The 72089-nt window shown below is 43.5% G+C and overlaps 2 protein-coding genes across 2 annotated transcripts; both read left to right on the plus strand.

The window, feature by feature from the left end:
* The first annotated feature begins 1572 nt into the window (after positions 1-1572).
* Positions 1573-14137, plus strand: mocs2 (molybdenum cofactor synthesis 2). The gene is made up of 3 exons (XM_085972529.1): positions 1573-1963; positions 3787-3908; positions 14011-14137. Exons 1-3 carry the CDS (start codon positions 1877-1879, stop codon positions 14135-14137), a joined length of 336 nt encoding a protein of 111 aa, XP_085828655.1. The 5' UTR covers positions 1573-1876.
* Positions 14138-16692: 2555 nt separating this feature from the next.
* Positions 16693-53301, plus strand: LOC147123412 (molybdopterin synthase catalytic subunit). The gene is made up of 4 exons (XM_085972523.1): positions 16693-16813; positions 45361-45514; positions 48916-49039; positions 51688-53301. Exons 1-4 carry the CDS (start codon positions 16693-16695, stop codon positions 51760-51762), a joined length of 474 nt encoding a protein of 157 aa, XP_085828649.1. The 3' UTR covers positions 51763-53301.
* Positions 53302-72089: the final 18788 nt, after the last annotated feature.

Here is a 72089-nt window from a genome sequence, read left to right on the forward strand (position 1 = left end):
CTTTAACACTTAAATTTATTTTTCAAAAAAATAAATTTTTGTTTTAAATATTTAAATGGCATTTTAATTAATTTTAAATATGTAATGGTTTTTCAAAATGTATTTGATGTGTAGATGTATTTTTTGGGGTATTTCCATTCAAGCTTATGGGGTTTCCATACTTACGGAATCCCCGTAAGCATGAATGGGGATTCCCTTCTTTTATTGGTTAGGCTGGTCCACATGATCCCAGGGGCGCTGGCAAACCGCCTGCCCCCGTGAGATACGTGGGCCTCTTCCCATGGGTACCCGGAGAGGCCCAGGACCGCGAATTTCCATACCTCCCAGATCATCAGGTACACGGGCATTTTATTTGCAGATTTGGCAGATGAAATACAATACTGGAAAATGTGAGGTTATGCACTTTGGCAGGAAAAATCGTAGAGCAAGTTATTATCTTAATGGCAAGAAACTGGAAAGTACTGAAGTACAAAGGGATCTGGGGGTCCTGGTGCACGAAACTCAAAAGGTTAGTATGCAGGTGCAGCAAGTGATTAAGAAGGCCAATGGAATGTTGGCTTTCATTGCTAGGGGGATAGAATATAAAAATAGGGAGGTATTGCTTCAGTTGTACAAGGTATTGGTGAGACCGCACCTGGAATACTGCATACAGTTTTGGTGTCCATACTTAAGAAAAGACATACTTGCTCTCGAGTCAGTACAAAGAAGTTTCACTCGGTTAATCCCGGGGATGAGGGGATGAGCATATGAGGAGAGGTTGAGTAGATTGGGACTCTACTCATTGGAGTTCAGAAGAATGAGAGGCGATCTTATTGAAACATATAAGATTGTGATTGTGAAGGAGTTGGATCGGGTGGATGCGGGGAGGATGTTCCCGATGATGGATGAAACTAGAACTAGGGGGCATAGTCTTAGAATAAGGGGCTGCTCTTTCAAAACTGAGATGAGGAGGAACTACTTCACTCAGAGGGTGGTAGGTCCATGGAATATGCTGCCCCAAAAAGCTGTAGAAGCTACATCATTACATAAATTTAAAACAGAAATAGACAGTTTCCTAGAAGTAAAGGGAATTAAGGGTTACGGGGAGCGGGCAGGAATTTGGACATGAGTCTAGGTTCGGATCGGACATGGCCCTGTGGCTAGTGGAGCGGGCCCAGGGGCCGTGTAGCCTAATCCTGCTCCTATTTCGTGTCTAATTCTGTTAGATTCAGGAGATGGTTCTGTGATAGTAGATTGGCGGTTAGGATCAGATCAGCCATGATCTTACTGAATGGCGGAGCAGGCTCGAGGGGCCGATTGGCCTACTCCTGCTCCTATTTCTTATGTTATCAGATGCATTTTCCTGCGGGAAGCCTCTGACCGCAAACTCAGGGCCATTGTGTGGCGTGGTCAGGTGTGACCTCAGTCCTCAGTCACTGGGGGGGGGGGGGGGGGAGGGGGCAGGTGTGACCTCAGTCTCGGGGGGGGGGTGTCAGGTGTCTGAAAGCGTTTTAATAGTGTGACGTCACATCTGTGGAAATTATACGCACTTTTGTTTTGTATCTGTAGTGTATCTGTGCAAATGTCAAACTAGAGCTGTTAAAAAAATTTTTACCTCGCTACAACAACAACTTGTATGTTTGCTGCCAACCTGCATCTTCTGTTGGGGCTAATTTGTTGTGCTCCCTCCCTGAGAGTCCCCGGATTCAGTTTAGAAAACATGGTCACCCGACTTTATGTTTCAATTTTTTTTAAAGTTGTGCCTTCTTAAAACAATCGGGGCAACGTGTAAATGTGTTGATGATCTTTATGGATCGATTAATAAATTCAACAGGATTGGACCCGCATTTTTGAATCAAACGCCAGTGATTATTTTTTTTGTTGCGGACTTGCTGCAATGACAATCCCAACAGACACGGACACAAGCCACCCGGACTCCAGTCTCTGCTGCACCACCCGACACGGTCTTCAGATGATCACCCAGGTACAGCCCACCGGCCCAGACCCGACCCCTCCTCAGACCCGGAGCAACGACCTTGCGAGTGTCCCCAGGCCGGGCCCGGGCACCTGCCGCGCTTCCCATGAGCCGCTCCCGTTTGGGCGACAGGCTCGCTGGGCTGCAAAGCCTGGCGGTGGATGCGTGAGTCCTGCGGCCCCACTCGCCGGCTGAATCCACCATCCAGTGTCTGTGTGACACGGTCTCCATTGTTCGTATTTTATGACCTCACAGATTCTCTGTGAACTCTTCTGAACTTGATGGATTTGTGGGGGAAAAAAAATGTCAAGAATGAGCTGCCCAGGGTGGGTGATGGGTGTAGGTGGCATTTGGGGAGTGACTGAAAGAAGCAAGAGGGTGCTTTTACATGGCCGCTTTAGTGTCGCCAATACTAACGTTATGGTGTAGATTTGGTGTCGGGCTGAGCTGGTGTGTTCAAACATTGCCACATCAGGTGTAAGGAAATTGCTCAGGGTGCTTCAACTTTTTAATCCTAGCCGCAATCAATTTGAATGTTTAGACAACCCTCTCGGCAACAGCATTGAAGATTCCACGTTGTTGAGATATAGGCACAAAGTTGGGGAGGGAGCCGTTATTCCTCCAACACTTTAAGAGTGCAATGCATTCCCAATTGATGATGTCGTCGTCTCCCAAAGAGAATGTTATAGTGCTGGTAGTTTATAAAGAGCCTGCCAGCCATGGATTTTCAATTGCCTTTGTTTTGCTGGGGGTGGTTTGGTTTAGTTTTGTAATTTCCACTGACTGGTGGGTAGAACTTGGAGGATGAAACCCTTTTTCTAAATGAAGGAGCAAATAAAACTCTTGTTTTCAGTGTAATAAATAGAAGAAACCATCTACGAGACTTTGTTCATGCCATTGTGTTGGAGAAATCACACTTCCTTACTATTAGGGATCTGGCCCATCAGTAATTGTTGGAGAGAGAGGTTTAGGGAGGGAATTCCAGGGCTTGGGGCCGAGGCAGCTGAAGGCACGCCCACCAATGGTGCAGCAATGAAAGGGAATGTGCAAGAGGCCAGAATTGGAGTGCAGTGATCTTGGAGGGTTGTAGGGCTGGAGGAGGTTAGAGATAGAGAGGGGTGTTTAACCATTTAAAAACCACTTGAGCTTTCCGGTTGAGAGGTTATCACAACTGTTAGATGAGATTACTCCTGAGTATATATTCTTTATATAATACAAGCTAAAATTTTGGTTATGAACTAATTTTCATTCAATAAATTGAATTATTATATAACTTAATGTTTCAAAGTTAATGTCAACACTTATGAACTGTTACAAAATAAAACAACTTGCTGATTCCACAATATGACTTAAGCAGAGACTTCTTAATTTTATGAAAATATGGACCCTCCCACCTGTGCTCCCAATGCTTGAGCCCTTTGCTGGTTGTGACCGTAGCACCCTGCATATGTGGTTAAGCATACATGTTATGAGTTCTCCTGGCTCAGTGGGAGACATCGTGATGGGTAGCCCCTGTTTAACTTAGTCTGTGGGGTGTGCGTTACAGTCTACACATACCAGTATAGTATAATGGAACCAGTAGCCCTGTAGGTATACTATAATGGAAGCCTCATGTTAAATGTTGAAAAGATGTTTCTACCAAAAAAATCTTTAAACTGATATATTTACAGTATGAAATATGGCTTGAAGAGGCCACTGTTGATTTGGTAAATCTGAGTCTGCTCTTCACAGAATTCTTTTTGCTAGGAAATAGGTAAATCAGTGTGCCAGCATTCTTTGCTGAGCTATTCATGATTTTTGCAGCAATAAATATTTCTCTCTTTTTAAAATAGGTTTCAGTGCTATATTTTGCCAGGAGTGCTGAACTAGCAGGGGTTCGTTCTGAGACACTTTCTGTACCACAGCAACTAACTTCTTTGCAACTGTGGCAGGAAATTGTCAAGAGACATCCAAGGTACAGCATATTAGAAAACTTCACCAGAATGATTCTTGCTCTTTTTCAGCAATGCTACACCTTGATCTGGATTTCTTGTCTTTCAACTTACAGTGCATGTACTCTGATTACTCGATGAAGATATGAGTAGTAATTAAGATGAATATTTATTGTACAGAGATGTCCTGCCACTTAAAATAAAGATCTTAGCAGTTATTAGGTCTCTGATCTCCTTAAAACTTACCTATTTGACCAAGCTTTCCACTCTTCTAATACCTCCTGTCACTTTTTATCAGATTATGCTCCTGTGAAACACCTTGGGATGTTTTCCTATGCTAAAGGCACTATATAAATGCAAGTTCATAGGATCATACAGAACAGAAGGAGGACATTCGGCCCATTGAGTCTGCGCCGGCTCTTTCAAAGAGCAATCCAGTTAGTCCCACTCCCCTGCTCTTTCCCCATATCCCTGCAATTTTTTCCCCTTCAAGTATTCATCCAATTCTTTTTTGAAGGCTATTATTGAATCTGTATCCACCACCCTACCAGATTGCGTAAAAAAGTTTTTCCTCATGTTGCCTCTGGTTCTTTTGCCAATTATCTTAAATCTGTGCCCTCTGGTTATCGACCCTTCAGCCATTGTAAACAGTGTCTCTTTATTTACTTGATCTAAACCCTTCATGATTTTAAACACCTCTATCGCCTTCTCTGCTCTAAGGAGCACAACCCCAGCTTCTCCAGTCTATCCACGTAACTGTAATCCCTCAGTTCTGGAACCATTCTAGTAAATCTCTTCTGTACCCTCTCCAAAGTCATCTTATCCTTCCTAAAGTTTGGTGCCCAGAATGGGACACAATACTCCAGTTGGGACCAAGCTACTGTTTTATATAGATTTAGCATAACTTCCTGGCTTTTGTACTCAAATGAGCTGGATTTTGATACTGGAGGCGTGTAGGAGGCGGGACTACAACTTTTGGGGTTGTAGTCCCGCCTCCATCGAATTGTGGCCAACCCACGCGATTTTCACTTGATTGACCTTGTTGAGCCCGCCCAGGTGACGTCACAAATTGACATTTCATCTGTCAAGAGCTTTTGACCGATGAAATATCAGCGTTTGAAACACTGACAATCTGTACTCCTAAGTTAATTCCTTCCTCTTAGGATGATTTAGAGATCTCTCCAGAACAGAAAGCAGAATGCTGCAGATTTTGACAGCTCATGCCCATTCTGCTTTCTGTGCCGGTGAGATGAGGGAATCCCAAGTCCTGAAGGAAGGAAGGCTGTAAAGGTAAGTAAAACTTCTTTAAACACTTTACACACACCAAACACACTTACCTCTGCACTCATGCACCCATTACTCACCTGAACATCGGACATTTCGTACCCTCCAAGCCCTTCAGCCCGACAGTCCGCCTCGCTAACTTGGCGTGGTTTGGAGCCGTCGGGAATCCCACATTTCAGGGATAAAAATAGGGATTAGGCTAAAAACTGCCTGTTAACTACCTGTTAACAGGCAGTTAATTGGCACTAATCTCCTTCCCGCCTCGGGGAGGCGGCTCCCAGCACAGGTCGGATATCTGCCTCCTTTGAAACTGGCTTGGGGGCGGGATGTGTTCGTGCCCCCCCCGATTTCGCGATTTTAAACCCCCACACACCTCCAATCCTGCCTCCACGGCCCAATGAAAATCCTGCCCTATGACTCTATTCATAAAGCCCAGGATCACATATGCTTTATTAACAGCTTTGTTAACCTGTCCTGCCACCTTCAAAGATTTGTGCACAAACACCCACAGGTCTCTCTCTCTTCTTGCATCCCCTTTAAAATTGTACCATTTAGAATGTATTGGCCCAGAAATTTGGGTCCCAACGCGTGATTAAATGTTTTTATTCATTGATGGGATGTGGGCGTCGCTGGCTAGGCCTGCATTTTTAGTGCCCATCCCTAATTGCCCTTGAGAAGATGGTGGTGAGCCGCCTTCTTGAACCGCTGCAGTCCATATGGTGTGGGTACACCCACAATGCTGTTAGGAAGGGAGTTCCAGGATTTTGGCCCAGCGACAGTGAAAGAACGGCGATACAGGTCCAAGTCAGGATGGTGTGTGGCTTGGAGGGGAACTTGTAGGGGGTGATGTTCCCATGCGTCTGCTGCCCTTGTCCTTCTAAGTGGTAGAGGTCGCGGGTTTGGAAGGTGCTGTTGAAGGAGCTTTGGCGAGTTGCTGCAGTGCATCTTGTAGATGGTACACACTGCAGCCACAGTGCGCTGGTGGTGGAGGGAGTGAATGTTGAAGGTGGTGGATGGAGTGCCAATCAAGCGGGATGCTTTATCCTGAATGGTGTCGAGCTTCTTGAGTGTTGTTGGAGCTGCACTCATCCAGGCAAGTGGAGAGTATTCCATCACACTCCTGACTTGTGCCTTGTAGATGGTGGAAAGGCTCTGGGGAGTCAGGAGGTGAGACACTTGCCGCAGAATTCCCAGCCGCTGGCCTGCTCTTGTAGCCACAGTATTTATATGGCTGGTCCAGTTCAGTTTCTGATCAATGGTAACCCCCAGGATGTTGATAGTGGGGGATTCAGCGATGGTAATGCCATTGAATGTCAAGGGGAGATGGTTAGAGTCTCGCTTGTTGGAGATGGTCATTGCCTGGCACTTGTGTGGTGCGAATGTTACTTGCCACTTGTCAGCCCAAGTCTGAATGTTGTCCAGGTCTTGCTGCATATGGACACGGACTGCGTCAGTATCTGACGAGTCTCGAATGGTGCTGAACAGTGTGCAATCATCAGCGAACATCCCCACTTCTGACCTTATGATGGAGGGAAGGTCATTGATGAAACAGCTGAAGATGGTTGGGCCTAGGACACTGCCCTGAGGAACTCCTGCAGTGATGTCATGTGATTGAGATGAATGACCTCCAACAACCACAGCCAACTTCCTTTGTGCTAGGTATGATTCCAACCAATGAAGAGTTTTCCCCTTGATTCCCATTGACTTCAGTTTTGCTAGGGCTCCTTGATGCCACACTCGATCAAATGCTGCCTTGATGTCAAGGGCAGTCACTCTCACCTCACCTCTTGTGTTCAGCTCTTTTGTCCATGTTTGGACCAAGGCTGTAATGAGGTCAGGAGCTGAGTGGCCCTGGCGGAACCCAAACTGGGCGTCAGTTAGCAGGTTATTGCTGAGTAAGTGCCGCTTGATAGCACTGTCGACGACACCTTCCATCACTTTGCTGATGATTGAGGGTAGACTGATGGGACGGTAATTGGCCGGGTCGGATTTGTCCTGCTTTTTGTAGACAGGACATACTTGGGCAATTTTCCACATTGCCGGGTAGATGCCAGTGTTGTAGCTGTACTGGAACAGCTTGGCTAGGGGCGCAGCTAGTTCTGGAGCACAAGTCTTCAGTACTATTGCCGGAATGTTGTCAGGGCCCATAGCCTTTGCAGTATCCCGTGTCTTCAACCGTTTCTTGACTTCAAGTGGAGTGAATTGAATGGGCTGAAGACTGGCATCTGTGATGCTGGGGACCTCGGGAGGAGGCCGAGATGGATCATCCACTCGGCACTTCTGGTTGAAGATAGTTGCAAATGCTTCAGCCTTGTCTTTTGCACTCACGTGCTGGGCTCCACCATCATTGAGGATGGGGATATTTTTGGAGCCTCCTCCTCCTGTTAACTGTTTAATTGTCCACCACCACTCACGACTGGATGTGGCAGGACTGCAGAGCTTTGATTTGATCCGATGGTTGTGAGATCGCTTAGCTCTGTTTATCGCATGTTGCTTCCGTTGTTTGGCATGCAAGTAGTCCTGTGTTGTAGCCTCACCAGGTTGACACCTCATTTTTCGGTATGCCTGGTGCTGTTCCCGGCATGCTCTCCTGCACTCTTCGTTAAACCAGGGTTGATCTCCCGGCTTGATGGTAATGGTAGAGTGAGGGATATGCTGGGCCATGAGGTTACAGATTGTGGTTGAATACAATTCTGCTGCTGCTGATGGCCCACAGCGCCTCATGGATGCCCAGTTTTGAGTTGCCAGATCTGTTCGAAATCTGTCCCATTTAGCACGGTGGTAGTGCCACACAACACGGTGGAGGGTATCCTCAACATGAAGACGGGTCTTCGTCTCCACAAGGACTGTGCGGTGGTCACTTCCACCAATGCTGTCATGGACAGATGCATCTGCAACAGGTAGATTGGTGAGGACGAGATCAAGTAGGTTTTTCCCTCTTGCTGGTTCCCTCACCACCTGTCGCAGACCCAGTCTGGCAACTATGTCCTTTAGGACTCAGCCAGCTCGGTCAGTTGTGGTACTACCGAGCCACTCTTGGTGATGGACATTGAAGTCCCCCACCCAGAGGACATTTTGTGCCCTTGCTACTCTCAATGCTTCTTCCAATTGGTGTTCAACATGAAGGAGTACTGATTCATCAGCTGAGGGAGGGTGGTAGGTGGTAATTAGCAGGAGGTTTCCTTGCCCATGTTTGACTTGATGCCATGAGACCTCATGGGGTCCTGAGTCAATGTTGAGGACTCCCAGGGCTACTCCCTCCCGACTGTATACCACGGTGCCACCACCTCTGGTGGGTCTGTCCTGCCGGTGGGACAGGACATACCCAGTGATGGTGGTGTCTGGGACATTGGTTGTAAGGTATGATTCGGTAATTATGACTATGTCAGGCTGTTGCTTGACTAGCCTGTGGGACAGCTCTCCCAATTTTGGCACAAGCCCCCAGATGTTGGTAAGGAGGACTTTGCAGGGTCGACAGGGCTGGGTTTGCCGTTGTCGTTTCCGGTGCCGAGGTTTTATTCTTATTGTTTTTCGTAGCGGTTGTTTACAACTGAGTGGCTTGCTAGGCCATTTCAGAGGGCATTAAGAGTCAACCACATTGCTGTGGGTCTGGAGTTACATGTAGGCCAGACCAGGTAAGGACGGCAGATTTCCTTCCCTAAAGGACATTAGTGAACCAGATGGGTTTTTGCAACAATCGACAATGGTCGCCATTACTAAGACTAACATTTAATTCCAGAATTAAATTGAATTGAATTTAAATTCCACCAGCTGCCGTGGTGGGATTTGAACCCATATCCTCAGAGCATTTGACTGAGCCCCTGGCTTACTAGTCTAGTGACATAACCACTATGCCACCGCCCTTTTTCTGCTTCACCCTATCCTGTAAGTCCTTTGTTATCCAGGGAGCTCTGGTTTTGGTTACCCTTCCTTTCCCCCTTGTGGGAATGTACTTCGACTGTACCCGAACCATCTCCTCTTTAAAGGCCGCCCATTGCTCCATTACATTTCTGCTTGCCAGTTTTTGACTCCAGTTTACCCAGGCCAGATTCCTCCTCAATTCGCTGAAATTAGCTGCCCTCCAGTTAAGTATTTTTATTCTAGATTGCTTCTTGTCCTTCTCCATAACTAATCTATACCATACGATATTATGATCACTATTCTCGAGATCTTCCCCGACTCTGACATTCTCCACTTGACCCACTTCATTCCCCAGGACTAGATCCAGCAATGCCTCCTCCCTCGTTGGGCAGGAAACATATTGATCAAGAAAATTCTCCTGAACACACTTAAGAAATTCCTCCCCTTCTCTGCCCTTAACACAATCACTGTCCCATTCAGTATTGGAGTAGTTAAAGTCTCCCATGATCACTACTCTATTGTTCTTGCACTTCTCAATAATTTCTTTGCAAATTTGCTCCTCTATCTCCTTCCACTATTTGGTGGCCTATAAAATACACCAAGTAGCTTCATTGCTCCTTTTATTGTTTCTTAACTCCAACCAAATATATTCTGCCTTTGACCCCTCAAGGACATTTTCTCTTTATAGCACAGTAATATTTTCCTTAATCGAAACTGCTACCCCTCCTTTTTTTCCTTCCCTATCTTTCCTGAATACCATGTACTTAGGGATATTGAGCATCCAGTCCTTCCCTTTTTTTGAGTCACTACATCATATTCCCACATGGCTATTTGCGCCTGTAGATCCAGGAAACATTCAGCCACCCGTATACCCTGCAGTGAATCCAGCTGCCCTTCAAGCTCAGAAACCCTCAGCGTGAGTTTGAGCAGCTGGACGCACTCCCTGCAAACATGGACCTCTGAGATACATAAAGCATCCTGAAGTCCCCACATGGTGCAGGAACTGCAGGCTGTGGGTCACAGCTGTCCCTCCATTCTAATTAGAAACTTAAAATAAACTCCTTAGATATAAGGTGATTATTTATATAATTTCTGTTAGCTAGGTTGAAACTATTTTTCTATTCGCTCCTCAAAGCGAACTAAGTTATTTAAAGACTAAATTATTTACTCAAGCTTAACAAGAACCACTACGATACTAAACACATAGAATTTAAATATTAGATAACTAAATACAGTACTAGGGGCTAGAAATTGGGGGCTAGAAATTGGGCACATTAGCGCCTCCCTCCCATCAGCGCCTCCGAGGGGCGCTAAGCAGTTACCGGGCGCGACGAGAAGATCGACTCCCGCTATATTCGGCGGGAAGTTTGCGGCGGCGGTATGGCATTGTGCCCCGATTGCCTTCGCCCGGAGATCGTGATGTCATCACTGTGCGTAGCGCCCCGGACCCGAACTTTGGTTCCGCCCCCTGCAGTATTGCCGGGCGAAAACACCGGCAGCTGCAGGAGGCATTCATCGGGAGGCGGGGCGATACAGGCAAGGTGGCTGAGGTAAGTGAAAAGAATTCTGAAATGCTGTTTCTCTTTTTTTCTTGTTTTCGTCAGCGATCGATCAGCTTGGCATTCTGCTGCAGTGCATCGGGCTGATCAGGCCAGACCGTGGCTGCCGTCGGAGATCAGGTAAGTTTTGCCCTTGCAAAGCCTGCAGCAAGGCCTTTCCCTTTAAGGGAGGGAAGGAGCCTTCCAACACAGCAGCGCTGCAGGGCCCATTGTGCAGCGTTGCACACCTACCGCCCCGCCTGTTGCGCTCCCAGAAGGAAGTGGAGTGCTTGATCTAGCGCTCCACTTCCTTCCTGGAGCGCAAAACCGAATTTTTTAAAAGTTGAAAAACATTAACGATACCGAATTTCTCCCCCTTGGTACTTATCTTAGAATTCTCAGGTTCTGCGGCGCCACTCCTTCTTTTGAGTCGGGCGTGAAACCGCTTTCCTCCTCTCCACCGAATTCCTACTATCATCAAATTCTCAACTTCCACTTTGTTTGTGATCTACTCTGATTGCGATTCACCCAGCTCTGTGCCCAAGCTCTCTGCTTTCGTAAACAAGTTCCTAATATATACCTATTACCTACCAGTGAATTCCTCCTTTCACCAAATTCGTACATGAGGAAGAAAGGAATTGATAGGGTGAGATGAGTTAAGGTGGGAGGAAGCTTGTGTGGAGCATAAATATCTGCGTAGACCAGTTGGGCTGTATGGCCTGTTTCAGTGCTGCAAATTGTGTGTAATTCTATCTAATTCTCAAATTGCCATGGTAGGATTTGAGCTCGCGTTCTCTGGATTATTAGTTAAGGTCTCTGGATTACTGGTCCAGTAACACAACCACAAACTACATGATCACGTTTGTTGTATGTATATGCTGTTTAGAAACTCCTTAAATGCAGGGAATTCATACTTACTGTACACTTCAATAATCTATTCCAGAGGGTGATGTTTCTCTGTGAAAATAAATGCTTCCTAACATCTAACCTAACTCTTTACCACATGCTGACATAGCAAGTTGGCCTATTAGCACTCTGTACTGCAGTATGATCAGACGGTGATGAATTGTGTTTGGGAGGTTTTTACTTTAGATTCTATTTTTGGTACAGTGTCATTAACCACTCCCATAGGTGAACCTTTGTTCGCACATATCTAGGTAAATTTATAGCATGCTTAGGAATTGAACAGAGAACCCTATTCACGTTCTTTTGGTTTACTAGTTTTATCATATGCCCTCACGTGATCTTTCTTAACTTTGGAAGGCAACAGAATAACACTACATTTCTTAGGCTTTAACAAATGTATTAAACAGCAAAAGGATAAGTGAACAATAGCAATGACATAATGTAGATTTTACAGTAGTTATTAAAGTTACTTATCTCCATGTAAGAAGAAAATACCCATTAGTGTGTCTACTGTGCTAAACTCTACATTCTTGCATGACAGTTCTTTGCTTTTTCTCATCAGAAGCTATCTGGCTTGACTATCATTCTGCAAAGGCTTCAGACAGACTAAAAAATACTTTCCACAAAACAACCAGGACCTAATATACTTAAATAAATACCTGTTAAATTCACAAAAGCTGCCAGTCAAATACACATATAGAACAAACCCCACAAAATGTTTGTATTTGAACTGAATGAACTGTATGTGTGTTTGTATTTGGACACCTGGCTGAGGCAAAATTATTACAATTTGTACCACCATAAACTGTAACATGTTTTTCCTGCGGGTGAAGATGATTTTTGAACCTTTATGTATCATGGCAGAATTGAAGAAACCAATACTACGATAAAAAAATTCTTCATTTTTGTGTCCCACATTATCTCATACTTGCTTTTGTACACTTCACAGTGACTTGTTTAAGTGTGTCATTAGAAGAGTTCTAGGACAGATTGGCTTGGACAGAATAATACATGAGGGGAATAAAGATAAGTAAGAACTGGGATGAGAAAGGGCAATTTGGCTCACTGATCTCACTCCATACAGAGTCCACGTATGTTTATTCTATCATGAAATTCCCTCCTGCCACTACTTGTTGATCCTTAAGTTAAAGAGCACAATGTTACTTCCACTATCTCCCCTGGAAAAAATTGAACAGTGATATTACTATAACCTTCAATTCCCCACCTCAATACATATTGATCCAACTCCTTTTTAAAGATGCCACTTGACTCTAAATCAACTATCTTCATTGGGACTATGTTCCACATGTCCATTATCCTAGTTTGGGGGGGGGGGGGGAGTATTTTTGTCATCTCTAACCTTGCTTGCAGATTATGAATTTTGTACTTTTGTCCTCTTGCCTTAAAAATGCAACGGGATCTTGCTGATGCTGCAACAGAGTAGCAGAATAGGGTTTACACCTACAATCTTCATGCAGAATTATTGATCTCAGCCATGTGGCCATGAGAAAGAGACTTATCTCTACTCTGTGCTTTCCTACAGGAAACAGAGGGAAAATCTGAGGGAAATTCAGCCCAGATCAGTTTTGGATATATTCAAAATAGTAGTGGCATTCCAGGAGGCTTGGAAGCAGACAGATCACCTCCTTTTTCAGCTGGATGGGACATGATTCAGGAAGGGCCGAGGAAAGAAAAAGATTGAAGTACCTTGAAAAGAATGTGTTGTTTTCAAATATGAGTGAAGGTGCAACTTCAGATTTGCTAGTGAAGGTTGGAGGAGGTATGTTGATATGAAAGCTATGGTGTTGTAAACTGTGGTAACTGAAAGGTCAACAGAATAGATTAGAAAGACCATGTTCAATCTGTTTAGAGAGACAAGAAAATACCACATTGATAGGAGAAACAGTATTCTTAGTATTATAATTCACGCTATGATGAGTGTTACTTTTTTGGTTCAAAAAAATCATTGTTGAAAATTCAAAGTGTATCAATGTGATCATGTTGCATTGTTAGGACAGGTAAACACTGGAAGTTAACAGCATGGCCTACAGCATGACTGGTGTAGAAGAGCTGTAGAGCCACTTTGTGAAATGTTGAAACAGTGCATATTTTTTCTTAAAAATGGTCCTTTTTACAGGATGCTCAGCACACATTTTCACATGAGAAAGTAATTTTGTTCTTGGCAGTGGGCTTCTTTATGGAAGTCATCAATGCTACTGAGCTCTGAGTGCAGTGCAAATCTGCTGAGTACCTTACCTGTTGTTACCCCAATTGATGGAATACCTTGGCTACATACAGTATTTCATTTAGCATCCCAGTCAAGAATTGACTAAATTTGCCCAAGTGAAGAGGACAGATTGTAGTGGCTCAAAACCATGATGTTTTGGTTGGGAGGCCTGGAACCATATTTGGAGAGCATTGTTGACCATTAATGGGGGGAGGAGGGAAGATCAGTTAAATGCAATGAAAATTTTAATGCTATATGTTAAACAACACAGATATTTAGTACATTTTTTCTTTCTTACCTGGTCCACAGGCTTGGTGCCATAAGAGATCATATCATTCTTGCTGTTCGTCAGGAATACATCATCCTGGGAGATTATCTTTTGTTCCTCCAGCCAGGCGACGAGATCGCAGTCATCCCCCCTATCAGCGGGGGCTAACTCCTGGCATACATATGCAGGTATTTCCAACTTCTCCTCAAGTATTATTTCAGGTGCAGGAGGGCGTACGTTAAAATTCCTGATGGACTCTTTAATTTTAGCCAGGTCCATTGATTCATTTGAATGCTGCCTTTTGATCTTCCCTTTGCGTTTGTTCCCACTTGGCTTTGTGTCTTTATTGTATGGAGCCATGCTATTTTTATGTAGTTTCACTGTAATCATAAAACATGACTAAAATGAGTGTGAACGTGTAAGACAATGAAAGCTAATAACTACCGTAGAGATTAGTTATTTTATTGGGGATGGGGAATCAATGTGGCAGATGTCAGTTCTAGGAAATGGGGCATTTAGACTGTTTCCACTAAGTGTCAGAGTTGAGTACTGCAGTGTTAGACATGGGCTCAAGCTGTATATTCCAATAATGACCGTAACGATACATTTGTAAAAGTTTTGTTGATGGGGTAAGTGTGCTTCTCCAGTCATAATTAGGCTCTGCTTTAGCACTCTTGTCAGAGGCCGCTCGCTGATATGACAAACAGAAACATCATTGATGTGGTAGGGCATGCTCACATTTCCCACACTGACCTTAGTCTCACTCAGAGGTTACAATGATCAAATGTAGTTCTTAATTATGATCAGTTTAGTGGTGTGGTGTCATCAGAATAGACTAGCTCAATCTGCCTTGGCCTTAGAAGTGAAAGTAGAGTACCAATTCAGTGTGCTCCCCAGTCCTTCACTGGAATGATTCCAATGAATCGTGACTTTTCCCCCATGTTAATGCTGTATTGGTAATAAACGTGATTTTTTTTCTTTATGCTGCAAACTTTAAAGTTATCATCACAGAGTGGCTTGTTAAAATAAACCCCGAAATAATAACTAGACAAGCCTTAGAAGTTTATAGCATAAAAAAAGACTGCTTGACCCATCATGTCTGTGTTGGCTATTTGCTGGAGCAATTCAAAACTATTCCTATGCTTTCCCCATAAACCATGTCCTCCCCAAATATTTATCCATTTTTTCTTTACATAATGCAATGATCTCTGCTTCAACACGAGCCTCCATGTATCTTCTTTATTTAGTGAGCATGTATGATTTTACTCTTAAGTAGGTCTTAAATAAGTAGAGTAGATCTTGGCCCCCATATCGTATTTCACATCTCTTCACTACCGTTACTGCGTACCTTCTCCTATCTACAAGTGGTTCTTTGCTCCCTCAGTCCTTCGTTCCACTAACAAATCTGTCTTGAAAGATCTTGTGTCAAATTTTAGATTGGTTTAGCAGTTCACTTTGGGGCAAAAAAAAGAGTTGTACAATGGAACACTTTCTCATGTTTTTCACTAGTCTTAGTATCAAATACTTCAAGATCAAAGATATCATGCTAGAATAAAAAGCAAAGCTCCCTCTGCATTTTTCCATTCTCAAAACCACCATCCCACTTCCCTAGATTAGCATGATGCTTCTGTTTCGCATTCAGGCATCCTTATCATGTGAGTGAGAGTCATAAGTCATGTTAAATTATAAGTGTAATTTCTACACATTTATACATAAGATTGTGTTGGCTTTTGATCCGCTAGGAACTGGATTCAAACTGTTAATATTGATTTTGCTTGGGACTCTCAGTTTTCAGGTCTATACTGGATTACATCCAAGTCCGAAAAGTAAAAAGACAGTTTTCTCACTTCTACCTAATTGTAGCATGCAGCTTCCTCCCTGCCCTCAAGAGTAGTCAGAGAAGGTGAAGATCTAACTTCTGTCTCATTGCACTAAGCATTTCCTATTCATGCAATTAGAGAAGGTAAGACTATCACTACTATATGCTTGGCCACTACTGAATTTTCAAGTCTCTGCCACCTTCTAATCAGGACCCGGGACGGAAAAGAGTGCCGATTCCAATGCTCTCTTGACCGGTCTCCCACCTTGCACCCTCTAAACTTGAGCTCATCCAAAACTCTGTTGCCTGTATCCCAACTTGCAGCAAGCCTCATTGACCCATCACCCCGTGCTCACTGACCTATATTGGCTTGTGGTCCGGCAATGCCTTGATTTGAAAATTCTCATTTTTTGGGGGGAATTCCTCTATGGCTTTGCCCCTCCCCAGCTCTGTGTAACCTCCTCCAGCCCTACAACCCTCCAAAATGCACTCCTCCAATTCTGGCCTCTTGCACATCCCCAATTTTCATCGCTCCACCATTGTTGGCTGTACCTTCAGCTGCCTAGGCCCTAAGCTCTGGAATTCTCTTCCTTTGGAACTAGATGTAGGATGTAATTTACATTGGGAAGTATTTCCCATTATATTTAATATCTCCTTTAGTTATTTCTTTACGTGTGTGTTCTTTTTTTCTTGCTCTCCCTCAACATGTTAAATGCCAAAACAATATATTAAACCATAAAAAGGGAACCTTTGGATTATTTTGAATTGACAAAGTACAGTAGCCTGATGCAGAAGTGTAATGACAACTATTGATCTACAGAGGCCACCTGGTCAGTGTGATAGGAAGTTATTACCAGCAGATAGATTTACTTGTTGCATTATGCCTCTCCTTTCTCTAGTTGCCATGTATGAATTGGAAGACGAACCCAAGGATTTGATAAAAGTGACTTATGAGAAGCTTTCCACAGACGAAGTTGCAGAATCAGTAAAATCTCCGTCTTGTGGAGCAGTGTCTTTGTTTATTGGTAAGCTGTTAAATTGCCTAACTGGAATTCAAACACAACATGATCAATGGCACACTTTTTTTCTAGGCACCAGTTGAAATCCATAGTCTTCCTCACTTTATCTAGGAATTCGTTCCAAATTGGGAAAACTTTCTCACAAACAAGTCAAGTAGCAGCCTGACTTGGTTGTACTCATATCAGCCAGCATCCTGGTCTACTTGATCATCATCTACCTGGGTATGTCGCACTAGCAGGATAGACCCACCAGAGGTGGGGGCACAGTGGTATACAGTCAGATGGGAGTAGCCCCAGCCCCTAAGACTCTTCAGCATTGACTCTGGACCTTATGAAGTCTCATGGCTTCAGGTCAAGAAAACCTCCTGCTGATCACTACCTACCGTCCACCCTTCTATAACTGATGAATCAGTACTACACCTCGATCTTAAACATCACTTGGAGGAAGCTCTAAGGGTATAGAATATACAGGTAGACTATCCTTTATCCGCACTTCTGAAAACCTCTGAAAACCGAAAGTTTTTTCGTGGAGCGTAAGTCGTGCGCACGACATGACCCGAGTGGCGCAAAACATGACCCGATGCTTGACCCACGCAGGTGTGAGGCGTCAGTTGTGTCTCAGCGCTGTCACACGTGCGCCTGCTGCTCTCTTTGATATTTGTTGGTTTTTTACGATTTGTGAAAATGCTAAAAAGAGCTGCAGATACCCCTATGGGTAACAGTGAGAAGCAGAGAAGGAAGCATCTCTCATTATCGATATCGCAGAAAGTGGAGTTATTGCAGAAGCTTGATCGTGGTGTGTCTGTGCGACGTCTTACTGACGAATATGGTGTGGGAACTACCACCATATATGACTTAAAGAAACAGAAAGACAAGTTGTTGAAGTTTTACACTGACAGTGATGACCATAAACTAATGAAAAGTAGGAAAACATTGCATAGGGCAAAAAATGAAGATCTTGACCGTGTGCTGATTGAGTGGATTCGACAACGCAGAGGTGAACATGTGCCACTGACTGGTTTGATGGCCATGAAACAAGCTAGAATATACCATGAAGAACTGAACATTGAAGTTGAGTGTGAATATTCAGAAGGTTGGCTGCATAAATTTAAGAAGCGTCATGGTATAAAATATCTGAATATCTGTGGTGAAAAAGCTTCTGCTGATCATGAAGCAGCTGAAAATTACATAGACGAATTTGCCAAAATAATATCTGATGAAAACCTCGGTCCTGAACAAATTTACAATGCTGATGAAACAGCTCTGTTCTGGCGCTACGTTCCTAGAAAAACATTAGCAACGGCTGATGAGAGTGCACCAGCAGGTTTTAAGGACAGGTTGACTGTTCTTGGGTGTGCCAATGCTGCAGGCACACACAAGTTAAAGTTGGTAGTGATTGGAAAAAGCCAACATCCGAGATGTTTGAAAGGTGTGTGCAGTTTACCTGTGCATTATTATGCAAGCAAGAAAGCATGGGTAACCAGAGGAATATTTTCTCACTGGTTCAATAACCACTCCGTACCAGCGACACGAGCTCATTGCAGGCAAGTTGGACTGGAAGAAAACTGCAAAATTTTATTGTTCCTGGACAACTGCTCCGCACATCCCCCTCCTGAACTTCTTGTGAAAAGTTATGTTTTCGGCATTAACTTTCCCCCTAATGTGACATCTTTAATACAGCCTTGTGACCAAGGAATTTTACGCTCCATGAAGAGCAAGTATAAAGACGTTTTTTTTAACTCTATGCTTGATGCAATCAACAGAGGCATAGGAATCCAAAGCTTCCTGAAAGAGTTCAATGTTAAGAATGCCATTTACGCAGTTGCTAATGCTTGGAACGATGTTGACAAACTAACATTAATAAATGCTTGGCACAGACTTTGGCCTTCAATGATGTTTCATGAAGATGGACCTGCAGATGAAGATTTTGAAGGATTTCCTGTCAGTCAGGAGAAGATGATATCAAACCTCCTTACTTACGCCAAAGGTTTATCATCCGAAAGTGTAAATAAGTTAGAGGAAGCTGACATCGAAGAAGTGCTGAACATTGACAATGATGCACCTGTTGTGCATTCGTTGAGTGATGGGGAAATTGCTGAAATGGTGTTAAATAAAGACAAGCATGAGGATAGTAGTGATGATGATGATGATGACATTGTGAACACAGGTGAAAAAATCCCCATAGACGATATGGTGACAATGTGTGATCGGTTAATTGCTGGGCTTGAACAACGTGCATTTATCAGTGAGCAAGAGATTATGCAAGTTTACTCAATTAAAGAGAGACTGCTTAGACAGAAACCAATGTTAATGAGACAGATGACACTGGAAGAAATCTTTAAAAAGGCTGTCTGTCGTAGTGCTGCTTCATCACTTGCGAATCCTGTTCCTGGCCCATCTTCAGATGTCCGACTCCAACCTGATGATGATGATGATGACAACACTGATGTACCCTCTTCTCCAAGATCCTCAAGCCAGATGTAATGTACCTTTACTGCATGTATATGTACAGGTATTTAGCTTAGTTTGTACCTGTATATGTTTGAAGTTTTACTGAATGTTTTCCTTACAAATAAACTGTACTAGAGTATCCCTGTAATACTACAGTATTTATAGTCTTTATTTATCCCACTCAGTGTGAATACAGGTATTCATAAGGTTCGCTGCAGAAATATTAATGTGGTGGCTTATGGGGTGCTGCCCCGTAATACCTTCTGAAATCCGAAATCCGAAACACGGCTGGTCCCAAGGTTTTCGGATAAAGGATAGTCTACCTGTACTCTGCGTGGGGGACTTCAGTGTCCACCACCGAGTAGCTCGGTAGTACCACCATTAGTCGAGCTGGCCGAATCCTGAAGAATGTAGCTGCTAGACCCGGCCTGCATCAGGTGGTGGGGGAACCAATATGAGGAAGTAACCTACTTGATCTTATATTTAATGGCCTACCTATCACCGACACGTCTGTCATGATATCAGTGGTAGGAGTTACTGTACAGTCCATGTGAAGACAACGTCACCACAATGAGGACATCCGCCATCATGTAGTGTGGCACTACTGCTATGCTAAGTGGGACAGACTAATGACATATTCAGTAGCCCAAAATTGGGCATCTGTGAGGTACTGTGGGCCATCAGCAGCAGCATCAAAATTATATGTCACCACAATCTGTAGTCTCACGGCCAGGCACATCCCCCACTCCTTGATTATCATTAAACTGGAGGACCAACCTTGTTTCATAAAATCATAGAATGATAATTGCACAGGAGGCCATTCGGCCCATTGTGCCTGTGCTGGCTCTTTGAAAGAGATATCCAATTAGTTCTACTTCCCTTATCCTTCCCTCTAGCCCTGCAAATTTGCCTGTGCAAATTTTCCCCATTCAAGTATTTATCCAATTGCCTTTTGAAAGTTATTATTGAATCTGCTTCCACCACCAGAAGTTTCAATGGGACTGTAGAAGGAGCAGCACCAGGCATACCTCAGAATGAGGCACTAACCTAGTGAAGCTATCTGCATTTTAAAGCCTGATTTCAAAGTCTCATCTTTGTGTTTAAAACCCTCCACAGCCTCACTGCTTCCTAGCTCTGTAACCTCCTCCAGCCCTACAACCCTCCGAGATCTCTGCTGCTCCAATTCTGGCCTCTTGCGCATCCACAATTTTCCACTCCACCATTGGTGATCATGCCTTCAGCTGCCTTGGTCCTAAACTCTGGAATTCCCTCCCTAAACTGCTCCGCCTCTCTACTCTTTAAGTCGCTCCTTAAAACCTACCAATTTGACTAAGCTTTTGATCACCTGTCTTAATATCTCCTTGTGTGGTTCAGTGTCAGATTTTGTATGATAACGCTCCTGTGAAGCGCCTTGGGATGTTTTTACTATGTTAAAGTTGTTGCATGCTAAACGCGAAAAGCAGCAGGCTATAGACAGAGCGATGCAGTTCCACAACCAACGAATCAGACCAAAGTACTCTAACCCTACCATATTCAGTCAAGAATGGTGGTGGACAGCCAGTCAACTCTCAGGAGGAAGCAGCTTCATGAACATGCCCATCAACCATGGTTATGCCCAGCGTGTGATTACAAGAAACAAGGCTGAGGGTATGGCAGCATAGTGGTTATATTACTGGACTAGTAATCCAGAGGCAAAACACTGCGGATGTTGGAAATCTGAAATAAAAACAGAAAGTGCTGGAAATACTCAGTAGGTCAGACAGCATCTGTAGAGCGAGAGAGAGAGAAACAGAGTTGACGTTTCAGGTCGATGACCCTTCGTCCGAACTGGAAAAGTTGGAGCTGGAACAGGTTTTTAAGCAATGGTAGGGGCACTTTCCTCCCCTCCCCCCTCTCCCTGCCCATACACTTGCTTAAAAACCTGTTACATGTAGTTTTCATTTAATCAAACTCTGTTCCCCTGACTTTGGCCTCTTTTCCACCCCCCCCTTTTCCACCCCCCCACCCTGGCCTTCTCCCTTAGCACTACTATTTTACTTATAAGATTTTGTAAGGGTAAAACCATGAGTCAGATTGCAAACAAATTAAATAAATAGAGCACATTTTTAAATGGTGAAATACTAGAACTAGGTCACTTTGTGATTTGTCTCAAACTTGGTGAATCCTATTAAATATAAATGAGGCTGGAAAGGCATGCTGTAGAAATGTTCATCATGGTTTTTCTGTAAGGCTGGCTGACATCCTAGATTGTGGTGATGTCATTATCCCACTCATATATTTTCAGAGATGGAACAAACAGTCTTCCTGAGACATTCTCTGTGATTAACAGTCAGCTTCACATACTCACTAGGTTTGTGAGCATCTTTCTTTGAGAAAATTGTGTATTCCCAAGTGTACACATGATATTCATGACTTCAAAACAGATCAAATTTAATGTATAGATCTTACGATTTGTCTGTTTGTATTAAATGGGATCTATAGTGAAACACTGAGAAAAGGTGACCGCCCACGTTCCCTCTAAACTTCGCAGGCTGCTCCGCCTAAGATACCGCGCGTACAAGGGGGCCACGCAGAAAATTTATAGGTACTGCACACAAAAAAAAGTTAGAGGGAACATTGGTGACCACCACTTAATAGCTAGGAAGTTGTTTTTGTTTTCCAGTCTGTCTAAGCCGGAAAGTAACTCCGTTCAGCTAGTTAGTGTAATTTCTGAGCACTGTATTGTGATGAATGCATTATTTTCCTAATAGTAACAATGTAGTAGTAATTGAAACCTTGGGCTAAAAATTGAGTAGCGCCCCAATTGAGGCGCTAACTTCGCCGGGGCACTAAAAGTAGCGCCCCGGAAAAATTAGCGCCCCCGCGCCGGAAATTGCGCGGTTGCACCCCAAAAGGGAAGCGGGGCGCTACTGGAAGCGCCCTGCATCCCTCTTGGGGCGCTGTGAGTCAATATTGCGGCGTTATGCGCTGCGGCACGTCACGCCGCGGTATTGCAGGCCTCCCTCCTCTTCTTAAAGGGGAGGGGCCTTGTGCAGTGCGACCTGGGGCCCAGCTGGGCCCCCGGGGATCGGGAGTGCAGGCAAAAGAGCCCGGCATCCAAGAGAAGTGCCGGGCTCTTGGAGCGAAGCCGGCACTCTGCGGGGGTGGGGGGGGGGGGTTCAGGAGGCCAGGGACGGGAGCGCAGGCAGGTGCTGGCAGGCGGCCAGCAACAAAAATGACCGCAACGCACCTCGCCTTTAAATTGCGCCTCCCCGGCCGCAGGTACGCCCCCCTGACCCCGTCGGACATAGCATCTGGCGGTAAATCAGGGGGCGCTCCCGAAGATCGTGAGCGGGGCGCTGCGCACACCAGTGACAACCGGTTAGCGCCACCACTAACCTCCCGCTGAATTTTGCGGGAGGCGTGGGCAGTGCCGCGCCCGGGTGCTAGTTGGTTTGCGCCCTCTTAAGGCGCTAACGGGAGGCGCTGCCAACTGAATTTTTCCCCCCTTGTGTTTTGAACATTGTTGTTTAATCACAGTTGTTTAAATCTGGTGTTATAACAATTGCCTTTGTTTTCAGTATGTGGCAATGCAGCATTCATTAATAATTTACATATTTCCATTGTATGCTTTCTCAGATCATGTTTCTGCTCTAAAATATTAAATTTCATTCACAGTTTGTATTTGTTTGGACTGGGTTTGAATTATTCACAAGATGACATGTGTGATTAACCTTTGTTTATGATAACAGTATACTAGCGGCATGTTCACACATATCAAGAAAAGCCTTTAAGTCACAGAATTTATTTTTTTAGTTGAAGTGCAATGCAAAATTAATTCTGTAATTTTCAATGTAGATTTATATACAGTATAATTGCTCTAGGAGATTCCCAAATTATCACAGTTGCATATTTAAAAAAAAGTAGGACGTCTCTCCTGGCATGTGATGGGTGCTGCAAAAGAATGACCTCATCTTCTCTTCATGCCATGTTATGCTGCCCATCACTGCTTGTCAGACCCAAACCTAAATGGTCAAACATGGCAGCCATAGCAACAACATTTAAGTGACAGCAGTAAAAGAAACTGATGAAATTAGGCAAAAGAAAATTCATTGGAAAAAAAACCACAGTTGGCTTGGATACAACAACTTGCATTTATCTAGCGCCTTTAATGTAGTAAAACGTCGCAAGGCAATTCACAGGGGCGTTATCAAACAAAATTTGATATATTAGGACAGATAACCAAAAACTTAGTCAAAGAGAGAGGTTTTCAGGAGTGTCTTAAAGGAGGAGAGCGAGGTAAACATAGAAACATAGAAGATAGGGGCAGGAGTAGGCCATTTGGCCCCTCGAGCCTGCTCTGCCATTTAATGAGATCATGGCTGATCATCCAAATTCAGTACCCTGTCCCTGCTTTCTCCCCATATCCCTTGATACCTTTAGCCTTAAGAAATATATCTTAACTCGTTCTTGAATATATTTAATGAACTGGCCTCAACTGCCTTCTGTGGTAGAGAATTCCACAGGTTCACCACTCTCTGGGTGAAGAAATTCCTCCTCATCTCTGTCCTAAATGGCTTACCCCTTATCTTTAGACTGTGACTCCTGGTTCTGGACTCCCCCGCCATCGGGAACATCCTTCCTGCATCTAGTCTGTCTAGTCCTGTTAGAATTTTATAAGTTTCAATGAGATCCCCCCTCATTCTTCTAAACTCCAGCGAATATAAGCCCAATTGACCCAATCTCTCCTCATACGTCATTCCTGCCATCCCAGGTATCAGTCTGGTGAATCTTCGCTGCACTCCCTCCATGGCAACAACATCCTTCCTCAGATAAGGTGACCAAAACTGCACACAATACTCAAGGTGTGGTTTCACCAAGGCCCTATACAACTACAGCAAGACATCCTTGCTCCTGTACTCCAATCCTCTCGCTACGAAGGCCAACATACCATTTGCCTTCTTAACCGCCTGCTGCACCTGCATGCTTACCTTCAGCGACTGGTGCACAAGGACACCCAGGTCTCGTTGCACTTCCCCTTTTCCCAATCTGTTGCCGTTCAGATAATAATCTGCCGCCTTGTTTTTGCCACCAAAGTGGATAACCTCGCATTTATCCACATTATACTGCATCTGCCATGCATCTGCCCAATCACCCAACCTGTCCAAATCATACTGGAGTTTCTCGGCATCCTCCTCACAGCACACACGCTCACCCAGCTTTGTGTCGTCTGCAAACTTGGAGATATTACATCTAGTTCCCTCATCTAGATCATTAATATATATTGTGAATAGCTGGGGTTCTAGCACCCCACTAGTCACTGCCTGCCACTCGGAAAAAGACCCGTTTATTCCAACTCTTTGCTTCCTGTCTGCCAACCAGTTCTCTATCCAAGTCAGTACCTTGCCCCCAATCCCATGTGCTTTAACTTTACACGCTAATCTCTTATGTGGGACCTTATCGAAAGAGGTAGAGAGGTGGAGAAGTTTAGGGAGGAAACTCCAGAGCTTGGGGCCTAGGCAGCTGAAGGCACAGCCGCAAATGGTGGAGTGATGAAAATCGGGGATGCGGAAGAGGATAGTGTATTTCAATGCTGAAAGAGCCTCTGGTTCAGATGAATTTATAAACTAAATTTGCTCATTAGAATTTTTTTATTTGGCTGCAGCTTTGTAACATAGTCCAAAAGAGTTCTGTTTTTAGTGATGAATATTGTACAATAAAATGAGAAGAATTAGAACACATTCTAACTATTGTTTCTTAAACATAATCCTTTAATAAAATAGACCCCAGTAATACATTAGAACAAAAACAGAAAAAGCTGGATATACTCAGCACTTAAGACAGCATCTGTGGAGAAGCATAAAACAAGTTTTCAAGTCTCAGAGCCTTCTTAAGGACTGGAAGATGCTGCAGATGAACAGCATTTAAAATGGAACAAAACAAGGGAAAGTGGGGAAGAGGGGAACAAAACAGAGACATGAAAAGAAATAGATTGACCTGTGAAGTTTTCTGCTGCAAATAGCTCATGTCTGCACCACCTACAAGGCACAAGTCAGGAGTGTAATGGAATGCCCATCACAGTGGGGAACACCACTTGTTACATCCTGTCAATCAGATTAACCCTTTACCCTTGCTCTCGGTCTCCTACCTCCCAACCAATTATCAATCCATGTAACAAGATTACCTCCAATTCAGTGTGCTTTCATTTTTGCTAATCTCTTGTGCGGAACCTTATCAAATGCCTTCTGGAAGTCCATATCGACAACATCCATACACATTCTCCTGTCCACCCTGTTAGTGACCTCCTTAAAAAGTTCAACTAGATTATTTGGACCTGACCTATCCATCACAAATCCCTGCTGACTCTCTTTGATCAGCTCGTACTTGTTCAAGTGCCCTGTTACTCTGTCTCTGATGATAGATTTCAGTAACATTCCCTCAGCTGATAAGATTGGATAGATGGATAAAGAAAAAGGGGAGAAAGTGATATGGGAACAGGGTGGGCACATGTGTTTAGGACATTGTTGCTAGCATGGAGGGTAAATCTGATATTGACTGGTTGAGCTGAGTGGCCTTTTTCTGTGTTGTAACTTGCATGTATTTCCATGAGTGGCTCACCTCCTGACCCCTCAAAACTCTCCACAAGACGCAAGTCAGGACTGTGATGAAATAGTCACCACTCGCCTGGACGGGTGGAGCTGCAGCAACACTCGAGAAGCTTAACACTATCCTGGACAGAGTAATTCACTTGATCAGCACTTTATCCACTAGCCTTAAGGTTTCAGCCGTGGCTCAGAGTTAGAAGGTTGTGGTTTCAAGTCCCACTCCAGAGACTTGAGCACAAAAATCTAGGCTGACACTCCAGTGCAGTACTGAGGGAGTTCTGCACTCTTGGAGGTGCCGTCTTTTGGATGAGACATTAAATCGAGGCCCTGTCTGCTTTATCAGGTGGATGTAAAAGATCCCATGGCACTATTTCGAAGAAGAGCAGGGCCTCCTATGATGGATAGCATGCTATTAAAGTCTTCCTTTGTGAATACTTTATTCGTGTTGGTTAAAGGAAAATATTGGCTAATAAATAGGGCCATAGGATCACTTATGTTCACTTGACAGAGCAGACAGACCTCGGTGTAGCTCTCCTGTAAAAGACGGCACCTCCAACAGGGCATCACTCTCAATAGTCCACTGAAATGTTAGCCTTGATTATGTGCTCAAGTCTCTGGAGTGCGGAAGTAATCATTTAGTATTCTAACTATTTTATTTCATCTTGGGTTTGCTTCCTTAATGGTATAAAGCAAAATAATTCAAATTATGTAGAAAATATAATACGGTTTATTCTTGTGAAATTTTAAATGATTAATTCTGTGCTTGATGTGAAACCCTTTGAGATGCAGGATCACTCCAAATGGAGATGATCAAAACCCAGTTCTCACATTGAGGGTAGTGTACACAAAATAAGTGCTACATTGCATATAGGCCCATTATTATTCACATTATTTTCAGATATATGTGTAATTTTGGAGATAATGCTCTCGTTCAGAAGAATGAGAGGTGATCGCATTGAAAAATAGAAGATTCTGAGAGGCTGTTTTCCCTGGCTGCAGAGTATTTCTTATAAGAAGTTAAGAATTAGGAGCAGGAGTAGACCATACGGCCCTTCGAGCCTGCTCCGCCATTCAATAAGGTCATGGCTGTTCTTCAACCTCAACTCCGCTTTCCCGCCCGATTCCCCATGAGCCCAAAAATCTATTTCAGCCTTGAATATGCTCAACAACTCTGCATTCACAACCCTTTGCGGTAGAGAATTCCAAAGATTCACAACCCTCTGAGTGAAGAAATTCCTCCTCATCTCAGTCTTAAATGGCCGACCCCTTATCATGAGACAATGCCCCCCTAGTTCTAGACTCTAGCCAGGGGACACAATCTCTCAGCATCTACCCTGTCAATCCCCCTCAGAATCTTATGTTTCAATGAGATCACCTCTTATTCTTCTGAACTCCAGAAAGTATAGGCCCATTCTACACAATCTCTCCTCATAGGACAACCCTCTCATCCTAGGGATCAATCTAGTGAACCTTTGTTGCACCGCCTCTAAGGCAAGTATGTCCTTTATCAGATAAGGAGACCAAAACTGTGCACAGTACTCCAGGTGTAGTCTCACGAAAGCTCTGTACAATTGTAGCAAGACTTCCTTACTCTTGTACTCCAACCCCCTTTGCAATAAAGGCCAACATGCCATTTGCCTTCCTAATAGCTTGCTGTACCTGCATGCTAGCTTTCTGTGTTTCCTGTATGAGGACATCCAAATCTCTCTCAACACCAACATTTAATATAACAACAGAAAATGCTGGAAAAACTCAACAGGCCAGGCAGCATCCATGGAGAGAGAAACAGAGTTAACGTTTCAGGTCAGGTTGGGTCCCAGACCTGAAATGTTAACTCTGTTTCTCTCTCCACGGATGCTGCCTGGCCTGCTGAGTTTTTCCAGCGTTTTCTGTTGTTATTTCAGATTTCCAGCATCCGCAGTATTTTGCTATTGTACCAACATTTAATAGTTTCTCACCATTTAAAAAATATTCTGTTTTTCTATTCTTACCAAAGTGAATAACCTCACATTTCCTCACATTATACTCTATCTGCCAGCTTATTGCCCATTTACTTAACCTGTCTATATCCCTTTGCAGGCTCTTGTCCTCCTCACAGCTTACTTTCCCACCTAGTTTTGTATCATCAGCAAACTTGGATACATTGCACTCAGTCCCTTCATCCAAGTCATTAATCTAGATTGTAAATAGGTGAGTCCCAAACACTGATCGTTGCAGCAGCCGGAAAATGACCTGTTTATCCCTACTCTGTTTTCTATCCGTTAACCAATCCTCTCTCCATGCTAATATATTATCCCTAACCCCATGAGCCCTTATCTTGCATAGCAGCCTTTTATGTGACACCTTATCGAATGCCTTTTGGAAATCCAAATACACTACACTGATTCTCCTTTATCTACCCTACTAGTTACAACCTCAAAACTCATAAATTTGTTAAACATGATTTCCCTTTCATAAAACCATGTTGACTACCTAATTGTATTATGATTTTCTAAGTGCCCTGTTACCACTTCCTTAATAATGAATTCCAGCATCTTCCCAACAACTGATGTCAAGCTAACTGGCCTGTAGTTCCCTGTTTTCTCTCTCCCTCCTTTCTTGAACAGCAGGGTTACATTTGCTACCTTCCAATCTGCTGGGACCGTTCTAGAATCTAGGGAATTTTGGAAGATCACAACCAATGCATCCACTATCTCTGCAGCCACCTCTTTTAGAACCCTAGGATGGAGGCCATCGGGTCCAGAGGATTTGTCGGCTTTTAGTCCCATTAGTCTCTCAAGTATTTTTTTCAACTGATATCAGTTAGTTTAAGTTCCTCACTCTTATTAGCTCCTTGGTTCCCCAATATTTTTGTTATGCTATTTGTGTCTTCTACTGTGAAGACAGATACAAAATATTTGTTTAAAGTCCCTGCCATTTCCTTATTCTGCATTATAATTTCACCTGCCTCAGCCTCTAAGAGACCAACACTTACTTTTGCTATTCTCTTCCTTTTTACATACTTGTAGAAGCTCTTACAATCTGTTTTTATATTTCTTGCTAGTTTACGCTCATTCTATTTTCTCCCTTTTTATCAATTTTTTGATCATCCTTTGCTGGTTTCTAAAGCTCTCCCAATCCTCAGGCTTACTACTATTCTTCGCAACATTATAAGCCTGTTCTTTTAATTTAATACTGTCTTTAACTTCTTCAGTTAGCCACAATTGATCTCTTTTCCCGTGGTGTTTTTATTTCTCAATGGAATGTATATCCTTTGAGAATTTTTGAATATTTTTTTTAATGTTTGTCACTGCTTATCTACCGTCATATCTTTTAATCTAATTTCCCAATTACCTTATCCAACTCAACCCTCATACGTATGTAATTGACTTTATTTAAGTTTAAGACTTGTTTCTGACTGAAGTATTTCGCTGTCAAACTTAATGTGACATTTTATCATATTATGATCAATCTTCTCCAGAGGATCCTATGAGTTTCCTATTTAACCCTATCTCATTACACAATACAAGATCTAAAATAGCCTGTACCCTGGTTGGTTCCATGATATATTGTTCTAGGAAACTGTCTTGAATGCAGTCCAGGAACTCGTCCTCCAGACTACCTTTGTCAGTTTGATTTGTGCAGTCTATATGAAGATTAAAACCCCCCATGATTATTGTATGTCCTTTGTTACAAGCTCCTATTACTTGTTGAATACTCTGTCCAATGGTATAGTTACTGTTTGGGGGCCTATAAACTACAACCACCTGTGTTTTCTGCCTCTTGTTATCTCTTATCGCCACCCATACTGATCCTACTTTCTGATCATCTGAGCCAAGATCCTTTCTCATTAGTGTCCTAAGTCATCCTTTATTATCAGGGCAAACCCCCTCCTTTTCAATTCTGCCTGTCCTTTCAAAACGTCAACTACTCTGGAATATTGGGGGTAATATACTAGCACACTAGCATGGATTGAGGATTGGTTAATGGACAGAAAACAGAGAGTAGGAATAAACGGACCATTTTCGGGTTGGCAGGCTGTAACTAGTAGGGTACCGCAAGGATCAGTGCTTGAGCCTCAGCTATTCATAATCTACATCAATGATTTGGATGAGGGGACCAAATGTAATATATCCACGTTTGCTGATGATAAAAAGCTGGGTGGGAATGTAAGTTGTGAGGAGGGTGCAAGGAGGCTTCAAAGGCTAAGTGAGTGGGCAAGAAGATGGTAAATGGAATATAATGTGGAGAAATGTGAAGTTATCCACTTTGGTAGGAAAAATAGAAAGGCAGAGTATTTTTTAAATGGTGAGAGATTGGGAAATGTTGGTGTTCAGAGGGACCTGGGTGTCCTTGTACACAAATCACTGAAAGTTAACATGCAGGTACAGCAAGCAATTAGGAAAGCAAATGGTATGTTGGCCTTTATTACAAGAGGAATTGAGTATAAGAGTAAAGGGCCTAGAAATTCACTGGCGCCCCATTCAGTCTCGCCAGGGCGCCGGAAGTACCGCCTCGGAAGGAGTCGCGGCCGCCCGCCGCAAATTCACTTTCAGCGCCCCAGACGGAAGCGCGGCGCTACTCGAGGCGCCCCGCATCCCTCTTGGGGCGCTGCAACTGAAAATCGCAGCGCAACATGTCACAGTGCCACACGCTGCGGCACGGCGCGCTGCGGTACTGCAGGCCTTCCTCCCCTTCTTAAAGGGGAGGGGCCTGCTGCAGCGAGCGCGAGTGCCGGCAAAAGAACCCGGCATCGAGGAGAAGTGCCGGGCTCTTGGGACACAGCCGGCACTCCGCTGGGGGGGGGGGGGGGGGGGTGGCTCAGGAGGACGGTGGCGCGGGGAGGTGCTGGCAAATTGCGACCGGCGTTAAAGCAGGGGGTGCTACTAAATTTCGCGTTCGGGGCGGTAGCGGGGCGCTGCGCACACCGATGACGTCATCGGTAGCGGCGTAGCACTAACGGCTAGCGCCGCCTTTAGCGTCCCGCTGAACTTAGCGGGAGGCGTGGCCAGTGGCACAAAACCCACTAAGTGCCCTCTTCGGGGGCTAACGGGTGGCACCGCCCACTGAATTTCTAGGCCAAGATGTCTTACTGAAATTATATAGGGCCCTGGTGAGGCCACAACTGGAGTATTATGTACAGTTTTGGTGGTTTTACCTAAGGAAGAATATACTTGCCATAGCGGGAGTGCAACAAAAGTTCACCAGACTGGTTCCTGGGATGGGGGGATTGTCCTATGAGGAGAAACTGAGTAGACTAGGCCTATATTCTCTGGAGTTTAGAAGAATGAGAGGTGATCTCATTGAAACATACACAATTCTTACAGGGCTTGACAGAGTAGATGAAGGGAGGACGTTTCCCCTGGCTGGGGAGTCTAGAACCAGGGGTCTCAGAATAAGGGGTCGGCCATTTAGGACTGAGATGAGGAGAAATGTCTTCACTCAGAGTGTGGTGGATCTTTGGAATTCTCTACCCCCGAGGGCTGTGAAGGCTCAGTCATTGAGTATATTCAAGACAGAGATCGATAGATTTTTGAATATTATGGGAATCAAGGGATATGGGGATAGTGCAGGAAAATGGAGATGAGGAAGAAGATCAGCCACGATCTTATTGAATGGCGGAGCAGGCTCAAGAGGCCAAATGGCCTACTGCTGCTCCTATTTCTTATGTTCTTATTTAGTTCCCAACCTTGGTCACCTTGCAAGCACATCTCTGTAATGGCTATTAGATCAACGCCATTCATCTCTGTGTCACTAATTTGTCTGTCTTGTTGTGAATGCTTTGTGTATTCAGATAAAGAGCCTTTAATTTCATCTTTTTAACTATTATTCCCTGCTTTCACCTTATTCGCTGATGCACTTTTACTGTTAAACCCTCTGTCCCTTCCTGTATCCCTCTGCTTATCTTTACCCAAATCGCTGCACTGCTCCATTGCCTTGACTTTTATCTTTAGAGTTTTAACATTTTCCCTCACCTGGCCTCTCTTTCTCCCCCCCCACCCCCACTTTTTAGTTTAAAGCCCTAACTACAGCTCTAGTTATTCGATTCGCCAGGACACTGGTCCCAGCCCGGTTTAAGTGGCGACCGTTCCAACCGAACCGCTCCCTCTTTCCACAATACTGGTGCCAATGCTTCATGAATCGAAACCCCTTCCTCCCACACTACTCTGAGCCATGCATTTAACTCTCTGATCTGCTTGTCCCTCTGCCAATTTGTGCGTGGCTCAATTAACAATCCAGAGATTATTACCATTGAGGTTCTGCGCTTTAATCTAGACCCTAGCTCCTCAAACTCTCTCAACAGAACCTCATTCCTAGTTCTACCTATGTCGTTGGTTCCTACGTGGATCACGACCACTGGATCCTCTTCCTCCTCCCACTCCTAATTCTTCTCCAGCCACGAGGAGATACCTTTACCCCTGGCAGGCAACACAGCCTTTGGAAGTCCCGGTCGCGGTTGCAGAGAACAGTATCTATCCCCCTGACTACTGTCCCCTATGTTCTTAACTCAGACAGAATTGTTGTGTAGGAAGATACAATGGAGGTTGAATTACATCTTGATTTTCACAGACCTATGAATATGAATTATTGCAAAATTGGCACTATTTCTGTATTGACTTTTGCCCATGTATTTCATCTTAATACACAGGAAGGGCATTTTCACAGTGAATGAAAACCAGGGGCATTTTGCACAGTTCTACATCACAAACAACCTAGTAATACTAAGAAGACCTTCTGCATGCAAAGATATACATAAAATGATATGGCGATCTAAAATGGCAGCATCAATAATCAGATTGAACATGTTGGAGAACATGGAATGGGTGAGAACAGTCATCATACGGAGCTGCAGATATAGAAAGGGATTACTACCTAGTGATTTGCAAACTGAAAGTAAAGTTCAGTGCATGCAAACACAATTGACTAAACCAATGGCAATTTGCTAATTAGAGATTAAAAGTATTGAGCATTAGTTTTACAATGGAAATACATAACACTTTCAAGTAGAGGGTGAACATTGTAGTCCTATGTGCAAAGCTTGTCACGGTCAAGTAGCTGGTAGAGGAAAAGGAAAGACTAAGGAAGCTGAAGATGTCAAGTCTCAGAGAAAAAAGCAAAAAGTATTTTGAAGTAAGAATAAGGAAATCGAAGTGTGCTAGAAGTGCCAAAAGAAATGGATAAATACTAAATCCAGTGAAGCAGTGCAGGCAGCTAGTAAGGGTGACACGAGACAAAATCTTTATCGGACAGAAAACGACAAAATAAAAGCTATAAATTTGACTACAAAAGGTGGCAAGATTAAAAAAATTAATTAGAACACTTTCAAGAATTTTGAACAAGAAAATTGAAGAATTTGCGATTTAAAATGAGCCTATTTGAATTAGAAGTCAAGAATGAAATAAGCAAGCTGAAACCTGGAAAGGAAACGGGAATTAACAGCAGCAGCAGAAATGGTCAGTAATGCTGGAGATATACAGGAAACTCTCAATTTACCAGCACCTAAATAACCAGAAATCTCTGTTAACCGGCAAAATTCAGGAGTAGGTTCAGGTAAGTTTTACTTCGTATTAATGGCAGTTCCTGGATCTGTGGCTGTGTAACTGGGGCTCCTACACTTGTTGCTAAGCAACAGGGATGCTTGGTCTGTGGCCGGAGTTCCTGCACATGTTGCTAAGCAACAGGGAAGCCTGGATTCGTTGTTGTGTACAGAGCTCTCGTACCTTTTAACTATACCTAGCTTTAATCCAGACTTTTTGATAAACCGGCACCACGCCGGTCCCGTCGGTGCCGGATAATAAAGAGTTTCCTGTAATGACAACTGAAAGAATGCACCTATGAAATTTGATATGCCTTTGTTACCTTTAGACTTGAGTATTCCAACGCACTCCTGACTGGCCTCCCACGTTCTACCCTCCATAAACTTGAGGTCATTCAAAGCTCTGCTGCCTGTGTCCTAACTCACAGCAAGTCCCGTTCACCCATCACCACTGTGCTTGCTGACCTACATTGGCTCCTGGTTAAGCAATGCCCCGCTTTTAAAATTCTCATCCTTGTTTTCAAATCCCTCCATGGCTTCGCTCCTTCCTATCTCTGTAATCTCCTACAACCCTCCGAGATATCTGCACTCCTCTAATTCTGGCCTCTTGAGCATCCCCAATTTTAATCACTCCATCATTGGTGGCTGTGCCTTCAGCTACCAAGGCCCTAAGCTCTGGAATTCCCTCCCTAAACCTATCCATCTCTCTACCTCTAATTCCTCCTTTAAGACACTCCTTAAAACCTATCTCTTTGACCAGCTTTTGGTCACCTGCCCTAATTTCTCCTTATGTGGCTCCTGTGAAGCAGCTTGGGACATTTTACAGCATTAAAGGTGCTATATAAATACTGGTGGTTGTTGTTGTTGTCATTGATGGGTACAAGAAAAGAATCTCATGGATTGGAAGGAAGATTTCAAAACTACCAAACAAGAAAGATGTGACTGAATTAAGAAAAAATGTAGGGTGACTTTACAATCAGACACAGGAAAGGTATTTAACATTATGCTGCTGATTAGTAACGCTGTAAGAAAGAGAAAGTGGAGAACAGCCTGGGTTTAACAATGGTCAACTACTTGCAATTGGCAAATTGTAGAGAAAGGTATGAATATAAGTGGCAGTTTCATCATTAACTTCATGAATTTTGAAAAGGCATTTTGTTAGCTTAGATACATTTAATTCTGGCAAATTTTACAGTATTATGCATTTTTTCAGAAATACATAGGCAGGGAGTTTCTTTGGCGCTGTTCTAGCTTTGCTACCGTTTATGCCCTTAAATGGGGTCAATGCTGCACTTCTGGTAAAGTTACGGTGGCAGAGTGGGAGCAGCTGTGAGGAAATTCCTAGCTATAACATCATTACGAAACTACATAATGAATGATCGTTACATTAAAGTGGAGGAGAGTGCAGTGAGATAGTTCAAAGTAAAGACTGGTGTCCTGTAGGGATGCATCTGGTCACTCCATTGTTTGGACTGGCAGTAGCGCTAATGATGTACATGGACAAAGAGAAGAATAGTGGGAATAAAAGAATGTGCAATTGCTGAAAATCTGAAATGAAACAGAAAATTATGATATACTTAGGTCTAGCAATGTCTGTATATAGTGCCTTTTAGAACTTCTCGATGTCCTAAAGTGCTTCACAGCCAATGAAGTAATTTTTAAATGTAGTAATATTGTGCACAGCAAGGTCCCACATTTTAATGAGATAAATGACCAGATAATCTGTTTTTATTCATGTTGGTTAAAGGAAATAGGGCCATAGGATCATTTATGTCCACTTGACAGGGCAGATAGGTCCTCGGTGTAGCGTCTCATCCGAAAGGCATCTCATGCGAAAGACGGCAACTCCAATAGTGCATCACTCTCTCAATGTTCTACTGGAGTGTCAGCCTTGATAATGTGCTCAAGTCTCTGGAGTGCAGCTTGAACCCACAGATCTTCAGAGGTGGGAGCACTGTCATTGAGCTAAGACTGACACCCAATAGTAATGGATTAATGACTTCAGCAAAATAGTGTACATAGAAATTGAATGCAGAAATTTAATTCAGTAGACTGAAAATAGCAGACAGAATAATTTCAGTACTGAAATGTCTTTCCAAGATACTCTGTATCAGCTGGACAGATAAATTGAGGCGCAAGATAATTGGAGTTAAGAACAAAGCAGCTGCCAGTAAGCCAACTTGTGAAGCAAAATACGTCAGTTGTTCCAGAATATCATGCTAAGCACTGAAATGGCAACCCAATGGAAAAGGAAAGTGTGAAAGGCCAACAATAACCTGGCAAAACATTAGAGAGAAAAACCTCATAGAAGCTGACATTGCTTGATTACTTGGAAAGAATCACAATAGCTAGCCAAAAACTATTCTGTGTGTGTGATGAACAAGAAGGTCGGTGCACATCTTTAATCCCCTTTCTTTGCACCTGCTTTGATGTCTGCAGATGAGAGGGCAGGCATATGACTTGTTCCCAGTCCTTTATAGTGACCTGTGTAGCAAGCTCCCGTACTTGTCCAGGCATGTCTGTCCTCTGCTTTTCTCTCCGCACTGCTGGGAGATACTACAGCTTCTCTGCAGCATCTTCCTGTTCAGTATGACTCAGATGAAGAACTAAATCCTCTCCCCAACATCTGTCTGAGGCTGAACCACACTGTTCGCAACCTTGGTGTCATATTTGACCCTGAAATGAGCTTCCAACCACATATCCGCTCTATAACTAAGACCGCTTATTTCCACCTCCGTAACATCGTCTATCTCCACCCTTGCCTCAGCTCATCCGCTGCTGAAACCCTCATCTATGCCTTTGTTACCTTTAGACTTAACTATTCCAACGCACACCTGGCTGGCCTCCCATATTCTACCCTACATAAACTTGAGGTCATCCAAAACTCGGCTGCCCGTGTTCTAACTCGCACCAAGTCCTGTTCACCCATCACCCATTATTGCAAAGGGAATGGAGTATAAAAGTGGGGAAGTCCTGTTACAACTATACAGGGCATTGGTGAGACCACACCTGGAGTACTGCGTACAGTTTTGGTCTCCTTATTTAAGGAAGGATATACTTGCATTGGAGGCAGTTCAGAGAAGGTTCACGAGGTTGATTCCGGAGAAGAAGGGGTTGTCTTATGAAGAAAGGTTGAGCAGGTTGGGCCTATACTCATTGGAGTTTAGAAGAATGAGAGGGGATCTTATTGAAACATATAAGATTCTGAACTAGTTTGACAGGGTAGATGCAGAGAGGATGTTTCCCCTCGTGGGAGAACCTAGAACTAGGGGGCATAATTTCAGAATAAGGGGGCACCCTTTTAAATTGGAAATGAGGCGGAATTTCTTCTCTGAGGGTCGTGAATTTTTGGAATTCTCTTTCCCAGAGAGCTGTGGAGGCTGGGTCATTGAATATATTTAAGGTGAAGATAGACAGATTTGTGAAAGGTAAGGGAGTCAAGGGTTATGGGGAGCGGGCAAGGAAGTGGAGTTGAGGCCAAGATCAGATCAGCCATGATCTTATTGAATGGCGGAGCAGGCTCGAGGGGCCGAATGACCACCTCCTGCTCCTACGTCTTATGTCATATGTTCTTATATACCCCTGTGCTCGCTGACCTACATTAGCTCCCGGTTAAGCAACGCCTCGATTTCAAAATTCTCATCCTTGTTTTCAAATCCCTCCATGGCCTCGCCCCTCCCTATCTCTGTAATCTCCTCCAGCCCCACAACCCCCCGAGATATCTGCGCTTCTCTAATTCTGCCCTCTTGAGCATCTCTGATTATAATCGCTCAACCTTTGGTGGCCGTGCCTTCTGTTGCCTAGGCCCTAAACACTGGAATTCCCTGCCTAAACCTCTCTGCCTCTCTACCTTTCTTTCCTCCTTTAAGACGCTCCTTCAAACCTACCTCTTTGACCAAGCTTTTGGTCATCTGCCCTAATTTCTCCTTCCGTTGTTCGGTGTCAAGTTTTTTGTCTCATAATACTCCTGTGAAGCGCCTTGGGACGTTTTACTACGTTAAAGGTGCTATATAAATACAAATTGTTGTTGTAAACCATGCAGTGATTAAACATGTATCTATCCATACTTTCAACGCTACTTCTTGTACTAAAATTAGTGTCCAACCTTTAGCTTTCTTTTTGAAACATATCAATCTGTCACACAAGAGCTTAAAATTGGTGCAAGGATGTGAGGTAGCTTACTTATTTTATTTAAATGCTTTAGAAGTATGTTGAAATGGATTCCCTGTGCCTGGGATGAAAATAGCATTTTTTTGTGCAAGAATGCCAAAGAATGCATCCAACACACTTTGCCCTTCAGTGCTTTTTGAAGTATTTCCATAATCTTCCCTACTAGCAACTCATGGGAGGAGTTATTCTATTATTATTGCTTATGTATTTATATCTTATAGCAAATAACAGTGTAGTTTAATTTTCTTTCTTGTAAACATAGCTGTTTAGGATCCAGACTAAATTTAGAAGTAGTTGATTATGGGTCTTCGGATAGGGGTCAGTTTGGTTCAGTTGGCAGAACTCTCTCATCTCTGGGTAAAAAGTTTATGGGTTTGAGTCCCATTCTAGGACTTGAGCACATAACCTAAGCTTTGATTTTAGGGCATTGCTACATTGCTATAAGGGTTGTCTTTCGGATGACATATTAAACTGAGCTCTATCGACCTATTCAGGTGGATATAAAAGATCTCGTGATTTGAAGAAGAGCAAGTAGCCATCATAGTTTCCTGGCCAACATTCCTTCCTCAACCAACACTACCAAAATAAATTAACTGGTCATTTATCTCATTTCTTGTTTGTGTGACCAGGTCGTGCACAAATTGGTTGCATGTTTGCCTACATAACAACAGTGACTGTACTCCAAAATTAATCCATTGGCTGTGAAGCACTTGAGGAGGTGCCAGGGACATGCTAAGGTGCTATATAAATACATTTTTTTTACAGCTACCAAAACATCACACTATTTTTATCACAGACTTTCTAACATCATAAAGCCAGAAATGCACACGTGGCTACTAATCCACAGACAAAAGACCTTCACATTACTTTCTGTGAGCAGAAACTTTATCCAAGAATAACAAGTTGTATTGTTATGAAGACAGGTTTTGTAGTATTGATGTGTTCAACATTCTTTAAAGTTTTAGTTAGGTTTTGGTGATTTAATTAAGCATTAAAAAAAAACTAAAGCATAAAGAGACTATGATGGCATACGCTGTCGTAAGTGGCCCGCAAGTTCCGGGTTTCCGCATGCGATGCGCATGTCAAGTTTCTCCTTGACAGATCGTACCCATCCGCTGGAAATTCACTTTCCCTGGCGCAGGGTTGGGCTATTTGCCCAGCGAATACCCACCGAACCCTTACGTCTGCTAAAAGCTGGCATAAGGCCTTCTTTTACCAGCGCAAGGGTTTAAATAAGTGTTAAAATAACATTTTTTAAGTGATTTAAACATTCAGTTACATTTAAAATTAGTTTAGGTCATCTTTGTCCCGGCTAAAAATGTTGAAATTTATTTTTCAAAACATTACATTTTTATTTTAAATGTTTAATTAAATGGTATTTTAATTAATTTTGAACCTGTGATCATTTATTTTTATTTCAGTGTTGTGAAATTGTATTTATTAGGCGATTCTATTATGCTTATGGGGGTTCCGTATGTAAATTGAATCCTCATAAGCATAATGGAAATCCCCCTTTGTCATTGGTTGTCCTGGCCCACGTGATCCCAGGGACGCTTGCAACCACATACGCTCCTGGGATGAGGGGCCTTTACGCAGGCGTACACCTGCAGTCCCAGGACCACAAGAGTCTGAAGCTCGGGAGGCAGCAGGTAAATGCGGAGTTTTCTTGGGGTGCGGAGGTGTACGCGGGCGGCAAGCCTCTGACTGCAATTTCCAGGCCAGTAGTTTTTTGATATGGAATTGTTCTTAAAAAAAAAAAAATCCATTTGCACATCACCTTTACCATCAATGTAATAACCACATTTCACACATTGCACATAAAATCTATATGGTTGCACATAAAATCTATATGGTAGCACGTTCCATCTGACTAGTAGACAAAAAAATCTTATCATGCTTTTCTCATTGGCTCAAATAAGCAAATTAAGCATACCAATTCACTGAAGTATAGATCAGCAAAGATCCCACACTTAAACAAGCACTCAAGGTATCCATTTCAACTAGTTGTGTCATTGCATTTATTTTTCAAGATCATGCGAGCTGTCATTTTTATTTCTGACCCAGCTGAATATGTAGCTTAAAGATAACAAGTTAACAAACCCTTAAAAAACATATAATTTCCCCCTTAAATCATGAAAATTGTCCACACCTTTGGCCCTGAGATTACAATTTGTTACACTGCCATTTCTTACCATCGGCCTATCGTTGTCTGGGGTGCCTGGGACTCTCACCTCCTCCTTGCCTACAGATTGATTTCTTCCCCTGGACTTTATCCAATGTTCCTTTGCCTCACAGTGGGCCTTGGCCACCTTCCGTGCATGCAAACTTGCCTACTCCCTTTTTTCTCAATCGATGAATAATGCTACAGGAGATGGTCTTGTATTTTTAAAAAACGATCCTCTCCAATTAAAGAGGAAATTAATTTTTTAATACAGATTTCTTCAGATATATTTTGTGAAATAATATAAAGTAATCAAATTTGGATACAATGTAAAGGTTAATTGGACGCAAATTAAAAATGAACAAGATCACTATGTTTGACTAATCCTTCCAGAATACCAACCCTATGCTCTTCCCATTACTGTATTTGGCTCTTTCTTGAAACAAGTACAATGTACTGGTGTCTTGGTAACCTGTTCCAGCTGTTGATTATACACTATAGTAATCTGAATTTTATGATTAGTATATTTGAACTCTGGTAGAACCCATTTAGTTGATATGGGTCACAGCTAATGGTAATGCTGATCAGAAGATCTTTATGAAGAAATACTTCCTGAATTTTTCTTAAACTTAGTCTTCATTTCCATGAACCTGTGCCATCTTGCCCTGTTTAGATATTAAGAAGTGTCTGAATTCACTGGATACAGCAAAGATAATCGATTCTGACAACATCCCTGCTGTCATGCACCAGAACTAGCTGCATTCCCCCAGCCAAGTTGCTTCAGTCAAGTTGTAACATGGGCAATTTACCACATTGTTGGATAGATGCCAAAGTATGTCCTATCCACAAAAAAAGGATACATTTAACCTGGCCAGTTTCAACCACAAAGTGATAGAATGAGTTATCAAAAGTGTCATCAAGTTACACCTATTCACAAATAACCTGCTCACTGACACTCTTGATTCTGCCAGAACTAGTCAGCTACAGACTCCATTACAGCCTTGATCCAGATATGGATGCAAGAGCTGAACGGCAGAGGAGAGATGAGAGTTGTTGTCCTGCTTTACCAACGCTATGGCTTCAAGAGCAGGGCAGAGGCCAGGTTCTCTGATGCCGTAGCTGAGAGTTCAAGAACGAAGTGCCATAGACACAAATTTAAATTTAGAACAGAGGGCAGGAGAAACCTATTTACAGAGATATGTGAGACTGTGAAATTCACTTCCAATGTTAGTGAGGCAGAAACTATGTCAACATTCAAGATAAAACATAAGAACAACATGAGCCTATCCTGCCATTCAGTTAGATCACGGCTGATCTGTATCTCAACTCCATATACCTGCCTTTGCTTCATATCCCTTTATACCCTTACCTAACAAAAATCTAACAGTTTTGAAAATTTCAATTAACTCAGCATCCACAGCATTTTTGGGGAGAGTTTTCCAGATTTCTACTACCTTTTGTGTGAAAAAACACCTCTTGATTTCACTCCTAAATGGCCTAGCTCTAATTTTAAAATTATACCCTCTTATTCCGGATTCCCCCCACCAGAGGAAATCGTTTCTCTGTATCGACCTTATTGAATCCCTTTATCATTTTAAGCACCTCAGTTAAAGCAACCCTCGACCTTCTAAACTCAAGGGAGTACAAGCCACATTTATACAACCTGACCTCATAAGTTAACCCTTTAAGCCCTGGTATAATTCTGGTGAATCTGCGCTGTATCCCTTCCACGGCCAAATTATCTTTCCTGAGGTCCGGTGCCCAAAACTGAATGTAGCACTCCAGATGGGGTCTGACTATGGCTCTGTACAACTGAAGCACCACTTGCTCGCTTTTGTATTCCAAGCCCCTTGTGATAAAAGCCAATATTCCATTATCCTTTTTGTACCTGTGCACTAGCTTTTAGTGATCTGTGCACATGGACACCCAAATCCCTCTGCTCCTCCAAAGCTGCTAGTCTCCCACCATTAAGAAAATATTCCGATTTGTATATCTTAGATCCAAAGTGGATGACCTCACACATTGAACTCCATCTGCCATAGTTTTGCCCAGTTACTTATGTCCCTTTGTAACTTCCTGCTCCCATCTATAGAACGTACTGTACCTTCTAATTTATTATCATCTGCAATCTTGGATATACAACTCTCAATTTATGAAAGAGTAATGGTGAAAAGCTGAGGCCCCATTACAAATCCCTAGGGAACACTACTTGTCACATCCTGCCAAATAGAGTACGTTCCCTTTATCCGTGCTCTGTTTTCTCCCTCCCAACCAATCACCAACCCATATTGCAAGGTTACTTCCCATTCCATACACTTTCATTATTGCTAATAATCTCTTGTGCAGAACCTTATCAAATATCTTCTGAAAGTCCATATAGACACTCTCCTATTCACCATGCTAGTGACCTCCTCAAAAAAAATTCAACTCAATTAGTCAGCGATGACCTACTCTTCACAAATCCATGCTGACTCTCTGATCAGCTCATACTTGTCCAACTTCTCAGTCACTCTGCCTCTGATGATAGATTCCAGTAACTTCCCCACAACAGATAAGATGGGATAGATTGGTGAAGGGATAAAGTGATATTGGAACAGGGTGGGCAATGTGATCAGGACTATTTGCTTGCATGGAGGGTAAATGTCAATGGTTGGGCTGAATGGCCTGTTTCCATGTTGTAACTTTTATGTATTTCCATGAGTGGTTCACCTCCTGACCTCAAAGCCTCTTCAGCACCTACAAGACTCAAGTCAGGAGTGTGGTGAAATACTCACCACTCAGCTGGATGCGTGAAGCTGCACCAACATTTAAGAAGCCTGACATGATCCAGGACAGAGCAGTCCGCTTGATCTATGTCTTGCCACGAGATTCAATATCCACCCCTCTATCAACAGCATACTGTGGCTGCAGTATCTGCTATCTACAGGGTGCACTGCAGCAACTCACAATGCTTACTTCAACAGTGCCTCTGTGCCCTGTGACCTCTACCACTGAGAAGGACAAGAGCAGCAGTATCAAGGAAACACCATCACCTTCAAGTTCCCTTCCAAGTCTCACACAATCTTGACTTGAACATATATTGTTGTTACTTCATCATCGCTGGGTCAAAATCCTGGAATTTCCTACCTAATACTATCATAACCCTAAATGCACAAGGACTGCAATGGTTCAAGAACGTGGCCCACCACCACCTATTTAAGACAATTAGGGATGGGCAATAAATGCAGCCCTGCCAGAGTCTCCTGCAATCATGAACAAACAAAAACGCTTGTGATGTAATTTCCTCAAAATAGTCTGAGATTAGCCAGGAAGATCTACACCTTCTAAATTCATATTGGAAATTATTTACTAGGCTATTTTCATACAAGTACTTTTTCCATTTACAACAACAGCAACTTGCATTTATATATACAAACAAATGGTAATCCTAGAGATACTTAATTCTTCATGCACATTGTACCTTGCTGTGAATATGAAATTAACATTTGAGTTTAACGTTTCACTACAAATAAATGATTACTAGACATTAAGATTTCCATATAGTTGATGTAAGAAATGTGACAAATGCTTTGAGTTGCTATCAAGCAAAAATCTATTGCTATATAACAGATATAATTGCTGTCTTTAAAAATGCACAGTATGATTATTCTTACCTTAACAGTTAATTTTCAACATGAAAATAGTGCCCAAAGTATTAATCACACGGCATTCGTTTTAAAATCTTGTCATTGAGACGCATTACAGAACAGTTTGTTGTACTACATTGTGAGCAGTTACTGTTTATGAATATTTTATTATGAATATTGGATAACTTGCTGCTTGCAACTAGATTGCGTTGCTTCCAATGAACCAATTGAATGTCACAACTTTGATCAGCAGAAATCCTTCTCTTGCTCTGTTTTATAGTATCAAGACTTCAAAAAATGTTAATTTTGTTGGTATGTGCAGGAGTTATGAATTAACAACCACTGTCAACAATTTATTTGAAATTACATTTAGAATATAATTGCACTTGAAGATGGTGCATGAGAGAATATCTGTACATTTATTTTATGAAGACTGGCATATAGTTTATTAAAAGATTTAAACCTTGAGCCAAGTTTCCCTTCAGAATTTTAAAAATGGCATTACATTAAATAATATTGCAGTTTGAACTGTTAATAACAGGGCCAATCAGAATTACTTTGACACAGCTTTCTGCAGGGTTTGTCCTGATTACACTAAACAGTTACCACAGCAATGACAGTTTAATATTAATGACCAATGATCTCTACCACTGACTGGACACAGTTTATACAATAAAATGTCTTATTTAACTTATTCCCATTTACCAAACACACCTGAATGGTATGTAACATCATCTTTAAATGATAATTCTGTTTCAGACATTCTTGTTTCAGGGAAAATACTTTGTGAATGTGGTTATAATCATTACCAAGCTAGTCTTTAATTAAATATGGTATTGGTACCATAACATGAATCAAAAAAGAGACTCTGGGTGACTAGTGAAACTAATAATAAAACTGATAAGTGAATTTTAATGTTGTTTCCTTTATCTCAAGTACATGATTAAATTATAATTTATCTTACCAGTGCCAACAAGCAGCTATCAAACTAATTTAATTCATCCTATTTTTAATTCCATATATATAATAACTGGAAGTGTTTTGATCTTTTTGGGTAGAATTCTTTTTAATATCTATGAATGAGGGGAACTTTTGCATTGAAATTAGTATTTTTATGATCATTAATGCAATTGATACAGTAATTTTAATTTTATTTAATTTAATGGACATTTTTGTGTCTAACTGCATGCATTAGGTTATTAAAGCTTTAGAGTATGCCCTTCATAGTCTTTTTAAGTACAGTATGTACATATTGTAAATAGATTTGATAAGCAAGTCATTATAGTCTGGTGTGCGTAAGTTGATTTTGAGTTATATTTTGAGTTATATGGGATTAGGTTAGGTTAGAAGTTACATCCTGGTGATACAAAGCAATTCACATAGTAAGGAACTTGTGTATTATGTAAATAGGAGCAGCAACTTGGCATTTTTACAGCAACACATCAAAGAGACTTTGTAAATTTACAAACATGTTTGTGTCAATAATTTTGTAGTTGTTGTTTCTACAGATACACTGCAGTATCCAAGAATAAATAGTTTTAATATATAATAGATGCTAGTTGGTCTTCCATGATATTGCACATGGGGAATCAAGATGAAGTGCAGTTTTAAAGTCAAGGAGGACACGGGAGCAGGTAGGGCAGGAGGAGGAAGGTAGAGTGTGGTTGCGGGTGGAGGGAAGAAGGAGAATCAAAGGTCACTGGGTTGGAAGCTAAAGGAAGCGGTTATACTGTACTTTAAGGAAGGGGAGAGGAGGTGGGGAGAGGGTGACGATGACCATTGTGAAAGGTGGGACAGTGCTTGAGGAAATGGAACCATTTATAGTGTCAGCTAGCATGGAGGTCGGGAAGGGAAGTTAGATGGTCAATAGCTTAGTGGGAATGGGGTTGAGGAAACAGGAGGTAGGTCTCATTGACGAGATTAGCTCAGAAGGGCATGGTAGGAGATCGGAAAGAAACTATAGAGATATATAGGCTCAGACCTGTTCAGTAAATGATTCCTATATCCCTTTAGCAGACTAATATGTTATACATCTTATTTGTCAGGTATAACCAGGAACAATTTTGAAGGAAAGAAAGTTGTCCGACTTGAATATGAAGCTTATATTTCAATGGCTGAAGCTGAAATAAAGAAGATCTGCAGAGATATGAGGAATAAATGGCCAATGATTCAGCACATCAGTGTCCATCACAGACTTGGGTAAGTTACTGATATTGAATATGTTGTGTTCTAGATACCATAGGATATTGAGACCGAGTGATAGCCACAGTAAAAGGGAAAGAGCAACTAACATGAAAGAATTAAGCTGTATTTTTCTGTGATATTTTGTACAGTGAATATATTTAAAAGCACATAAATATAGATTTACAATAAAATGACTTGCTGTTGCAGTTAGCAAAGCAAATATGAGAATATATTGCCTATTACACATTTTAGTGCATACATTTGTTCGATAGTGTATATAATAAAATTTACCAATTGAGATTTTGCAACTAATGCATGTAAAATTCTGCTGTTTAATGTATATGTTTCATAATGTGTACTCATCTGATTGGTTGGGTCTGTACAGATTATTGTGTTAAATTTGTATGTACTTATTCAAGTACAACAAACACAGGTGCTTAGAAATCATTTAGCAAAGGTTAGTATGATACAAAATAATTTTTTAGTGCATCACACATCATGATAATATGAGATTTTCTTACGCACATTAAAACCTAACCTCAATTTAGAGCCAATATTGGAGTCACTGCAGCTTGGTCTTGGGATATATTCACACTCTTAACTGTGTTATTTTTGCCAAGTCCTTCACACTAACACTGAAGTTTCTGAAGTAGATTTAGCCTGAATCTGGCACCAGAGCCTGACCTGACACCGGAACAAAGCTGAACGAGACTCCCTGGAGGAAGCAATCTTACTCTGCTTCATTTGGGAATCAGTTCAGGCCTTGGTACCCGAATTACATTCCAGTTTTGTTGTCGGTGCAAAGCAGCGAAGTTAAACTTGTGTGGAGTGTGAATGCTTATTAAGCTCAATCAGTAATTCTGGCCCAGCTGCATTTTGCACTGTGGTTCAGTAGTTCCCTCTGTGTATTTAACTATTCATATAATAATGGTTTGGGATATTTAGTCATATTATTAGTTAGCGGTTTTCACCTTTGCTTTCACTTGTTCTTTCCTTTGCAGCTTCTCTTCTCAGCTGCTTAATTCTAAATTGTCTTGCTTGTTAGACGTTGCTGTGTTAATGAAAGTTTTTTTTAAGCAAAACACAAAATTGAAATTTTTACCTACGTATATCATTTTGGGTTGTTTCTTCTTATCTCTGCCATCCCTCTGTAATCCGAATTCCCTCTGTCCATTTGTGGTGAGCATTTTGGTTGCCGCTCTGTACTAAGCCCATTACTTCTATCTTCCTTTATTTTTCTCTTCACTCCTCTTGGGCCTTTCTCTCCTATTTCCTCCCCTTCCTGCCACTCAGTCATGTCATCTTTCATTTCTCCCCTCTTGGGTGCTTTGCCCCTCAATCCCTACCCCAACCGATCACTGCCCTGCCTTCTTACTCTCCTGCTACCTTACCAGTCTTGATTCCCTTTTGAAAAAGCCCATAGATATCTTTTGTGCGCCTCTCGGCACTTTGAAAGGGCCCATTGAGACACTCGTCACTGCCTCCTTACGAGCAGCAACTCCTACTGCCCCACCCTCCTCTCTCACTGACCAACATGCTCACTGGAAGCTAAACTTGCCAACCTCCTTTCCATCCTGCTCATCCCACCCACTTGGACTATCCTCTTGGACTCTGCCAGTAGATCAATAACTGCCTCTGCATTTCCCAGGATATCTATTCACTTATGAACAAGGCCCTTGCCATCCATAACCTTGTTGATGATTTTGTTGACATCCTGGCTTTGACTTAAACTTGGCTCATAGGTGGTGATATCGTGCCCTTTACTCCCCACCTGGTTATACTTTCCACACCTTGGCCTCTCGCCTTACTCCTCTGGCACCTTCCCCTCCACCTCTCTCGCCTCTTCATTGCCTACCAACCCACAAGCCTCACATTGAATTTCTCCCTGATATCCTCCCTCCTTTCCTCTTCTGCACTGAGCAACTCCTCATCATTCGTGTCAGCTGTGGCTCAGTTGGCAGAAGGTTGTGGGTTCAAGTTCCACTCCAGAGACTTGAGCACAAAAATCTAGGCTGACACTCCAGTGCAAGGCTGAGGGAGTGCTGCACTGTCGGAGGTGCTGTCTTTCAAATGAGACGGTAAACCGAGGCCCCGTCTGCTCTCAGGCAGACGTATAAGATCCCATGGCACTATTTCAAAGAAGAGCAGGGAGTTATCCCTGGTGTCCTGGCTAATATTTATCCCTCAGTTAACATCATTAAAACAGATTATCTGGTCATAATCACATTGCTGTTTGTGGGAGCTTGCTGTGCGCAAATTGGCTGCTGCATTTCCTACATTACAACAGTGACTACATTTCAAAAAGTAATTCATTGGCTGTAAAGCACTTTGGGATGTCCGGTGGTCTCCCCTTGCCCTCTCTCCTGAATTCACTGGCCTTGCCCCTCCCTACTTCTTCCAGTCCTACAACCCCCTCTGTTCCTCTGACTCTGGCTTCTTGTGTATCTCCTCTCCCTTTGCCTCACCATTGTTGCCTATGCCTTCGGCCGTCTCGGTCTCATTCTCTTGAATTCCCTACCAAAGCTCCTCTATCTTTCCACCTTCCTCTCCAACTTACGACCCTTCTTGAAACCCACCTCTTCCACCAAGTTTTTGGTCAAGCCTCCAAATATCTCCTTCTTTGGCCATGCATCCATTCTTTTCCGTGCGCCTCTGTGAAGCGACTTGGAACATTTTTTCTACATTAACAGTGCTATATAAATGCAAGTTGTTGTTGTAGTTGTTTGTGTTTTGTTATTAATAATAAAGTCCCTGACAGACTTATCAATTGAACCAGGTCTGTTAATATGTCTCTTTTCCCTTTATACTAACATGAGCTACTTTGTTGACTTGCATCACTATGCTATGTGTTGATACATTCTGGTCTAATAACCAACACAGTTTGCATAGATTCAGATACTCTCCATATGGTGCCACCTAAGAGAATGATGTACAGTCTCTAGCTTGGTCCTTTTTTCAGACACTGTCTGTCTTTCTCCTGCTGTCCATGGCAAGCAGCAGGATATTCTGCACCGGGGCACCTAGGGTTACCTGTGATGAGGATAGAGGTGCGTTTAACTCCTGGAAACTGAGACCTCTGCACCAGTACGATTAATGTGTTGCTGGCCAGCTGTATGAAATTAATTAGGGCAGTGAAAGTTGGTGACTAATACATCAGATTTTCTGATACTATACAGCAGGAAACTAGGAACTTGGTGGAAAAGAAAGCATGATCAAGAAAATGTATATTATGCAGGATATTGCTAGAACACAGCCCCTTATAAACAGCACTAGAGATTTGTTAGATTTATATAATATATGCCTGTATGTGTTTCTGGAAAAGTTAACATTTATTTCAGAATTAACATTTATTGTTTGTGGTTAGTTAAAATATTATTCAAAAAGCTGCTTCAGATTTTCCCTTTGTAATTTTGCAGATTAGTTAATATAACTGAAGCAAGTGTGATCATAGCCATCTCCTCTCCACACAGAAATGAGTCTCTTGAAGCAGTGAAATACTGTATTGCTACTTTGAAAGCAACAGTACCAATATGGAAGAAGGTATGAGCTTTGACATCTGGGGAATGAAATTTGACTGTGTCAGTAGTGCAAAACGGACAATAGCAAATTGGCAGACTGCGGGAAAGAAAATGAGGCTGAAGTCGAATTTCACCCGCCTGGTAGTTTTAAAATGTTATATTCCAACGTCTCTTTTCATTTAACTTATTATCATGGTTTCTGTTGTATGGTTAACCATGAGTGCATGCTCAAGTATATAATTTCCCCCCAAATTTTGTCACCGCCTGTCCTGAAGGTTAGGGAGCTGATTTTGTGGTGTTAACTCCCTCTGTGTGCCAGTTCATAGGGCATAACAATAGGGAAAAGGGATCAAATGTTCTATGCCAGGTCTGTCCCTTTTGTACATGATGTGCATTTCCAGAAGACACCTGTTTCAGATAGGAGCTTCTTTATATTATAATGGCATGGAATTGACATGATTATTCCTGCCATGTCATTTTCTGGTCACAAAGCCAGCTCCACATCACTTCACAATACAAGTGTTTCCACAAGTATTGGTGAGCGATTTTCTGGATTTCCTTCACTTTTGGTGGATTTTGTGAGTCAGGGCACATTGTAGGGTTACTTTAGGATTACTCATTGCTGCTCCCACTATACTCTTTGATATAGTGGATGCCCCTCTGGCAATCCCACATTACATGTGTTACCTGGAGTAAGAAGAGAATGAGGGGGAATGCATGGATGGTCATGGAAGCAAGGCTACATTACCAGAGGAGGGCTTTTACCTGCAATTACTCTGCCAAATGCATCTGTTGGGCACAGCACAATTATCTGGGTGTAAGTGAGGTCAGTCTACAGTCCACAGATGCAACAAACAGAAAATGATGTGCTGCTTGCAAGAGTAAGTAATTTCATAACATTTCCCGTGGGCAAGAGACAGCAGAAAGGGATCCTTGAAATCTTCCAAATGTCAGGATTTCCCAAAATGGCTGCTGTGATTGATTGCACGTATCCTTGCGTGTGCCTACACACAATAGTGGATCATACATGTACAGCTTGTCTGTGTCTACCTGCACAGGATAATGCCTGCTTCCTCAACAGCACTCATCACGCCTTCATTTTAACGCAGTCCCTGTGGTCCCATCATTTGTTCCTAACCAAAAACAAAATGCAAGTTGGATGCTTATAGACCAGGGATGGTCATGGCAAAGCAGCGATTCCACTGCCTTGACAGATTAGGGGGTTTCTGGCTAATGTTTCACAAATTATCATATTGTTCTGCATACTCCATAATGCAGCTCTTCAATGAGGAATTCATATGTAGCAGCCGGAGCAAGAGGCCGCAAAACATTATTATCAAGGCATCTCTGGGAAAGCAGAAGATTCCGCTGCAGAAACAACCTTTTCATCTGTGTTTTGTAGATGACATTTCTTAATTACCCCATCCACCCTATGCATGAATAATTCTCCCTCCATCTTTCCATGCCCTGGAATGAATTACCATCCTCTATAATTGCACAGAAAACTTAATAGTTTGCTAGCCATACCACTCCTCTCAACAATACAGTTATTTCCCAGAGACATGCAAATTAAACTGACTTGTACCCTCTGCAATTCAAGTGCCACCAAATGTTTAATTGAAAATGTGACGCGTTTCTGATTCTAATGCTCTCTCAGGTGGATGTAAAAGATCCCATGGTGCTATTTCGAAGAAGAGCAGGGAAGTTATTCCCAGTATCCTGGCCAATACTTATCCCTCAACCAACATCACAAAAACAGATTATCTGGTCATTATCACATTGCTGTTTGTGGGACCTTGCTGGGCGCAAATTGGCTGCCACGTTTCCCACATTACAACAGTGACTCCACTTCAAAAATACTTCATTGGCTGTAAAGCGCTTTGAGACGTCCGGTGGTCGTGAAAGGCGCTATATAAATGCAAGTCTTTCTTTCTCTCAGTGCCTCCCTTTCCTAACAGATTGCATTTGTTGTGTTGTAATACCTAATCTTGTGCTTCATCTCATTGCAACTCTTGTGGCTGGAGCTTGTGAGGTGGCTGGCAGCTGCCTGTTTATGAGAGGCTCCTGGGATTGTGATGGCTCTCCACTTTTGTGAGATAGTCGAGCTGTGGGTGTAGCATGCCCCTGCCTGTTTTCTGACATATGTGAAGTCATCAGACTGGGGTTGTGAAATGGCACAGATGTGTTGTTATTGGGAGAGGTAGCAGCACCCTCTATTGCCATTTCATACCTGCCACTGCTCCTCTGGGCTCTGTTTCTCAATGCTTGCCAGGGTGACATTGAATGGCATGATGTGCTGCGAGTTGCATGGTTGCTCCTGGTTACTGGCCTCTGCCTCAGCTTCTTCAGAAAACGAGCTGAAAAAGTGAAACTAACATGTCCTTATGTGACGTGCAGCTTTCGGCTACAGTGCTGAGATGAACTTGTTCAGTGGAAGCTTTGGTGTCAGTGAGACTGTGACTCAATAGAACGGAGAAACAACACCACCACCATCACGAGATTGGGTCACTTAAATAAAGATTCAGAACATCAAGTTATTACATTTTTAATTATTTTAATTCTAGCTTTTGCAAATCCTTATCATGGAAATGCAAACATGGAACTGACATTTAGACATGCATATGTTTACTGGAGGAAATGTTCAACTTTTTAAATTGATTTTTAATTTAGGAGATTTATGATACTGAAGAATATACCTGGAAGGAAAATAAGGAGTGTCAGTGGGCACGAAATGAACAGAAGTAATTAGATCTCAATGTAATCCTGAAGAAAGTATTATCACACTGTTTGTTGCCAAAGCATTTAACCTTATGAGTTGAAATTAGGTGATGGTGCATTAATTGAAATTGATGCGCTATACTTGTATGTACAAGTATAGAGTATGACACATATACTCTGTGTAATTCTATACTTCTTGAACATAAAAATATGTGTAACCTTTCCATAGTGGGTAACTTGTCCATCTGAAATTTGTTGAGTAGAAGCCTTGCTAATGCAAATGAATTTCATACTGCTTATCAACATATATATATATATATTTATGAAATGTATCCAATAGTCTTATTCTTCAGAGTTTAGTTTTGACCATCATGTTCAGATCAAAGGGAACACTATATATAAATTTTAACACGTGAAAGCTGTTGTGTGCTCCCTCAGTTCGTAATTGCAATTAGTTCTGAAAATGAATTCAGTTTTGCCAATCAAAAGCATGATACTGGCTACTTCTCAGTGCATATTGAGAATTACAGGAAAATTAATCTTCGGCAGGATAGAACTGCCCCAGAGTGAGATGTGTTTGCCAGACCTTTTAAGTGATGTTTGGCTACAAGCAATACAGTGGCATGCTCTGCATCACCAAGCAGTCAAAAAATCTGTGAATGGGCAATAATTTGACTAGCACTTGGAGAACTACAATATTAGTTGAGGGAAGGAAAGCAATGTTGTATGGTTGAACTCAGAAATCATTTAAACAAATATTGTGATTTGTATAAGTACATTTAAATATTTTTTTATGCTATCTGGAATTACTTGCAGGATGTCTTTTTGATGAGGATATTTTGGGTTTGCTGGAATCCTGGTGCATCTTCAGTGGGACTGATTTTCTGGGGTAAAGGTCATTAAATAATGTCAGTGGGCTCCTCACAGGATTCCTACTTCCATTGGAAAACCCTCCTTGGGGTAGGGAGAGGATGGAAATTTGCTGTAAGTGGGGGTGAATTTCCACAAGGACTCTCCCACCATAACTTTAGCAGAAGAGCCGAAGGAGTCCCAGAAAAATAGCAAGAACCTTGCGGAAATTCACCCCCCCCCCCCCCGCCACCTCAATCGCCAGGAATTCATGTTATTTTCAATGAACATTCATAACTGTTTTTGGTTTTTTTTCAGCTGGAAAGAGTTAAACAAATATAGTCCACTGTAAATTTAAAAAGCTCCCCCACCACGCACCAATATTTTGGTTCTGCTGTAAAGTGGATGAATTTTGACCTCTAGTGGTATCATTGTACATGAACAGTTCTCAAGTGCAGACTTAGCAGATGATTTAATCAGTTTGTTTTAATCATCATGAATGACTTGGCAGATGCAACAGAGACGATGGCCTGGATTTTGTGGTAATAATAAGTTACAAACACCTGTTAAAGTTGCATTATAATTTTCAACTGAATTTCAACCAGAGTTTATTTAATTTCCCTCATTGATGGATTTTGCCACAGGTCAATTTTGCAAATAATGTAATTTGTTCAATGTACTGATTAAAGATTGCATTAAAATAACATCAATCACTGATATTGCGTGTATAACCTATACTCCTGAACACTGCATGTACTGATACTTGTGCTATACCCAGAAAAAGCAACTGATGATGAGCAGTGCTGAGTAGGATGGATGCAGTCAGATTTATAGTGTACCTGAACACTTACAAGCCAGTATTTTTGTAAGCCATTTATACCACCTTTTGCGTCAATGTGAAACAGTCTTGGGAAGTTAAGAAGAGTCAGTTCAGCAATTTGACTGTAGATTACCCTAAATGCAAGAGATGTAAGACTGCCTCCAAGCATAGCTGTACTGCTCGGGTTTGACACTGAGGACAGCAGTTTCCCACTTCGCTTTGTTTTCCTTTTTAAATGCTGTCCATCTATAATTGTTTTGTACAGAAGGTGGAGATATGTTTGTGGAGATGTAACAAGGAGTGGAGGTACAGGTTCATAATGGATTTTTTTGAACAGCAACAAGAACTTGTATTTATATATGGCACCTTTAACATCCCAAGGCACTTCACAGGAGTTATAAAAAAAAGATTTAACACCAAGCCACATAAGGAGAAATTAGGGCAGATGACCAAAAGCTTGGCCAAAGAGGTAGGTTTTAAGGAGCATCTTAAAGGAGGAAAGAGAAGTACAGGAAACTTTGTGCTATCCGGCACCGACGGGACCGAGCTGTTGCCGTCCCATCAAAACTGCCGGACAAACCAGCGCTAATGTTGAAACATACGGAGATTTTGAGCTCCGTATCTGGCAACAAACCCTGTTGCTTAGCAACAGCTTCTAAACAGTCGGCCGTACCTTGCAAGCGTCTCTGTAGCTTAGCAACAGCTTCAGCGAGACCTTGCAGAGCCTGACTGGTGAAAAAAAAGCAACGAAAAGAAAAAAAACCTAACAAAACAGCTCCTGATTTTTGCCGGTGGTTCGAGCATTCCGGACAGTTAACCTCCGGATAAACCAAAGTTTCCTGTAGAATGTGGTTGGGTCTTTGGAGATGTTTAATTTGGAGCTAGGCCTTGCTGGTTGCAGTGGAACTTGACTGCCATTTGTTGAAAGGGCTCTGTCAAGGAGTTGACCTAGTCTGGTGACCTAGTTCCTGGGACTAGGGACAGGGTCACTGGCAAGGCTTGTGAAGCTAAGCAGAGCCAGGCCTGGTTAGTACCTGGAGGAGTGACCATCAGGGAAGACCAGGTGCATGAAGGTCACGGAAGGAGCCCCGAGGAGGGGCGGTTGGTGAGAAGGTCACGGAAGGAGCCCTGGGAGGGGCGGCTGGTGAGCAGGCCCGGGCGTTGGGCTGAAGATTGTCGGACAGGAGGAATGGTGGAAATGGAATGGCGGCGCGCACAGACGCAGCGGCTTTGCTTCTCCCAGGATGGTGCTATTTACGTTTAATGTTAATGTTATTTGTACTGGACTCAAGGGAGCTTGCAAGATCACATTTCGTTGTTCATGTACTTGTGCATTGTACAATGACAATAAAGTTGAATTATTATTATCATTATTATTATTATGCCAAGTTGAGAATCCACTTAAGGAACATAGGAACAGGCCATTTAGCCCCTTAAGCCTGTTCTGCCATTTAATGAGATCATGGCTGATCTGTGACCTAACTCCATATACCCACCTTTGCCCCTTATCCCTTAATACCTTTGGTTAACAGAAATCCATCTCATATTTAAAATTAACAATTGACCCAGCACCAACTGCCATTTGCAGAAGAGAGTTCCAAACTTCTACCACCTTTTGCCTGTAGAAATGTTTCCTAACTTCACTCCTGAAAGGCCTGGCTCTAATTTTTAAGGCTATGCCCCCTAGTCCTAGATTTCCCAGCCAGCAGAAATAGTTTCTCTCGATCTACCTTATCAGTTCCTCTTAATATCTTGAAAACTTCGATCAAATCACCCCTTAATCTTCTAAATTCCAGGGATTACAACGCTAGATTGTGTAACCTCGCCTCCTAATTTAACCCTTGGAGTCCAGGTAGCATTCTAGTAAATTTATGCTGCACTCCCTCCAAGGCCAATATATCCTTCCTAAGGTGTGGTGCCCAGAACTGCTCACAGTACTCCAGGTGTGGCCTAACCAGGGCTTTGTATACCTGGTAGCGTGACTGCTAACCTCTTGTGTTCTAGTCCTTTAGATATAAAGGCCAGCATTCAATTAGCCTTTTTGATTTTTTTTTGTACTTGTCTATGACATTTTATTGAAGGCAAATGCATCTGGAAGTTCGCCATTGAAAAGATTGGGGAAAGACTGATGGACACTGAGCGATTTTCATAGAGATACAAACCTCTTTCCAGGAGAATAGTTATCCTTATTATTGGATAGTTCTGAATCCTTATTGGGCTAAACAGCCTTTGGGGAAGAAATTCAGTATCGCCCCGTTTGGGGCGCAATTATCGGCCGTGTGCAAAGTTTAGTGCCTGCTGCTAATTATCGCCTCCGACTGCAAACTTGGCTTCTATCGCCCCGGAGGTGATTGGAGCGCTAAATCAGGCGCTACACACCTCTCTTAAGGCGCTAATGCTGAGGAGAAAGGCGCTACCTCAGAGCACTGGCGAAGCTCATGTGATGTCAGTCAGCAATGGAACACAGGCACACTGGCGCCCGCCAGTTCTTAAAGGGGAGGGTCAACCTTGCTCTCCAACCACACCCTGCTCATTGCAGCCTTGAATCTTGGCCTGGGGAGACCCGTACATCAAATCTGCTGGAAAGAACAATGGAGAGACCCAGGGTGCAGAGTGCAGCCCCCATAGTCTCTTCTAAATCGATGCAAGGAAGATCAAATCAGAATGAACCTGCAAAGTGTTGCTCAGTACCCAAAACTCCTCAACACAGCATTGAATATCTTCAGAAGTGTCTCTCTCAGAATGCGTGGTGCAAAAATGTCGGCGACAAAAAAAGGCAGGAAGTGGTCACCTTTAAATAGCGCTCCCCCAGTCCCTTCCTGACTGCAAGACGCTCCCTTCAACCTGTTGTTGCTAGCGGTAAGGCAGGGGATGCCACTCAATATCCGGTCTGGGGCGTTGTACGCTCGACTGACGTCACAATCTGCGGGCGCAGGAGATCATGGCAGTAGTGTTTAGCGCCGCCGCAAAATGTCTGGTCAATTTCGTGAGGGGCGCAAACACCGCCGCGCCCGGGCGCTAGTTGATTTGCGCGTCATTAGCGCCCTCTTAAGGTGCTAACGGGAGGTGCAAACCAACTGAATTTTTCCCCCATTATTTCTTAATGGAATATGTTTAGTTTGTACCCTAATCATTATCTGTTTGAATGTTTCCCATTGTTTGCTCATTGTTTTATCTGCCAATTTTTCTTTCAAATTTATCCTGGCTTGTTCTTTCTTTTCATTGAAACTTGATTTTTTTTCTCAGTCAGGTATCAGTATTTATCCAGACTTTGACTGTTCTCTCCTGGTCATGTTTTATATTGAACCTAAAGATCCAGCTCAGCCTTCTTTTTGTACTAAAAACATACTGATCTAGAAAAGTGACACTTCAGCTGGAATTTTCTGGGGTCTGTGCGGGCGCAATCAGAGGTGGGTCGGGTAGGAAATTTGAAAGAAGTTGCAGTGGGTCGGGAACCCGCCGTCATCCCGCCCCCATGCGCCTTTCCCTCAGGCGTGTTTGCCGGTGTGGCAGTGGTGTGCCAAACGGCAGAGGCAGGCAACCTAATTGAAATCATTATCAGCTTGTTGTCAGACCCTTAAGTGCCTTTTCCCCCCTACCTTTCAAATTTCCCTGCATGCCCACAGGATTCATGCAGCTCGGGAACCATGTCTGTCCACCTGAGGTGGGAGTTGAGTGGCCATTGATTCAGCTGATTAGTTGACAGCATCAAATGTAGTATAAAAGCTCCCATCTCACAGCTGATCACTTTCCTCAGGCAGAAGCTGTTGCTGACTACATTGCCACCACAGATTTAGCTTTCTGCAGGCTACAAGTGTTTCCAGTAAAATCTCCACCCAGTGTCACCTCATTGGAAGAACCTCTCTCACTATTGACAGACTGCTTCTGACAACTCTACTTGACCTGCCATCTATTCCATCAGCATGGGTGCCATTTATACTCTCTCACCTTGGTCCTCAGAACCTGACCACGATAAGCCCCAACACCAGCAGCACCAGGCACAACAGCAGCACCAACAATAGCACCACCAACCTTCTCCGCAACCACCTGATGCTGCACAGGACAGAGGGCATCAGCACCCAAGGACATTGCTGCCCAGGAGGCCTCACCATGGCCAGATCTACTTAACTTTACGCTGTACCACGAAAGGTCATCGACCTGAAGCGTTAACTCGAGCTTTCTCTCTCCACAGATGCTGCCTGACCTGCTGAGTGCTTTCAGCCTTTTCTGTTTTTATTTTATGAAAATTAATATGTCATTCTGGTGTCTGTGTCTGTGGATTTCACCAGCTCCCACCTGCCTCACTAATACCATATTCATAGAAATTACAGCACTGCACAGGCCATTCGACCGATCGTTGCTGTGCCTTTGCTAGCTCTTCATGGGAGCTATCTACACATTTCCCTACCCCTTTCTCTGTATAATGTTTCTCATTCGTTCTCGGGATGTGGGCGTCACTGGCAAGGCCGGCATTTATTGTCCATCCCCGAGTTGTCCTGAGAAGGTGGTGGTGGGCCTTCTTCTCGAACGGCTGCAGATTCTATGCGGCAGTTTATGATACAACTGAGCGTCTCGCTCGGCCAGTTCAGAGGAGCAGTTAAGAGTTAACCACGTTGGTGTGGGACTGGAGTCACATATAGGCCCAGACCGGGTAAGGACGGCAGGTTTCCTTCCCTAAAGGACATTAGCGAACCAGTTGGGTTTTTACAACAATCTGACAGTTTCATGGGCCGGAATTTTCCGGGGTGGTTGCGGACGCTATCGGAGGCGGGTCGGGTGGGAAAGTTGAAATTTTTGGGATCGGGTCGGCATCCCGCCCCCTAGTTCTACAATGGCTGTGGTCTTCCTAATATTTAATTGGCAAAAATTTCTGCTCATCCAGAACTGGTTGTCCATCAAGCAGGCTGACAATTTAGAGACCGTGGCGGGGTGGAGAGAAGAGGTGATGAGGTTGAGCTGGGTGTGATCAGCGTACATGTGGAAACTGACACTGTGTTTTCGGATGATGTTGCCGAGGGGCAGCATGTAGATGAGAAATAGGAGGGGGCCAAGGATAGATCCTTGGGGGACACCAGAGGTAACGGTGCGGGAGTGGGAAGAGAAGTCGTTGCAGGTGATTCTCTGGCTACGACTGGATAGATAAGAATGGAACCAGGCGAGTGCAGTCCCACCCAGCTGGACGATGGTGGAGAGGCGTTTGAGGAGGATGGAGTGGTCAAAGGCTGCAGACAGGTTGAGAAGGATGAGGAGGGGTAGTTTACCTTTGTCACAGTCACATAGGATGTCATTTGTGACTTTGATGAGAGCTTTAAGTGGTGCCAGCCCAGAGCACTGTATTGATGCAGGATTACCTCTGATTGACACTCAATTGGTCATTTTCTCTTTATAATCTAACATGCCATTAGCTTTTGTTTCATATTATCATAGATTTTTACAGCACCAAAAGAGGCCATTCGGCCCATCGTGCCTGTGCCGGCTCTTTGAAAGAGCTCTCCAATTAATCCCACTCACCCTGCTCTTTCTCCATAGCCCTGCAAATTTTTCCTTTTCAAGTTTATATCCAATTGCCTTTTGAAAGTAACTATTGAATCTTCTTCCACCGCCCTTTCAGGCAGCGCGTTCCAGATCACAGATCACAACAGCGTAAAAAAAATTCTCATCTCGCCTCTGGTTCTTTTGCCAATTATCTTCATTCTGTGTCCTCTGGTTACCGACCCTCCTGCCACTGGAAACAGTTTCTCCCTATCTACTCTATCAAAACCACTCATCATTTTGAACACCTCGATTAAATCTCCCCTTCAACTTTCCTGCTCCAAGGAAAACAACCCCAGCTTCTCCAGTCTCTCCACATAACTGAAGTCCTTCATCCCTGGTACCATTCTAGTAAATCTCCTCTGCACCCTCTCCAAGGTCCTGACATCCTTCCTAAAGTGCAGTGTCCAGAATTGGACACAATACTCCAGCTGAGGCCAAACCAGCAATTTAGTCTCCTCAGGTTCTGCTCACGCTTCCTCTCCTCCTCCAGTGTTGTCAGATCTTTCCCCTTGAACCTGTTCGTAATTTTAAAGGGATATGACGAGACATCAGTGTAAAGACCTTCTCCACCCGGCCTGTTAAGAAAGGGATTGACGTCCATTCCTTTAAAGTAATAGAATAGATGGTATGAAGATTCAAAATATATTTTTTCAAAAATGCATTGATCAATATCTATGCCTGTTTTAAATACTTGCTCGGGTCTCGCAAGTAGGGGTTATCCACTCTGGGTGGACATATTCCTGGAGGTGTCATCACATGACCTCCTGCCTCCCACCGCACCACCCCCACCCTCCCACCATTGGTCCTCGACACGTCCACCCTCGCGGAGCCCCGCCTCCCCACGGCTAATCGCAAAGTGGACAGACTCTTCGTTACCCAATTGGAGGATTCTTGCCCATCAGTCAAACAGCCTTTTTTTCCCCGAACTCCAGTATTTCCATTGCTAAGAAGCAAAAGTGTTCAAAGAAAATTAAAAATAAAACCCACTGTTTTACTCCTGGGTTGTCCTCCTCGCAGCACAGTGTTCTGGAGATTAGTCCTTCACTCCTGGAGGCTCCAGGGCAACCCTAGAGTGTTGGCAAACCTTGGTCCACAGCCAGTGTCTTCGGGAAAACCTGAAGGAGATCATGAGTGGAAACCACAGCTGATTTGTCTCCTCCTTCTGCACACAGTTTTGGTCACCGTATTTAAGGAAGGATATACTTGCATTGGAGGCTGTTCAGAGAAGATTCACTCAGTTGATTCCTGGGATGAAGTGGTTATCAGGAAAGGTTGTGCAGGTTGGGCCTATACTCATTGGAGTTTAGAAGAGTGAGAGGAGATCTTATTGAAACATATAAGATTCTGAGGGGGCTTGACAGGGTAGATACAGAGAGGATGTTTCCCCTCGTGGGGGAATCTAGAACTAGGGGGCATAGTTTCAGGATACGGGGTCGCCCTTTTAAGACAGAGCTGAGGAGGAATTTCTTCTCTCAGAGGGTCGTGAATCTTTGGAATTCTCTGCCCCAGAGAGCTGTGGAGGCGGAGTCAGTGAATATATTCAAGGCTGAGATTTCTGAGCTATGGGGGGAGTCGAGGGTTACGGGGAGCGGGCGGGAAAAGTGGAGTTGAGCCCAAGACCAGATCAGCCATGAGCTTACTGAATGGCGGGGCAGGCTCAAGGGGCCAAATGGCCCGCTCCTAGTTCTTATGTTCTTCACCCAGGGATACTGAGGTCCATTGCACCACCTCCTCTCATCCGCCCTGGTTCAGATCCTCTGACCTCATGCAAGGGTGGATTGAGTAACAGGCTTTGCTGCACCATTTAACTCATCATCGCACCACGGGAGAGCATCGCCCCATGGACTCATTATGGAAAAGAAACTTGCATTTATATGGCACCATTCTCAATCTCAGGACGTCCCAGTACTTTTTGAAGTGTAGCCACTGTTGTAATGTAGGAACCACGGCAGCCAATCTGCGCACAGCAAGCTCCCACAAACAGCTAATGACCAGATCCTCTTTTTTTTATTCATTCCTGGGATGTGGGCGTCGCTGGCAAGGCCGGCTTTTATTGAGAAGGTGGTGAGCCACCATTTCAGAGGGCAGTTAAGAGTCAACCACATTGCTGTGGGTCTGGAGTCACATACAGGCCCAGACCGGATAAGAGAGTTGTGAGGGGGCCTCGGTTTAACTTCTCATCTGAAAGACGGCACCTCCGACAGTGCGGCACTCCCTCAGCACTGCACTGGGAGTGTCAACCTGGATTTTTGTGCTCAAGTCTCTGGAGTGGGACTTGAACCCACAACCTTCTGACTCAAAGGCGAGAGAGTGCTGCCCACTGAGAAACAACGGAGTCATCTTAGTGATTAAATATTTACTAAAGGAAAATGCAAAATGTATGAGTAAAGAGCAGGGAAATGGGACTAAGCTCTTCCGTGGAGCTGGTACGCATGGAGTTGGCATGATGGGCCAAATGGCTTCCTTCTACGCTGTAAAATTCCATGATTCGAGGCGCTGCACCACATTGATCTAACCCTGCTCCAATTTTGTTTTAAATTGTATTTGGACTTTTTCTTAATTCTTTCCAGGGATGTGGGCGTCGCTGGCAAGGCCGGCATTTATTGCCCATCCCTAATTGCGCTTGAGAAGGTGGTGGTGAGCTGCCTTCTTGAACCGCTGCAGTCCGTGTGGTGAAGATGCTCCCACAGTGCTGTTAGGGAGGGAGTTCCAGGATTTTGACCCAGCGACGATGAAGGAACGGCCGATATATTTCCAAGTCAGGATGCTGTGTGACTTGGTGAGGAACTTGGAGGGGGTGGTATTCCCATGCGCCTGCTGCCCTTGTCCTTCTAGGTGGTAGAGGTTGCGGGTTTGGGAGATGCTGTCGAAGAAACCTTGGCGAGTTGCTGCAGTGCATCTTGTAGATGGTACACACCTATCATCCACTTTGATAGGAAAAATAAAAAAGCAAATTATTATTTAAATGGGGAGAAATTACAAAATGCTGAGGTACAGAGGGATCTGGGGGTCCTTGTACATGAATCACAAAAAGTTAGCATGCAGGTACAGCAAGTAATTAGGAAGGCAAATGGAGTGTTGGCCTTTATTGCAAAGGGAATGGAATATAAAAGTAGGGAAGCCCTGTTACAACTATACAGGGCATTGGTGAGACCATACTTAGAGTATTGCATACAGTTTTGGTCTCCTTATTTAAGGAAGGATATACTTGCATTGGAGGCAGTTCAGAGAAGGTTCACGAGGTTGATTCCGGAGATGAAGGGGTTATCTTATGAAGAAAGGTTGAGCAGGTTGGGCCTATACTCATTGGAGTTTAGAAGAATGAGAGGTGATCTTATTGAAACATATAAGATTCTGAAGGGGCTTGACAAGGTAGATGCAGAGAAGATGTTTCCCCTCGTGGGGGAATCTAGAACTAGGGGGCATAATTTCAGAATAAGGGGGCACCCTTTTAAATCGGAAATGAGGAATTTCTTCTCAGAGGGTCGTGAATCTTTGGAATTCTCTTCCCCAGAGAGCTGTGGAGGTTGGGTCATTGAATATATTTAAGGTGGAGATAGACAGATTTTTGAACGATAAGGGAGTCGAGCATTATGGGGAGCGGGCAGGGAAGTGGAGTTGAGGCCAAGATCAGATCAGTTATGATTTTATTGAACAGCGGAGCAGGCGCGAGGGGCCAAATGACCTACTCCAGCTCCTACATCTTATGTTCCTATGTTCTGATGAGCCCACCTATCCACTGTATTCCCTTGGTGCGTTTCTAATAACCCTGAATCCCATTTGTTGATAAGAACCTGTCTAGTTCCTTCTTGAAACCCATTCAGGTTTTTTGTTCCATTATCCCGTGCTTTTAAAATCATCTAGCTGTATGATTTAGGTGCCTGCATGGCCCAGTGGTAGCACGTACTCTAAGCTGACACTTCAGTGCCATACTGAGGGAGTGCGGCACTGTCGGAGGTGCCGTCTTTCGGATGAGACGTTAAACCGAGGCTCCATCTGTCCTCTCAGGTGGACTTAAAAGATCCCATGGCCAGTATTTTGAAGAAGGGTAGGGGAGTTCTCCTGGGCCAACATTTATCCCTCAACCAACATCACTAAAAAAAAACAGATTATCTGGTCATTATTTCATTGCTATTTGTGGGAGCTTGCTGTGCGCAAATTGGCTTCTGCGTTTCCTACATTGCAGCAGCGATTACACTTTAAGGAAGTGCTTCATTGGCTGTAAAGTGCTTTGGGATGTCCTGATGTTGTGAAAGGTCTATCAATGCAAGTTCTTGATGCACTACTGAGAAATTGGAGGGCGTAAATCAAAATTGCTTTGTGCTATTGTTTACCTGGTATCAACATTGGAAAGTTGGTCTTTGCTAAATTCAGCACCAATCTTTCAGTTGGTCCTTTATCCTTCAACGTTGTCCTTGTAATGACCAGACCCTAAACTATTCATCCATTTTTGACAGCAGCACATGGATTGGATCTCACGGTGCAATATACTCACTGTTTAAAAAAAAATCAATTTGTTTGTGTTTCTAGGCGACACATGTGAGCATGTTTGTCTATCAAGCTCCAATAGCTCACGTTTGCAAATAGAAGACAATGGGGTAATAAAACCAAGTAATTTAATGTCGGGAGCCGGATAAGAAACAAAAAGGAGAATAAATCTCAGGATTATCATCTAGGGTCATTTCTCACCTTGAAGAAGGAGCTGGCTTGACATCTGTTGTGAGGGCGGATTGAAGGTTATCGTCAGCAGCTGTCCAGTGAAGGTGCAGTGTTACTTGTTGTGTCTGTGTGTTGATAGAGACACTGAAGACAGGAGTTGGTTTCATAGGTGTTTACTAAACAAAGTCTGGAGGGGAACTAACTGATACAACACAATATACAGGCTTATATAGCCCGAGTGGCCATTACCGGCATTACAGTACACATGGGGCTCTTAAAGGCACATACACTACAATTCCTCCCCTTTTAGCCAACCAGTACATAATATTTTAAGTAATTATTAATTACATGTTACAAGAAAAATAATCTACACATTGCTGCAGTTAATTAATTATAAGTCAGTCTCTCTGGAGGCTTCCTGACTCGGTCCGGATAACGCCTCGGTGGTGTAGTAGTTTCTGGTGGTGTAGTAGGTTCTTTTGGCAAGGCTGATTCGGCTTGAATGCCAGTGTCGGGTTCATCGGGTTCCAGTATCCCCGGATCGGAGGTAGATATGGGTATCTCTACTTCATCGTTAGGCGTATAGTGTTGTGTAGGTTGTCCCTTTTCGGATGACTATGATTTGGTCAGCATGGCGCCTTATTATGCTTTCTCCAATGTCCACGGTATACATCAGCGGTCCTAGTCGTGTGCAAATAGTTCCAGGCTGCCATTTCTCAGTACGGTAGTCCCGGGCCAAAACTTGTTGACCTATCTGGAAGGTTCTAGTTGGCCTTTCATTCATGCCTTGAAATTGCCGGTTCTCCACGTCCCTTCTGATGTTGGGCTTGATCAAATCCAGCCGGCATCTTAGGCTTCTATTGAAGAACATCACGGCGGGAGTTTGGTTTGTAACCATATGTGTTGCATTCCTGTATGCGAACAAGAAGTTATCCGCCTTGTGCTGAAGTTTTATGTCTTCATTACCCATGGCCTTTATGGCCTTCTTGAAGGTCTGGACAAACCTTTCAGCCAATCCATTGGTGGCGGGATGGTATGGGGCGGACGTGTAGTGCTTAACCCCATTGTTTTTTAAGAACTTCCTGAATTCTTCGGACACAAATTGTGGTCCATTATCAGAACAGATCTGTTCCGGCAGCCCATTCCTGGCAAATATGGTCCTTAATACTGTGATGGTTTTTTCCGTGGTGGTGGAGGACATCTTTATTACCTCCGGCCACTTGGAGTGTGCATCAACCGCGATTAAGAACATTGGCCTAGAAATTCACTTGGGCGCGGGCAGCTCGCTTGCGCCCAAAAGTTAGCACTGGGCGGGGAGGCATTAGCGCACCCCAATTCGGAAGCGGGCGCTATACCAGGGTGTGCCCGCCTCCGTTTGGGGCGCTGCAACTGAATATCGGCGCGCTAGTTGCCGCAGCGCCACCCGATGCGGTGCGGCAGGCTGCGGTACTGCAGGCCTCCTCCTTCTCTTAAGGGGGAGGTGCCTGCAACGGCCGGAGCCCCGATCGCGAGTGCCGGCAAAAGAGCCCGGCACAACGGAGAAGTGCCGGGCTCCACGGAAACCAGCCAGCAATGCCGTGGGGGGGTGGTGGAGGAGGCCGGGGAAGGAGGTGCGGGCAGGCGGCCGCCGAAAAAGCGGCCGGCCGCACCTTCCGCTTTAAAGCGCTCCACTATGGCAGCAGGACGGCCCCGTTTTCTGGTCGCTGTTTGCGCCCGCTTCGGAGGAGGCGGCCGCAAATAAATATGGGGATCGGCGTGGTTTCGGGGCGTTACGGGCCACCGCGCACACCGATGACGTCATCGGTCCCGGCGCAGCGCTAACGGCTACCGCTGCCAATACCGCTGCACTCAATTTCCGCGCTACCACCGCGCCGGCGCAAAAGACCTCTTTAGGCGCTAAGTGGGCGCAAGGCCCACTGAATTTCTAGGCCATTGAGTCCATAAATGGACCAGCAAAGTCGATGTGTACCCTTTGCCAGGGAGATGAGGGCCACTCCCATGGATGTAGAGGGGCTTGGGGTGGAGCGTTTTGGACCTTCTGGCATCCTAGGCAGCTCTTGGTCATTTCTTCGATGTCTCCATCGATACCTGGCCACCATACAAACGCCCTGGCTAGGTTCTTCATTTTCACTCCACCCAGATGCCCCTCATGAAGCTCCTTTAGAACTTTATCCTGGAGTTTGGGTGGAATCACCACTCTGGATCCACACATCAAGGTTCCTCGGCACACTGACAGCTGCTCTCTTCTTTGCGAGAATGCTGGCAACAGTGGTTCGCCATGTGCTGGCCATCCCTTCACTGTTAAATCGTAGACTCGTGAGAGAGTCGGGTCATTTCTAGTTTCCCTTTCAATGGCAGAATTTGTTACTGGTAGACATTCGACTATGGTAGAGTGGAAAATCTCCACTGGGTCTACGGTAGGTGCTTCTTCTACCGTTGGCAACGGTAGGCGCGATAACCCGTCAGCATTCCCATGCTGTTTTGATCCTTTGTATTCTATGTTGTATTGGTGTGCCCCTAGTAAAAGGGACCACCTCTGTAGCCTTTGCGCTGTCATAATGGGAACACCCTTTTTAGGGTTGAATATGGAGATGAGGGGTTGATGGTCAGTCAACAAGGTAAATTTTTGCCCGTGTAGGTAATGGTTGAATTTCTTCACTCCCCATACCAAGCTGAGTGCTTCCCTGTCGATTTGGGCATAGTTACGCTCAGCTGAGTTCAATGAGCATGACGCAAAAGCTATCAGCCGTTCCGAGCCATCAGGGAATTTATGCGATAATACTGCTCCCACGCCATAAGGGAATGCATCGCACGCCAGTCTGATTGGCAGTGATGGGTTGTAATGAGCCAAAACTTCTTTGGACGTGATTAAGTCTTTGCATTTATGGAAGGCACGTTTACAGTCTTCGCTCCATTTCCAAATTACTCCTGTTTGTAGCAGTTCAATAAGAGGGTGTAGAAGAGTTGATAAGTTCGGTAAAAATTTATGATAGTAATTTATTAATCCCAGGAACGACCTTAATTGTGAAACATTTTCAGGTGCTGGGGCTTTTATGACCGCTTCAATTTTTTCAGGTGACTTATGCAACCCTTCCTTATTAATTATGTGGCCACAATATGATATTTGATTTTGGAAAAATTCGCACTTGGGGCGATTTGCTCGTAGGCCCCGTTCTCTCAGCCTAGTGAGCACCTGCTCCAAATTGGCAAGGTGCTCGTTGTCGTTTTCTCCTGTTACAAGGATGTCGTCTAGGTAGCATTGAGTTCCCGGAATCCCTTGGAGGACTTGCTCCATAGCTCTTTGCCAGATAGCTGGAGCGGATGCTACTCCGAAAACCAGTCGATTGTACTGGTACAGACCTTTGTGTGTATTTATCATGAGATATTTTTTAGAGGCCTCTTCAACCTCCAACTGTAGATATGCCTGTGCCAAGTCAATTTTGGTGAAACATTTCCCTCCGGATAGTGAGGCGAAAATATCTTCTATCCTCGGAAGAGGATACTGTACCGTGTGAAGGACCGGGTTTACAGTCACCTTGAAGTCTCCACAGATGCAAATTTTTCTCTGTTCTTCAGATTTATCATTTTTCAATGCTTTCTTCATGACTGGAACGATGGGTGTTGCCCACTCGCTCCAATCTATTTTGGATAATACGCCTGCCTTTTCCAAATTCTCCAGCTCTGCCTCGACTGCTGGACGAATTGCGTATGGCACCAGTCTTGCCTTAAAAAACTTGGGAATTGCTGCATCTTCCACTTTTATTGAGGCGGTGATGCCTTTCAAGGTTCCTAGTTTCTCTTGAAACACTTCTTTGGCGTTGGCCAAGATGTCTTTTAATCGTTCAGGTATGATGTCATCATCGTTTTTTTTCTTACTGGTCACCGTCAGTGCCTGAATGGAGTGCCAGTCTAAACGTATCTTCCTGATCCATTCACGTCCCAACAGCGGTGGACCACCATCTTGTAGAATGTATAAATACAACTTTTGTATTTCCTTGCCGTTGTATACAACAGGCACCCTTATTTTTCCTTTGGGGTATACTTTCTGCCCCGTATATGTTTTCAAGATAATGGATGTGTCTTTTAAAGGTATATGCGGAAATAGCCGCTCGTAATCCCGTCGATTTATGACGGTCAGAGCTGATCCTGTATCTAGCTCCATTTTAACTGGGGACCCTGCTATCGTGAGGGTAACCCAAATGGTCTGGTAATCATCTTTGGCAATTACATTATGTAATTTGAGACAGCTTAGTCTCTTGTTTTCGGAGTCGCTATCGCTCTTCTGGTCTTCGGAGCTACTGTCCGTCATCATTTGTACCTTTCTGTACTTTTCTTTATTGATTTTTTTTTCCTGGTTGTGGATTTTTTTTGTCCAGATCGGCATACCCGTGCAATGTGTCCAATCTTTCCGCATTGCCTGCATGCTTTGTCCTTGAACCAGCAGTCCCTCTGGTCATGGGTGGATCTGCCGCAGCGATAACATCTCTCGAAACCCTGTGTCATTTCATGGGTGCCGAAGTCCTGTGTCTTTTGTTGTATCTCTGCAGCTCCTCTTGCGGCTGCTTCGTATGATACAGCCATACTGAAAGCCTTGTCCAGTGTTAAATCTTTTTCAGAAAGCAGCCTTTTTTGTGCTCCTTCACTTAAGAGACCGCAGACGAATTTGTCTCGAAGATAATCTGCTAGTCCTGCCCCGAATTGGCAATGTTTTGATAGCTTTCTTAATTCGGTGAGGTAATCAGTGTTACTTTCATTCTTGTGTTGATTTCTCTTGAAGAATTTGAATCGTTCCGCTATCAGCAGCGGTGTTGGGTTTAAGTGCTCCTGTAGGGTATCAACAATTTCTTTAAAATTCTTGTCCTTTGGTTTGGCTGGAGTGATTAAATTTTGTAACAGCCCGTATGTCTTTGCGCCCATTAGATTTAGCAGTACTGAAGCTTTTTTTTCATCTTCTATTCCATTTGCGGTGCAATATACCTCCACTCTTTCCACATATGTGGTCCAATCCTCTATCTCGTTATCAAAAGCATCAATATTGCCAGACTTAGGCATCCTAGAAATAAAATGGCGCTTCCCGCGCTTTTCTTTCTTTTCTGCAGAAAAGATATGGCGCTTCCCGTGCTTCCCCGCCGCTGCTGCCGATGACAACGCTGTTTCCCGCGGTTTCCGTTCTTTTTATTTATTTATTTACAGTTGGAGACTCGTTCCCGCCGGACTCTCTCTCTAGGTCTGAACGCCGACCTGCTTGCAGCGCCGGCCGTTTCCCGAGTGCTCCCTCCCCATCTGTTACTGCTTGCCTCCGCTTTCGCCGCTTGGCCTAGCTGTAGAGCCAGCTGCTGGAGCCCCAGCCCGACACCCAGGAAGGATTATTGCAGTACCTGCCACCAGCTTGGCTAGCTGGTGAAACCACAGCTTTTTCTTTTTCTTGATTTTTCTTCAACTTTGGACGCCAGAGGAATCGATGTCCTTGAGGTGCTGCCAAATTGCAGGTAAGTCCGTTTCCAATTTGTCGCCACTGTTGTGTCTGTGTGTTGATAGAGACACTGAAGACAGGAGTTGGTTTCATAGGTGTTTACTAAACAAAGTCTGGAGGGGAACTAACTGATACAACACAATATACAGGCTTATATAGCCCGAGTGGCCATTACCGGCATTACAGTACACATGGGGCTCTTAAAGGCACATACACTACACTTGTGTCCCTTGCTTCTTTCTTAGTATTACTATTTGGCATCTCATTCTACTCTCTAAAGTGCCTCAGGGCACTAACCATGTGAACAGGTTATCTGGGGAGAATCCTGGCACTAAACCGGGGAGGCAGTTCCCAAAATAGTCATTCTCAATGTCAATTGAAAATGAAAGTTCTTTAAACTTCCGGGGAGCAAAGGGTTAACACTGTGCTGATTGGTTCTAACACCTGTGATTGAAAGAAGATCCAGTTGTTTCTTGGCAAGCCGTGTGGTAATGAGAGTTTGGGAGTTAAGTACTTCCAAAATAAAGCCATTATATCCCAAGTTAATTACTGTGCCATTAATGTGCAGCCATTCTGTTTGTTAAAGTGTTATTTAGACCCACTTGTGCCTCAGTAGTCAGTGATTATTCAACAGGTTTCACATTCTGCATATGTGTGTTTTGGTGTCACCCACAATTATCAACGCGTGCTATTATTTTATTTTGTCTTGGTATATAAATGGCGTGAGTCACACAACACGGGTCGCCATCTCTGATTGGACATATTCCTGGCACTTTCATCACGTGACCTGCTGGATCCAATCGCCTTTTTCCCCCGTCTCCAATATTTTTATAAATGAATGAAAGTGGTCAAAGAAAATGGAAAAAATCATTTTCTTTAATGCCCTGTTGACTTTTATCCTAGGTTTGCTCACAGCTGCAATTGGGAATGGCAGCATAGTGCTTATGTTACCAGACTAGCAATCCAGGGACAAACTTAGATTAAACAATCTGTGAGACATGAGTTCAAATCCCACCACATGGCAGCTGGGGAATTTAAATTCAGTCACGTAAATAAATCTGGAATAAAAAGCTACCATCAGTAATGATGACCATGAAACTATTGGATTGCACTAAAATCCCACCTTATTCACTAATGTCCTTTAGGGAAGGAAATCTGCTGTCCTTACCTGGTCTGGCCTATATGTGACTCCAGACCCACAGCAATGGGGTTGACTCTTTAACTGCCCTCTGAAATGGCCGAGCAAGTCGCTCAGTTGTACGCTTCTGTGGGAGCACCTTCACCTCACGGACTGCAGCGGTTCAAGAAGGCGGCTCACCACCACCTTCGCAAGGGAAATTAGGGATGGGCAATAAATGCTGGCCTTGCCAGCAAAGCCCACATCCCATGAACGAATAAAAAAAAAATCCAGGAGATTAAATTCCTGGAGACTCCGGGACATCCTGCAGAGTTGGAAACCCAACACACTACTCTGCCTCTCAGTGCATGCCAAGTGTTGTCTTGTTTCCCCCACTCAATTCTTCACCCCCCAGCCCCTCCCCACTAGTATTTGTTTTTGTACCAATTCACTACTTTGTTGTTTAATTGTGTTTGGAGGAGTTCCTTGACGTGGCCTGGGACTTTGAAAGTGCCACTGGTGTTTTAGTGACTGAATAAGCCCAATCCAGGTTTTACTGACCGGGGGATTTGGCAATTTAGTTACTGGAACTTTGGGGATCACATGACAGAATTCCACCAACTTATAATTCCATCCACTGTAACTTTCAGAAGGGAATTGGGTAAATGCTTGAAAAGGAAAAATTTGCTGGGCTACGGGGAACGAGCGGGAGAGTGGGGCTAATTGGATAGTGCATTCAAAGAGCTGGCAGAGGCACAATGGGCTGAATGGCCTCCTTTTGTGCTGTATGATCTTGACCAGTCCCTGAGAGGACATTACCAGTTACAGCGAGAGTTAGTGGTTAGTTTAGATTGTCATGTGTTGGGAGTTGGAGAGCAATTGGCCAGAGGTTTTTCCTGAATTGGCCATGTTTCTTTGTCTGTTTCCAGAGATAGCGTAACTGGTAGGTGGGACGGCAGCATGTGAGGTCATACTGTCTACTGGATGGGGTGGGCTTAATGGGCCTGATAGTCTTCATCTACTTTTGTATGTCTTTTTGTATGTTTATATGTGCAGACTGGGGAATCAATCTGGGTCCAGCCTAGTGTGTGGCTCAAAGAGTTCACCCAGTCAGTAGCTGAGCCCAGGGACAATCAGAACTCATCTCTTCCCCTTTCTGTTCCCTTCAATGATCCATGCAAAAATCAGGAGACACACTAAGTTTGTTCATTTTCAATCCACGTTTATTTTCAGATATTAAACTTCTCACATTTCAGTAATTAAACATGACTTGTAATATACGAAATATCACGTACAGGAAAAGACTCTCTGATCCATCCAGCCTTGTCCATCGCAATATATAGACCCCCCACCATGTGATCCCCTGGGAGAGGTGAAAAACCAGACATAAAAACCCAGGCCAATTTGGGAAAAAAATCTGGGAAATTCCTCTCCGACCCCCTTAGGCGATCGAAACTAGTCCAGGAGATCATTATGACCCAAATATTCCAAGACAATTACTTTCTCACTTCAACTCTGCTAACATCAATTGAACACAATCCCCAGGAGCCTGGTCTTCAACAATCTCCAGTCTAGTTCTGTAGCAGCAGTCACAAACCCAATATTCAGCGATGACGAGGAACTGGTTGGCAGGTTGTCTAGAGTTCCCACTTCTGTCGTTCCAGGTTGAACGAAAACTGTCCCCAATCTTTTCAAGTGTTAACTGTGACACCGTTTAATTTGCTGGGAACATCCGTTCCTAAACATTGACAGGCCGAATTGGGGGTGGAATGTGGATCTAATAACCGGGATGCATCGGCACAATTTGCCTGGGGAAAATCTCTAAAGGCGTGACCTTCCCTGTTAAGACATTTTTTAAAGACGTCCTAACTTTGAAGGACAAACTCGTTTGTTTTTCCCCT

The sequence above is a fragment of the Somniosus microcephalus genome, chromosome 2 (assembly GCF_052327205.1).
Source record: "Somniosus microcephalus isolate GS21.2 chromosome 2, FLI_Smic_1.0, whole genome shotgun sequence".
In the NCBI taxonomy this organism is placed as follows: domain Eukaryota; kingdom Metazoa; phylum Chordata; class Chondrichthyes; order Squaliformes; family Somniosidae; genus Somniosus; species Somniosus microcephalus.

Coding starts and splice junctions, on each gene's coding strand:
- LOC147123412 (XM_085972523.1), top strand. CDS start 16,693: ATGTATGAATTGGAAGACGAACCCAAGGATTTGATAAAAGTGACTTAT. Junction 16,814..45,360: donor AGCAGTGTCTTTGTTTATTG/GTAAGCTGTTAA, acceptor CTTATTTGTCAG/GTATAACCAGGAACAATTTT. Junction 49,040..51,687: donor CAGTACCAATATGGAAGAAG/GTATGAGCTTTG, acceptor TTTTTAATTTAG/GAGATTTATGATACTGAAGA.
- mocs2 (XM_085972529.1), top strand. CDS start 1,877: ATGACAATCCCAACAGACACGGACACAAGCCACCCGGACTCCAGTCTC. Junction 1,964..3,786: donor GTCTTCAGATGATCACCCAG/GTACAGCCCACC, acceptor TTTTTAAAATAG/GTTTCAGTGCTATATTTTGC. Junction 3,909..14,010: donor ATTGTCAAGAGACATCCAAG/GTACAGCATATT, acceptor CCTGGTCCACAG/GCTTGGTGCCATAAGAGATC.